This window comes from Pogona vitticeps, chromosome 1, assembly GCF_051106095.1.
Source record: "Pogona vitticeps strain Pit_001003342236 chromosome 1, PviZW2.1, whole genome shotgun sequence".
Taxonomy (NCBI): Eukaryota; Metazoa; Chordata; class Lepidosauria; order Squamata; family Agamidae; genus Pogona; species Pogona vitticeps.
This window is the reverse complement of record NC_135783.1, coordinates 293,061,822-293,116,711: the sequence shown is the minus strand read 5'-3', so window position 1 is coordinate 293,116,711 and position 54,890 is coordinate 293,061,822. Positions and strand designations below refer to the sequence as shown.

General features: G+C 41.3%; 3 protein-coding genes across 4 annotated transcripts in view; 2 read left to right on the top strand and 1 right to left on the bottom strand.

Annotated features, from left to right (window-relative positions):
* The first annotated feature begins 11,520 nt into the window (after positions 1-11,520).
* Positions 11,521-32,479, top strand: RAPSN (receptor associated protein of the synapse). Of its 2 annotated transcripts, XM_020799646.3 has the most exons (8): positions 11,521-12,096; positions 16,938-17,276; positions 19,593-19,751; positions 20,458-20,556; positions 20,645-20,767; positions 22,962-23,015; positions 25,069-25,268; positions 30,953-32,479. In XM_020799646.3, the coding sequence occupies exons 1-8, from the start codon at positions 11,881-11,883 to the stop codon at positions 31,023-31,025; spliced, it is 1,263 nt and encodes a 420-aa protein (XP_020655305.3). In that variant the 5' UTR covers positions 11,521-11,880; the 3' UTR covers positions 31,026-32,479. The 2 variants fall into 2 exon arrangements, with proteins under 2 accessions (XP_020655305.3, XP_078246216.1); XM_078390090.1 differs by lacking the exons at positions 25,069-25,268; positions 30,953-32,479 and adding an exon at positions 23,805-23,946 and having other exon boundaries at positions 11,542-12,096.
* A 1,651-nt stretch (positions 32,480-34,130) lies between these two features.
* Positions 34,131-43,533, top strand: PSMC3 (proteasome 26S subunit, ATPase 3). The gene is made up of 12 exons (XM_020799527.3): positions 34,131-34,517; positions 34,710-34,790; positions 35,802-35,927; positions 37,292-37,396; positions 37,995-38,057; positions 38,906-39,043; positions 39,251-39,394; positions 39,671-39,819; positions 41,721-41,817; positions 41,982-42,127; positions 43,062-43,143; positions 43,330-43,533. Exons 1-12 carry the CDS (start codon positions 34,395-34,397, stop codon positions 43,438-43,440), a joined length of 1,365 nt encoding a protein of 454 aa, XP_020655186.3. The 5' UTR covers positions 34,131-34,394; the 3' UTR covers positions 43,441-43,533.
* Positions 43,534-45,658: 2,125 nt separating this feature from the next.
* LOC110082466 (transmembrane protein 178B) overlaps positions 45,659-54,890 on the bottom strand; it is a 17,291-nt gene continuing 8,059 nt past the window's right edge. Inside the window, exons 2-4 of the mRNA XM_072986077.2 lie at positions 52,564-52,677; positions 49,774-49,911; positions 45,659-47,253 (exon numbers count right to left, since the gene is read on the bottom strand). Coding sequence (XP_072842178.1) covers positions 47,009-47,253; positions 49,774-49,911; positions 52,564-52,677 — 497 coding nt within the window. The 3' untranslated portion in view covers positions 45,659-47,008. The remainder of the gene's footprint in view (positions 47,254-49,773; positions 49,912-52,563; positions 52,678-54,890) is intronic.

Here is a 54,890-nt window from a genome sequence, read left to right as displayed (position 1 = left end):
ACTGCAGAGCTAGAAGGGACTTTATGGATTTTGAATCCAGCCTCTTTCAAGGAGCCTCAGCGGGAAATTGAACTCCCAACCAGATGCCTGAGCTATCCAGCAGTTCATAGAAGGGGCCTAACCAGCCTTAGAGAAAAGAAATAAACAAGCATCCCCTTGATTTCATTTTAATGACATCTTAGACTTTTACATGAGGCTGAAGCCAATTTTTTATTGAACAATAAATGGACTCTGTATAGTTTTGGAAAAGGGATCCTAGCTGTATGTGGAGTTGCTTAAGGGTTGGACTCTTACAATCTTTTGTGTGCAAATTTATTTTTAGCTGCTAATCAACAGCCATTCCTAATGGTAAAGATGTGCATGTGAGCAGTAACATTGCATTGCATCAAGAGATACTGTATTTTTCTGTGTATAAGCCCCCCCGTGTTTAAGACACACACCCCACTTTTCTAACCCAAAATTAAGAAATCTTAGCAAGTGTAGGGGGGAAGGGATCAAAACACTGCAGGATCGCTTTGATCCCTGCTTTCTCCCTTTATGCTAAGCCCCATGGGGCTTAGCAGAAGGAGGGGGAAAGTGATCAAAGCAATCCTGCCACTGCATGATTGTTTTGATCCCTTTTCCCTTTATACAGCCACGGGATTGCATAGATCCTTTCCCCCCTCCTTTTGGTAAGCCCCATGGGACTTAGTAACCAGCGGGGAAAGCAAAGATCAAAGCCATCCTGCAGCGTTTTGATCCCTGCTTTCCTTTTGCTAAGGATTAGCAAGTGGAGAGAAAAGCAGGTACAAAGCCCTGCAGGATCACTTTGATCCCTGCTTTCCACTTGAGTTTGTTTTCTCCTCAGCTTACTTCCGTGTATAAGACAACCCACAATTTTTAGTCTAAAGAGTTTAGATAAAAGTATAGTCTTATACACGGAAAAATACATTAATTGTCATTGTGCCCATGTAACAAAGATGGCACAGTAATACTATACCGCTTAAATCTAAATACGACGTGGTGTTTGTTTTGTTTTGTTTTGAGTCCTGCTTTACATGAAAAACATTCCAGAAATAGAAACTAATCTAAAGCAGGTGACTCCCCCCGATGAGCAACTTTTATTGGCGATAAGATGTTTATTTTACATTGAAGAGTATTTAAAACAAGTGCCCCTACCTGTATGTCTACTTCTAAGTCTCATCTCATTCCACAGGTTTAGAGCAGGATCCCTATCTAAAGATACAGATGGAAACAGAAAGTAGCAATAGCTACCCTGTTTCCCTGAAAATAAGACCTAATCTGAAAATAAGCCCTAGTACTGTATGATTTTTCAAGATGCTTGTGATATAAGCTCTACTCCAAAAATAAGCCCCAGTTAAATGAAACCCCACCCTCCACCATTGTGCACAGGATGCTTGTGATATAAGCCCTACTTCAAAAATAAGCCCCAGTTAAGTAAAACCCCACCCTCCACCATTGTGCAGCAACCAGAAGAAGATGACATGACTGTAAAATAAAACATCCCCTGAAAAATAAGCCCTAGTGTGTTTTTAGAGCAAAAATTAATATAAGACCCTGTCTTATTTTTGGGGAAACACGGTAAAAACATTGGTCCACATACTTGTCGTCTCAAAAATTGACTAACGGAAGCTTCAAGAGATCCAAAACTCAGCAGCTAGTTGATTGCTCGAGTGAAGAAATACAATCAGATTAGCCTGATAGGCCTGCATTGGTTACTGCTTCCATGACAGGTTTAAGGTGTTGGTTCTAATGTACAAAGCCCTGAATGATTTGGAACCTCTCTACCTGTCTGAACATAGTCTGCAAAGTTCAATTTTCCATCTGACCAGGTCTTCACAGATCATGGACCTATGAATATTAACACCTCAAAAGTCCTGGACAACAAGGAGTTGGGCCTTCTCTGCTGTGGCACCTTCCGTGTAGAATGCACTGCCACAGCAGTTACACCAGGTGCCCTCCCTCCATGCATTTAAAATACAACAAAAAACAGCTTTTAAATGAAACACTTGGAGAGGTTCTCCTCAATTGATTTGAATGTGTGGAGGAGGAGGATGGATTTTTGTTTGTTGTTTTAAGTATCCTGCGTTCCTTTCTTTTTAAAATGTTTTTTGTGTTTTAGAATATGTTTTTATAATTTTTGTTTAATATTTTTTGTTTTGGTTACACCACCCAGAGTAGCAATTTGCTAGATGGCCGATATAAAAATTGAATAAATAAATAAATAAAAGACTGATTGATTGATTGATTGATTGATTGATTGATTGATTGATTGATTGATTGTTGGGGATGGTGATGAGGCTCTTATTGAAAAGGCAGTAATCTTACCACCCACCACCCAGTTACAATACAAGCAAACACTTTTCCCTCCTCATGCCTGAAAGCACTAAAACACATTGGAGTCCTGACTTCTGTTTTGATGTGCAATCATTTGATGTCTCTTCCCCTGTTTTACAAATACTCCATTTATACAGTGGTGCCTCGACTTACAAACTCAATCTGCATTGGAATGGTGTTCATAAGTCAAAACACCATTTCCCATAGGAATGCATGGGAACACAATTAATCCATTCCAGCATTTCAAAAAAATACCAAAAATAAAAATAAACAGAGCAAATCCCATGCTGGGACTGCACAAAAAATATCAAAAAACAAAACAACACAGCACAGAAACATAACCCCCCAGTCCAAACCCCCCTTCCAAAACCCACCCAGAACAGTTTTTTAAAAAGGAAAAAGCAGCACCTTACCAGTCTGAAGCCTTGTCAGCCTCCTGGGCTTCCACTGCTGCTGTGATCGCCGCCACTGGGAGGCTTGAGCCTGGCAGGGGTGCTTTGGCCGCTCGCCTCCCGGCTAGCCTCCTGCTTGCTTTGTATCACCCTCCATGGGCCGATGGCGGGAAATTCAAATGGCGGAGGGCAGCGAGGAGCAAGTGGGAGGCAAGCCGGGAGGTGAGTGCCAAAGAAACCCAGCCAGCTCAAGCCTCCCAGTGCTGGGCGACCACTGCCTCCACCACAGCCGGGGGCAAGCAGCCAAAGAAACCTGGCCAGCTCAAGCCTCCCGGCGCTGGGTCACTCCTGCTGCCACCGCCACCACTGCCACCAGAGCACCTGGGAGGCTCAAGCCTCCCAGCTCTGAGCCACCCCCACCGCATCCAATTCCCTAACCATTGGGGTGAAAGAGCTACAAAGAAGCAGCCTCTTTGCCACCAGCAGTTAGTAAATTTAAATTTCCCGCCCTTTCCCCCTGACTTTTTGTGTTCGTAAGTGGAAGCTCCGTTCGCAAGTCAATGCAAAATTTTGCGAACTGAGCTATTCGTAAGTCGAAATATTCATAGGTAGGGGCATTCATAAGTTGAGGCACCATTATAGTTAAAATGTTTAGGAGAAACTATTGCTGCTTCTTCATGGTCTCTGTGAATGCACACTAATGGGTTTAATCTGTGCCTGCGCAGAGGTCTCCGGAATATTCTAGAGCTGAAACAAGTGTTTGCTAGGACCACTGCCCCAATACACATGATCCGCCCATCCTAGCGATTGCCTCAGTTCCTTTTTGCTGCCGTGCATCGACTAAACGCTTGATTGAAACTTCAGTGCGACAGTAACACCAAGTGGAATTATATATATTACAGAGCCCCAAACATGTCTTTTTCAAAGCCTGCATTGAAGAGAAAGGTTGGTGATGAGCACAGACAATTTCAAGAAAAGTGGGAAATGCAATATTTCTTTTTTGAGCACAGGGGCATCCCGATGTTTCTTATTTGCACAGAGAAAGTTGCGGTGCACAAGGAATACAATTTCAAACATCATTACACAACTAGACACGCTGAGGAGTATGCAAAATACCAGGGAGATGAGAGAGCCAACCGGGTTGCCAATCTTAAAACATGTCTACTGAGGCAACAAGATTTCTTCAAGAAAGCAACCAAAGAGAATAATGCAGCAGTCGAAGCTAGCTACGTGGTTAGTGAAATGATTGCTAAAGCAGGAAAGCCATTCACAGAAGGTGAATTTGTCAAAAAGTGCATATTATAGGCTGCAAGTATACTCTGTCTGGAAAAAAAAAGGTCGGTTTAGCAACACCAGCCTTTCTGCCAACACTGGCAGAGTGCATTTCTGACCTGTCAAGTGACATTTAGGACCAACTGTGTGAGAAAGCCAAATGTTTCGGTATATACTCCGTCTCTCTTGATGAGACGACAGACATCACTGACACTGCCAAGCTTACAATGTATGTCCATGGTGTTGATGACAATTTTGAAGTGATGGAGGAGTTGCTCACAGTAATTCCAATGCACGGCCAGACCACCGCTCAGGAGATATTTCACCAGCTGTGTTATGCCATTGAGAACGCCGGTTTGCCATGGAAGAGGTTTGCTGGAATAACAACCGATGGAGCGACATCAGTGACAGGGAGGAAAAATGGACTGGTAGCACTTGTTCCCCCCCCAAAAAAAAAATGGAATAGGAGGGTGTGGAGGAAACCATTGCTCTGCATTGCATTATCCAGCAATAGGCCCTTTGCAGCAAATGCCTGAAGTTTAACAATGTAATGTCTGTTGTGAAATGCATCAACCAAATCAGATCCAAGGACTTAAAGCACTGAAGGTTCTGTGCTTTTTTAGAGGAAATGGAGTCAGAATATGGGAATGTGCTCTACTTCACTGAGGTTTGTTGTCTCAGCAGGGGAAACGTATTGAAAAGATTTTTTGAGTTGAGAGCAGAAATGAAAGCCTTCATGGAGAAGGATGGAGTGGCTGTTCCTGTGCTAAGTGATCCCAAATGGCTCATGGACTTGGCTTTTCTTGTTGATATCACACATGAGCTTAATGTACCGAACAAGAAGTTACAAGACTGGGGCAACTTGTCAGTGCTGCCTATGACAATGTGAGAGCATTCTCCACAAAACTTGTGTTATGGAAAGCCCAGCTCTCTCAGACAAACCTTTGCCATTTCCCAGCATGCAAGGCGCTCGTGGATGCAGGCACACCATTCAGTGGTGAGAAATATGTTGATGCCATTTTGAAGCTACAGGAGGAATTTGATCACAGATTTGCATACTTCAAGACGCACAGAGCAACATTGCAAATTTTTGCAGACCCCTTCTCCTTTGATGTGCAAGATGCCCCTCCTGTGCTTCAAATGGAGCTCATTGACCTGCAGTGCAACTCAGAACTCAAAGTGAAGTTCAGGGAGGTGAGTGGAAAAGTAGACAAGCTTGGGCAATTTTTGAGAGAATTGGCCCCCAGCTTCCCTGAGCTTTCCCAAATGTTCAAGTGGACTTGGGAGCACATACTTGTGCAAAAAGCTCTTCTCCACCTTGAACTTCAATAAGTCCAAGTACAGGTCCAGACTGACTGATGATCATCTTCAGGCCATACTGAGGGTCTCAAATGCTTCCTCCCTCAAGCCGAATGTGGCTCGGCTATGCAAGAGGAAGCACTGCCAGGTCTCTAGCAGCAAGGAGTAGGCAAGAGATGCCATGTTCAGAAAAACAGTTCATGTTCTTCAATGTTCCATTCATGTTCAGGACAATTCATGTTTAGAAGAAGATTAAAGGTTAAAGAACTGTTAATACAGACATTTGAATCTGAAGCAGATATAGAAGACTGAAGAAACCACATATAGTAGCTCACTAGAGAATTATTATTATTATTATTATTATTATTATTATTATTATTATTATTATTATTATTATTATTATTATTATTATTATTATTATTATATTTATATTTATATTTATATTTATATTTATATTTATATTTATATTTATTACTGATTGATTTATTTTCTTATTCTTAATTTGTTTATTTTTTCATCTTATGTGTTAAAAAATAAAAATAAAGATATTTGAGAAGATTGGGATTTTTTTAACAAAGCTTTTCTTGTGGAAAACCTGATGTGGCCCAGCCTCACCCAGACTCTGCCTCCAGTGGCCCCCAGGTAAATTGAGTTTGAGATCCCTGCCACAAACCATATCACGATGGATTGTGCAGAACATACGTCTGACTTATCAGCTTCCCCAGAAGCCTCTCCCTACTAATGTCAAGGCTCACTCCACCAGGGCACTGGCCACCTCCACAGCTTTTCTTTGAGGCATCCTGGTTCCATATATTTGCAGGGCTGCTATGTGGTCAGCCCCATCGACCTTCACATCCCACTATCAATTGGACGTATGTGCCAAGGCAGATGCGGTCTTCAGATGTGCAGTATTGTCTCCAGTTTTGCCATGACGTCCCTGCACTTATAAGGTAAGCTTGTTAATTACCCATTAGTGTGCATTCACAGAGACCACGAAGAAGAAAGAGAGGTTACTTACCTATACAGTAACTCTGGTTCTTTGAGTGGTCATATGTGAATTCACACTTCCCGCCCGTCATCCCCTCACTCTTTGACCAGCGGTGGCTTTGGGGAACTGAGGTAATTGACAGGACAAGTGGACCACGTGTGTGGAGGGGGCGGTCCTAGCGAATGCATGTTTTAGCTCTAGAATATTCCGGAGACCTCCACGCAAGCGCAGCTTAAACCCATTAGTGTGAATTCACAGATGACCACTCAAAGAACCGGAGTTACAGGTAAGTAACCTCTCTTTTTTCTGCTCACATGTTTAAATTTCACAACCCAGATGTAGGTTTGAGGTTAAGCTGAAGATTAATAACAGCATAATTACAGAAGAACACTTGTGCTGCCTTCTGACATGGCTGAAATCCTATTGCTTAGTGTAAGAGGTTGTAACTCGAGTTAGTGCACTGAAATCAACTTACGGAGGAGATGATTCACCAAATCCCTGCTGATTCAATGGGTATACTGTAATTGTGACTTACTACATCAAACAACATAATTTCAGTCAAAGAAATGTAGTAATGCTGCAATGTCTTAAGCTATACGGTTTATACAGCATATGCTCTGAAAGCAACAGCATGTGGATCACATTTAGAAATGAAGTATGCATGTTTCTGTGTTGCCAAGCAATACAAACCGGCTCAGACAGCTTAACTCAGAAATCGGCAAGAAAAGTTTCCTTACCAATAGCGTACAAATAATTTCATATAGGCTTCTGTTTAAAGCAGGTGCAAACAAGTTCCAGAGGCCATTTGAACCCACTCCCCCACTCTGATGTGTTTTTACATAAATGGTTGTTTTTAAATTGAAAAAAAAACCACCCTTGCACTCTTCGGAGGCCAATTAGACTTTTTGAATTAAATTTAAATTTTGAATGTTTTCAATAAAAATATATTATTTAAAAATGGGGATATAGAAGTGCTGTTATGTCCCAGGGTTCCTGGAGGCTGCATGTGGGCCACATATTGCCCATCCTTATTTAAAGGTACAGAGCAAAGACTGAGGAAAACGTTCCAATCTTCACAAGGAGATAGATTTTAATACCAGCAATACATGACCTTAAACTTGGGCCTCTGTCATGAGGTAACTGCCATCAAACAAATCTCCCTTTCCCAACCATAGTTCCACATATAAAACAGAATAATAATGCTTTCCCTCCATTTTCTACAAGATCACAATAGCTCCCTCCTTTACACAGCCTCCTTCACTTTTCTGTGAGTTCTTCCCGCCCCCCACATTCAGTTCTTTTTCTTCATGTCTTCACTAACTTTCTATGTCACTTCCTCCAGTGTTCATGCTCTTTCACATTAATAATAAATAATAATTACTTGCTGTCATGTTGATTCCAACTTTATGGCAGCCTTTTCCAGGGCTTTCTATAGAATACTCAGAAATATTTTATAATTTCCTTCATCTGGGGTTACTCTGATTTGCCCAAAGCTTCACAGGCTGGCTGGTATAGGATGTACGGTGGTTAATCAAACTCCCAATCTCTGACTCCACAGCCAGGTACCGGCGTGTGTATGTGTGGAATCATAATTCCCAGCCACCCAAATTCAATTTGTTGTGGTTATGTGATGCTAAGTTGGAACTGATTTACAGTGTCTCTAATAGGACCTTCAAGGTAAGTGCAGTATGTAAAGAATGGTTTTACCAGTTCCATTGCCACAGTGAGCTTGCATAGCAGAGCGAAGATTCAAACCTGGGTCTCCTGAGTCCATCACTCTTTCCGTGACACCACACCGGGATAGTACAACTACTCCAGACACGAGGATGTGTCTGATAAAGAAGAGATATCTAGTTCTGTACTCCAAACATGTTTGAAAACAAAACCAGGAGCTAAGCACTCAAAGTCCTTTGGATGACTGAATCTGCCAATTTTTGCCTTCTCTCATATTCCATGTATTTTTATACAGCTCCAGCTGTGCCCATTACTAGAGATGTCGGATCTGGCTACAGTGACATGTGCCTTAGTTACATCCCGTTTGGATTACTGTAACATGCTCTATGTGGGGCTGCCTTTGAAGATGGTTCAGAAACCAGCTGGTGCAAAATTCTGCAGCCATACTACTGACTGTGGCCAACTACAGGGAGTATATAAAGCACCCGTTACAAGAACTGCATTGGCTACCAGTCCGTTTCCAAGCCCAATTCAAAGTGCTGGTCATTACCTATAAAGCCCTATACAACTTGGGTCCAGGCTACCTAAAGGACCGTATCTCCCTATATGTGCCTTCTCGGTGATTAAGATCAGCAGAGGAGGCCCTCCTCTCAGTCCCACTGCCAACACAAGCACAGCTGGTGGGGACACGGGAGAGGGCCTTCTCAGTGGCAGCTCCCAGGCTATGAAACGCTCTCCCTCGGGAGATCAGGATGGCCCCTTCCCTTTTATGCTCCCAAAAAAAACCTAAACACCCATCTCTTCAGGAAGGCTTTTAACAATTACAACTGAATCCCTGAACCCCATTTCAGCAAATAATTTTAATCTTTTCCATATTTTCATGTTTTAATCATTTAATTTAATTTTTAAATCATATATTGTTTAATTTGTTTTTTAATGCTTACTGTGTTTTTAAATTGTGTGAATTTTAATGTTGTGAGCCGCTTTGGATCCCTTGTTGGGAGGAACGCATCATCATCATCATCATCATCATCATCATTATTATTATTATTATTATTATTATTATTATTATTATTATTACTACTACTACTACTACTACTACTACTACTACTACTACTACTACTACTACTACAGTGGGGTCTTGACTTAAGAACAGCTCGAGTTAAGAACATTTTGACTTAAGAACCGCTCTCATAGGAAAATATTGACTTAAGTACTTAGATTTGAGTTACAAACTGAAAAAAATCCACATGGGAGGCAGGGAAAGTGCAAAATGTGAACTTTCAGTTAACTGTTGGCCAGTGAAAAGGGTGCCTGTCTGCTTCCTCACTCCTCCCAGCGTTTAGAGAGTGGATTGGGAGACAGTCTTCGGACTGCCTGGTACTGTACTGCCTGGACTGTATTTTCCCTGCCTTCCCTGAACCTTTCTTGACCTAAGAAAAAAAGAAACAAAATATCCCCCTCTGCGGAATAGCAACTTCCCATTAGTTTCTATGGACGGAAAAGAGCAGATATGGATCAAATGGTTTTCAATGCATTCCTATGGGAAATGCCGATTTGACCTGAGAACTTTTTGACTTGAGAACCGCCTTCCAATACGGATTAAGTTCTCAAGTCAAGACCCCACTGTATTATTGACAAGAAGAACCTGAAAGCAAAAGGGCTTCTTTCATGTTTCTTTCCATTTTTTAAAAGTCCCATCCCAAATTCTTACCCCCCCAAAAAAGAAAAAGAACTCTTACTTGTCTCTGTGACACATTGAAATGATGTGCTCTGTATGTGCGTAGGGCCATCTCGCTACACAGTCTGCCATTAAAACAAAAGAATTTGTGAGGGTAGGTATGGCAAATGCAGTCTTATACCATTTCTTCCAGACTCTTACATGAGGACCCTGCAGATGATGTTCCATTTCTGTCGGCCCTAGTTAATGGCGAGAGATGACAGGAGCCCTAGATCATCAGCATCTGATGGGACACACGTTTTCTTTCCTTGTTCTACATTTAATAATGTGGTGGCCCTTTGAAACACTCAAGTAAAATTTTACTCTCTCATGCATATAACATGGCATTCATTCTAGCTGATAATTTGCCCCAAACTGAAAAGTACAAGAATAGAATTATTATACTCACAGGAATAGCAATAACCCTGCTTAGGGCGACATGCCTGTTCCTGACAGGTTTCATAGTTCACTGGCCTGTTTCCTTGTTTGTATCTCCAATAGGCTGAATCTTTTCTGTGCGCAAATGAGTTTCTACTTCTCTGCCTTACTTCAGTAAATTTAAAGATGGAAAAGAGAATACGGCCCCCAAATGAACATTGAGCCTCTCAGTGTATCTACACTACACAGTTGTAGCATTCTGATTTCACTTTATCTGCCATGGCTCCATCCTATGGACTGCTGGGCTGTGTAGTTTGTTGAGGGCCTTAGAATTCTTGGTAGATCAGGGGGACCCTTGGCACAGAATTCTGAACAGCTCACCAAATTATGAACCCCAGCAGAGGGAACCATGGCAGTTAAAAGGGAATTAAGGAGTTACTACTGTGTAGCGTGAATACACCTTCTCTCCTTTTCCTCCCCACATACATAGAAGCCGCATTCTTCTAAGAAGCAGCTTAGTAAGTTCCCTTTAAGCTCCTTCCTTCCTATGAGCTTAATAAGATTCATGGTATTAAAATAAGTTGTGTTATCAAATAGCCACTTCAGCGCTCCAGCTGTAGAAGTCACAGATTAATTGCAGCTTGCTCTGATCAGGAAATGGGCCTTCCTAGGGTGGGGCCATGCCAGTTACTGCTGCTGGGAGATGCCTTGAGCTCAGTGTGCTGTAAAATGAGAGGCAGTAGCAATTCACCAGTTGTTCCTCCTGCTCCCAATCCTTTGTTCCAGAGAGACTAGCTCCATTTTTGCCTACACCATTCATAATTTCATCATACTCTATGATGGTTTCCCCTTCGGGCATACCTTCTTCTGTATTAAAAAGCTCTAAATGCTTTTGGTTGTAGGAAAGGGAACTTTCTGTATATTCTTCCAGGTCTGCGATATTGTTCTTGAAATGGGATGACTGAAAAGATGACAGTGGTCCAAATGGATTTGCATCACATTACTATAGTATATTTCTCCCTCCTACTCTTCCCTTGAACCAACTTAGATTTTTTTTGCAGCTAACTTAGACCAAGTTGATGCATTAACTGAGCTATCCACCACAACCTCAAGGCCTTTTTTCCAGGTTGGACACTGTACATTAAAACCCAATCGGTGTGAAAATAGAATTTATTTTTTTGGGGGGGAAACAGTTGACACTAACGAGCATACATTTATTCCACATAGATCCAGGTGCTAGCTCAGAGGAGGCTTGCGGGAGACAGGCCCTTGCTTTGAACTGTGCTGAAAGCAAGAAGCTGTAGCTCCTTCAGTGTATTTATAAAAGTTGCAAGCAGGGAAGGACAAGGCCCAGCTTTGGCTTGCTTTCTGACCTTGGGAGTTAACCAAGACTGACATTCCTGTGAAGTCATGTGGCCAGGATTGGCGGTCACAGCTGTCACCAGGGGAGAGGAGGGGCTGGGCCCAGGAGGGGCCATTCTGATAGAATTTCACTCCAAGCACTTGAGAGGGCTTCTTTCTTTTCTGTGCTTGGTTTTGTCTTCCCCTCCTTTTGTCTTCCATGGATCTTGGCTATAAAAACCTTTCAGAGGACCGCTGCAAACAAGATGCTAGCTTAGACGGTGAGGATGGTTGTCCTAACACCTGGATGCCCCTGCTTGCCATCTCTTATTGACATTCCTGTGTTCCAAATCGTCTGAGACTCCTGGGGCCCGGAAACATCCACATCATGCAATCTACCTGGTTTTAGTACACATTTGTGTGTTGTTGTTGTTTTCCTTTTGACTTCTTACCTGTCTGCTCTCCTGAAAGATTGGTATATGAAGCTTTTGAGCCTAAAGGAGATGGGGCAGGACCAGACAAAGCAGCAGATAGAAAAAGGACTCCAACTTTATCAGTCCAACCAGACAGAAAAGGCTCTTCAGGTCTGGTTGCGAGTTTTGGAAAAGAGCACAGATCCTGCTGGCAGGTTTCGAGTGCTGGGATGTCTCATCACTGCTCACTCAGAGATGGGCAGGTACAAAGATATGCTGAAGGTAAATAGGTCTTGACTGAATGCATGCTCTTTTCGTTCTCTTACATGATGAATATGGGGGTGGAAAAGGGTAAGCTTTGAGGAACATTCTACCTTAAAATACCAGATATAGCGTGAGCTGGGATTTGGCTGAAATGCTCAAGTACAAGTGTTAACCAGTTGCATAGGTTTTTAAATTCCTATTCTTCATTTCCCTTCTAGTCACAAGATGTTCTGCTCATTGATTGTTGGGAGTGCATTGATATTTCCAACTTTGGTAATTGATCAATTTTGCAGTGCAGTGCTTGGATATCAGATTATCTTTGTGTGATTCAGAAGACAATACCTGTGGCTATCCTTGGGTTCAGTCATCAACAAGATAACAATAGTCAGTACTCCTTTGTTTATTACCATTATAATTTAGCAATATGTATACAATATGGTTGCCAAATGATATCATTGGTTTGATACTAGGAGTAGAGCCCCCTATAGCATCTTTCCTAAGCATTTAAAGGACTTAATATATACTAAGTTGGACCCAAAGCTTATTTCCTGTTATGCATTGTTCCAGGGGGTGGGAGCAAGGATGAAGATGAATGTCTTCTGAAAGGCAATTTAGTGGTCCATGGTTAGGGTCAGATTGGAATAGTCTCTTCCTGGCTCTTAATGGCCACTGTCCATTATCTCTTCTGAATGTCATAGTGGGTGTTGTGAAAGTGCTATGCAAACAGGTAGGGGTGCCAGGGTGGATGGGGTACTTGTAAATATGCTTTTGACAAACACCCAGTGTAATCCAGTGGGTCCCTTTGGAAAAACACTAGAGAACCCTCTTTGCAGATGTAACATTGACTGGAAGCCTTCATAGAGGTTTGATCTGAGCATTTATAGAGACTCAAGATGGAGTACCCCAGTACCTAAACTGACATTTGCAAAACAAGACTAGAAAGATAAAACTTTGGTTCAAAGAATGTAAGATTTTTGAACATCTTAAAATTATTAGTGGTAATGGTGATAGTAATAATACAACATTATCAAACTTTTAAACAAATAAATCAACTTATGAATGATCTACAGACAGGTACACAAATTTGCAGATGAAGAAATAACAAGGTATTCAGAGCTGTTCAGGGTTTGACTTGGTGGTCCTTGGCAGGCCTCCTGAGATGGCAACCAGATGCTTGTTGAGTGTGATGCATTGCTTGATAAGGAGGAGGCAGGTTTTCATCCATGCACAGTGGCCCAGAAACATTCTGCTTTGAAAATTAGGAGTGGCACACTGTACCAGTCTCATCGATGCCTCTCCTCCATCCACCAAAAGTCAGAGTTCCAGAGTGGCAAACAGAAGGCGCTGCCTCAATTCATCTTGCCCTCACCATCTAGTAACTTCAGACGATCCCTTGGGCCTGTAGGGAAAGAATGAATAGGCAAGCTATGCAGTGGTAACAAGAATGAAAAGGAAGGGGGTTATTTTCAGAACAGTTTCCTCAAGCTGCCCTCTCTCCCAAGCTCTGCTGCATGCACTTATATGCTGCTTTTCATTTTGATCACAGGCCTTCACAAATGAAGTATTATGCTTAAGACTTTCTTTGGTAGCCTTCCCTAACAGAGTGCTCTTCAGATGTTTTGGAATACAGGTCTATCATATTCAGTTAAGATGGTGACTAGTAACAAATCATTAGAATCCAAAACCAGTCAGGATAGGGTCCCTGGACACCTTGGAAGACTGGTGGTGCTTAATGTCAAAAAAGAGAGCAAGAAAGAATTCTTTACAAAAAAGGAATATTTTTATGAACATCAATAATTGTAGATGCATAAATGTTATTGTAAGGAAAACTGAAGATACGTGAATGATGTACCAAATTATCAAAATATGTATAGCAATTTTTGAAGATAATTGATGAAACTGCTGCTAAAGGTTCAGAGAAATGAACAAGGCATAAATTGTAAAATAGCTTGTAAATATTTTTAAATGAGAAAATAATTTCTTAAAGATTTAAAATTGCTAATATTCAGAGATAACACATACTTCATTAAGAGACTGAAAATGATACAGCTCTTGCCTTGAATACTTCAAAGTCTAAATAAAGAGGCCTGTGCTAAGTTTGGAGAGCCTTAAGGAAATAAACAATTTATAAACAGAAAGTCTCACTAAGTGTTTCTGTATGATAAGGCAAGAGATGTGGATGGTCAGTGGAAGAAAAATCCACCACCCCCAGCCCATCTCCTGTCAAGATAGCAATTAATTATTTGCTTTGAATCAAGTTTAGAAACTGACATTAATTATCTTGAAAAAGATATTGCTCCACCTAAAGGAGAGACCTCAAGCAAAAGATCCACATGATGAGTACGCATTATGAACTGAAGGGAGCTTCTTATAGCCTGGATCCCAGGGACCTTGCTACATATTAATCCCAATCTTAAGGAAGGTGGGTAAAACACCGGCAAACATGGTGATGAAACTTAAGTCCCCAGGAGTGCTACACGCAAAGCACAGTAGACTGTCTGGAAGTAAATAAGCTCACAATTAAGAAGATAAAGCAGAGAAAAGGATATAGCACCAGGACATCTTCAGCTGTTGAATGACAGCCCCCAGAAGCCCCAGTCACAGGATTAATAGGGAGGAATTCTGGGAATTATAGTTCAAAAACATCTGTGGAACCACTCATTTTCCTTAATTACATGGTACCATGGAGGCAAAGTAACTTATTCAAGTTCTGTATTAGTAGCCGTTGCTGTGGGGTGGAACAGTAGTTCCCAACTTCGGATAACCCAGGTGTTCTTGGACTGCACTTCCCAGAAGCCTTCACCACCAGCTGTGCTTACTATGGTTTCTGGGAGTTGCAGTCCAAGAACACCTAGCTTACCCAAGTTTGGGAGTCACTGGGGTAGAAGTGCCAATGCAATCCTGATACTGCTGGGGTTCTTGTTTCTCCAGCAGCCTCCTTTGAAGCACTGGTATGGTTGGAAGGCATTTTAAGATCCACTATAGCAATCAATAGGCAATAAGGGAGATGTAACCCCTGCCCCACCAGATTGCACTGCATAATGGTTCTTGAGGCCTGAAACATTGCCCAGCCCTTTTATAGCAGCAGATTAATCTTTTTGCCTTTACCATGTTTAATTTCTATTCAGATAAAAAGATTAATCCAAACATGCCACCCAAATGACCACCAATATGATTTGAATTAGTTTGGGACACCTACAGGCCCAAAAGCTACAGAGTGGGAGATGATGGAAGGGCCAGGCAAGAAACCTACATTAACCCAACATGTAAGGTATCTAAAGAGTAGTGTAATCATTGCCACAGAGTTTCTATGGCTGAGCATCCAAGTCTCCTGCGTCTTGCTCCAGCAGTCTATCAACTCTACCACACTGCCTCTCCATGGAATAATTAAGTGTATAAAACAGAATGTGTCTAATGACTGGGGATGACTTATGATGTGGACAGAGGTTCCCTGCCTTCTATTTCATTCTGCATCCTTTTTTCAGCTCCAACCAACACATGGGGTAAGAACTCTGTTGAGAAGGTTTTCAGTCTACCTATATCTGCTGAAACCACCACTTCTGGGCTTTATGTACTGGGTCAGCATAATTTGGGGCAGGGTGGTTGTGCAGAAAGTAGATTAGGATCTATATTTCCATCCAGATGTAGATTTATCTCTTAGAGCAGGGGTCTCAAACATGCGGCCCGGGGGCCATTTGCTGCCCACCAGATGATAATTTGTGGCCCCCACCTTGCCTCCCCCCCCCCCCCCGAAGAGCCTCTCTGCTGTCAAGAGTAAAAAAAAGACCTCACCTCTCTCGATGGCTGTCTCCCAAGACAGCACCTCTTGCACCCTCCATCCGCAACTGCCGGTTCGGCCGGCTGGCAGGCTGCAGTTCTGGATGGAGGGTGCAAGAGGTGCTGTCTTGGGGGAGAGCCGGCAAGCGAGATGTGCTACTAGCCCTTTTCCCCAAGCGCCTGAGCCGCTGCCGAGCAATGCTTGAAAGTGGAGCTCACTCCTGGCCCGTCCTCGAAGAGCGCCTCCAGGCCACCAACAGCAGCTGCCACCACCTCTTCAAGAGAAGTGGCTCTCTGGCTCTCTTTCTCTCTCTGCACCCCCAGCACCAGCCTGGCCAGCAGCCACCTCAGCGCCCGGTGGTGCTTCCTCCCCTTCCTCCTCTTCGTTGTGCTTCAGCCGCCTCAGCTCTGGAGGATGCCTGGGCTCGCCTAACAAAGTTTGCTCCTCTGTCATGGTGAGGGTAGCTGCTGCTGCTGAGTGCGCCGTTTTTGAGGGGGGACCTCAGAGGAAGGTTGCCAGACCTGTGTGTGTTTGCGTGTGCGCACACACACACCTGTGGGGGCCCCACCCTGTTCTGTTTAATTTCGTGGGTACCAATGAGGGCTTTTCTCCTTTGGCAAGGCAATTCTGTGAGGGGTTTTTTAAATTTTATGTCGTGCCCTCCTACCCCCCCACAAGGTGGTCACCGGCGCTCCCTCCCTTCTTTGCTTCTTCATCCTGCTGCTGCTGCTGCTGGTGGTGGTAGTGAAGAAGGAGCCGGAGGGAGTTGTGGCTGGTGACGAGGGCTCGCGCACCCCTCCTCCTCCTCCTCGGAACCCCAGCCAGGCTAAGGAAACTCCTGGGTGGCTTCCTCAGGCTCTTTCTCTGCTTGGCGGAAAATGTGATGCGGCCCAGCCTCACCCAGACTCTTGCCTCCAGCGGCCCCCAGGTAAATTGAGTTTGAGACCCCTGTCTTAGAGTGTTCTTAACTCTGTGCTTCATGATGCATCATGTGGATGGTTAGCGCTTCCTGGAATAACTCAGAGTCGATTTCTAGTGCCAGACTTGATGCTTCTTAAATGTTCTGTTCTCTTGCTAAAAGTTTGCAGTTGTGCAGATCGACACTGCCCGGGAGTTGGAGGACCCTGACTACCTAATGGAGAGCTACCTGAATCTGGCGCGGAGCAATGAGAAACTCTGTGAATTCCAAAAGACCATTTCCTATTGTAAGACCTGCCTCAACATGCAAGGCACTACCGTGAGCCTGCAGCTGAATGGGCAGGTCAGCCTTAGCATGGGCAACGCGTACCTTGGCCTCAGTGTCTTCCAGAAGGCCTTGGAATGTTTTGAGAAAGCCCTGCGCTACGCACACAACAATGATGACAAGATGCTCGAGTGCCGTGTCTGTTGCAGCTTAGGGAATTTCTACACACACTTAAAGGTTAGTACACTTCAAATAGAGAATGGAAAAGAAGAAGAAATGGAGCGACTGGGACAAATGTCCAGGGCCTGTATACAGAATGGTTGGGCCACTTAGTGCCTATAGTGAAATGTGGGAGATGTTCCAAGGAAAGGTAGAAGACTTCCCCTAATCCCAGATACATGCTCATCCTGTTGGATGGCAGCTACACAGGACCTTGGCAACAACAGAATCATCAGAAGCTGGCAGGGTTAGGACCACTGAAGCAGCATGCTTGAAGCGAAGGCCTTGAGGCTGCTCCATATACTACTCTTTTCTGTAATATGGCCATTACCTCTATGACAAGTCTTAGGCATATCTTGAGACTTGTATGAATTGTCTGTAGTAAGAACTGAAACTGGGTGTGTAAAGTACTGAAAAGGAAGATTCACTACATCTTGCCTTTGAGTTACCGTCTGTTTACCCTCAGACACTGTGGGCGGGGACAGGGGGAATACAGTTTTCCCACTGAGCAGAGGAATGCTGAGGAACCACCATATATATATCCACTGTATTTGTCGCTCTTCCCCCAACTTAAATGTGGGACGAGAGAAACAACCCCAATATTTCTAAGAATTTATGCATATAACCATTTTTGTGTGTGTTAATACTATGTTATGAGAGCACAGCTTAGTCATGTAGTCTAATTAGCTGTGACCAGTTCTCACACACATTATTCAAATCAGTGGCATGTTATACCTGTCAATAAGGCAAGACTATCAAATAAGTACAGTATATGTCATTATTACCTAAGTAATGTAAATATTCTCTTGCTGTCCTATGCTCAGCTCTTTCTCACGCTTTAAATTCCATAAAAGGAAATGACACTCCTCCCCCAACTCCCAGGAACATCACATATATTCATATCTTGGGTCTTTAGATGAAAATACTGTATAGGGAGGCATTTTAACACACATTTTAAAAGGGAGATTTTGCACAGACAATTTAGGGGGCAATCTAGCATGTCTTTCTCCAGCCTGTTGTCTATTCCAGTTAAAATCCACACTGTTTGAAGTTTGGTGAAGAACAATGATGTGCAATGAAGAGGGGGATGTGAAGATTTCCCCATTTCTATTGGTAAATGAGTCAAAAATCTCTGGTGTTTTATTTTCTAGTTTATGGGCGGGGGGAGAATTGAGAACAGATAAAAGTGTCTTTAGCAGATGTGCATGTTAATTAAAGTGTTTTTGCACCCCTCTCCCACCAAACAACATTGCCCAAGTAGTTGTCAAGATTAATAATGACCATCCCTGGCCATCAAACCAGAGGTAGGTGAATGATTTTGTATGTATTCTCAGTCATATTCTATTTGTCCAATTTTCTCATTAACCATTTTTAAAGTGGACTAAAATGTGCATTGAATTCCATATCAAATTTTCTCTACTACACATATTTCTACATGCAATTTTTGAACCAATACATGCTTCATAGAAGGGAGAGAAGTGCACAATGTGAATGAAAATTGTGCTTCAGACAACATCCAGGAAGTGCAGATCAAATTGATTTGCTTAACTATGTGACTCAACTGTGACTGTCCTCTATGTTTACAATCAAAAAAGCATTACACAATGAAAAAAGAGACTGGTAGAGAGAAGAAGAATGGCAAACAGAGAGTGCTTATTCCAAGGTTGTCATAGACATACTTTCTTGTAAGCAAGGGTAAGGTCTGACAAACATAAATGGCCAATCTGATATCCTCCTTACTTGTGATGTTACAGGGATGCAGCCTGCTATTGTCCATTGGTTCCATGGCTGATGGATGAAGCCAGAGTATGCAGTTTTAGGGCAAATGCCAGCCAGAGCAATGCCCTTTTCTTGCAGAGCAGAGTATAGCAAGCTGCTTGCAGCTGCTGTTGTTGTGGTTGGCTTAAAGGGAGAGATTGATTTCCTCACTGCTGTGATGTTCCCACCATCTTACAACCTAGGATGGTTTAGGAATATGTTTTTTGAAGAGCCCAAGTTATAATTTGGCTGTTTAATAATAATAATAATAATAATAATAATAATAATAATAATAATAATAATAATAATAATAATAATAATAATAATAATAATAATAATAATAATAATAATAATAATAATAATAATAATAATAATAATAATGAAGAAGAAGAAGAAGAAGAAGAAGAAGAAGAACAACAACAACAACAACAACAACAACAACAACAACAACAACAATAATAATAATAATAATAATAATAATAATAAATAATAATAATAATAAATAATAATAATATACCCAACCTAGTCTACTTCACATCACCCTAAATCCCTGCTTTTGTCTCTTGTGTTTTCAAGGATTATGAGAAAGCCTTATTCTTCCCATGCAAGGCAGCTGAGCTTGTGAATGATTACGGAAAGGGCTGGAGCCTGAAGTACCGTGCAATGAGCCAATTCTACATGGCTGTAGCCTATCGGAAACTGGGACGTTTGGCAGATGCTATGGAATGCTGTGAGGTACAGGCTTTGCTTCAGGAAGGTCAGATGACTGCTGTGGCCAGGCACACTTTTTCCCAGCTTCTGCTGGTGCACCAGTTGCACCTCCTTCCAGAGAAGGCAGATCTGGCCACCATAATTCATAATCACCTATGTCAGACTACTGAAATACAGTCTATGTGGGACTGCCCTTGAAGACCTGCAAAATGCAGTGGCCACCTAATTTGGCTAGACTTGTTCGTAATATTGCACCGGTCTTCCATTAATTTGTCTCCAAATTTATGTCATTGTAAAACAACTTGGACCTAGGATAGCTAAAAGATGGCCTCTTCTCGTATGAACCTGCTTGCAGTTTTAAGATCTGTTTTCAGAAGCCCATCTGTATGTCCCACTACGAAGAAAGAGTAGAATTTGGAGAAGATCCTGTTTTAGACTAAAACGTCTAGAATCCCTCATGTGACAAGAATTTCCATCAACCCCAGACAGCATGATCATTGGCCTGGAATCCAGGGGATTATAAATAAGGGGAGCACCAGGTTAGAGCAGGCTGCTATAGTTCATCCTCTCCTGCTGTTGCTTCCTCCTTGCAGATCTGTTGGTGTTGTTTGGAGTGGGGAAGTTCTCCTTACTCCAGGCTTTTGAGCAAATGCATGATGTTCAGAGCAACCAAGATTTAGGGTGTGGTAGAAAAGGTGCAAATTCTGACTCTGCAGGTGTATCTTACTAGGAGTCCATGAAGATTGCCCTTCAGCATGGAGATCGTCCTTTGCAGGCACAATGCCTTATCTGCTTTGCCGATATCCATCGCAACCGTGGAGATGTACAGGTATGTGTTGTAAATCTGTCCTATGAAATGTGATGAAGAGAGAGCTGCAAGGCTTAAGAATCAACTGAGAATCTTTCTTACACCACAGATAGCTTTCCCCCGGTATGATTCCTCAATGAGCATCATGACAGAGATTGGAAACCGTTTGGGACAAATTCAGGTGCTACTGGGTGTGACCAAGTGCTGGATGATTCAGAAGGAACTGGACAAGGTGAGTAGCAGGCTGAACTGAGGAACTGGATGCAGCAATTTGCCACCAATGACGATGTCATCTCCATTGCACACATAGAGCTGCACAACAAGACTTCAGCCACTGGCTGAAAATCCAGTAATATGTTGCTAGAGTAAGGCCTGTTGAATCAAATTATCAATGACTGTACTCACTAGAGACTTACTATTGGATTTCATCCACTGTCTTCTACTAACCCTCAGCATCAGCATAGGCATCCTTCAGTCTCGAGAGACTATGGTAACATGCTCTGAATCGAGGAGTGTCCTCTCCAGAGCATGAAGCCCGGGTAAGGTAATATGGAGGATAGGCTGTTACCCAAGCAGCAGATCCCCCCTCTCCACATTGCTGAAATGGTCCAATGGAAAGGCAAGAGCCAATACAACTGGTTCCAGCAATGTCGCCGCCGCCACCATCACTATCACAACCCACATTCCAGTTTATGTATTTTTTGCATGACATAATGCCCTGAAGGCCGGGTAGGTGGGGCTCGTCAGCCATGGAAGGCAGCCCATCTAGGAGAAGGAAAACTTCGATTTCAAACCTCCACTGCCTTGTGGCTACTAACCCTGCCTGCCACATATTATCTACCCTTCCTTTTACTGTTTATTTATTTAGAATATTTTATCACACCTTTTTCCCTGAAAAGGACCCAAGGCTGCTTCCGACACTGAAATACAGTATTTAAAGTTTAGAACAATGAGTATACACCAGTGGTTAACATCATTAAAAGAAAATATTTAAAGCTAAGAACAATTAGTAAGAAGAGGCATCTTGCATCATTAAAAGGCAATATTAAAGCTAGGAACAATACTTATACAAATATTTAAAAAGAGAAAAAATGCCACACTGAGAAATGGAAAACTGAAAAAAGGGGGAAAAAAACAATAATAATTCATCTAAAAATCACACACAGGTGGCTATATTACTGAGGGAAAGCCTTGCCTGAAGAGAAAGGTCTTTGCCTGCTTGCAGAAGGACAGCAAAGATGGGGCCAGCCTGGGAGCAGCAACACAGAAGCCTCTCTCCTGTATCCCAGTCAGTATGCTGGTAGTAACTTTATAGCTCAGCTTTTGTCCTTTTCCTTCTGCCCATCAGTTCAGCATTAATACAATGCTGGTAAACGCATACATTTTCTTCTTGGGAAAAGTGGCCTTTTTGTTTTTATCATGGCAGGACTTGGACTCTTTGGCCCATCAGTTAATAGGATATATGATACAAAAAGTTGAGAAACTCTTGTACTGAGAAAGACAAAACAATAAGCAAATTAGAAAACATTCCAAACAATAGATGTGCACCCTAAAGGCTTCCTTAGTTTTTATTTCTGTAATAGAACTGATAAGGAAGGTCCTGGCTCTGCCTCCTCACACTATGCAAGTAAACTAAACCTAAACTAAAAGCCAGCCTATTATCCATTTTGTTGGAACAGGTCATCTTTACTTCTTATTGCTATATCCTGAATAGCCCTGTTATCTTCCTGTTCCTTTCCTAACAATACTACTGTGGAATCAGCCTTTTTTGCTGCTGACACACAACATTAACATTGTCATTGAATACACTATGGCTGTACACTTGCTTCTGACAAAACACACTTTTGAAGCAAAGCAATTGACTTCAGAGCTATTCTGATTGTTGTGGACCTGAGGCAAACTGGGTTGGCCCTCAGGCTTCTTAACAAATTCAGAGTTGGAAGATGTGTGTATGTCTTCCATGCTCAGCATGACAAGTTTTTGCATTTCCTCAGGTTTTTCATGAATAAAAATATCAGGCAAATGGAGAGATGTTGGTCTGTGTTTTGAGTGTTCTAGCTTTCAATTCTGAGGTAACTTTTTCACACAACTTGCCTTAAATTCCTAATGGAAGGGATGCAGAATGACTATGACCTCAATGTCAATTTAGCAAAAGATTAAATTATTTTCTGAAAGGTTAAGGCATTGTGTTTTCTTCACAACTCCGTAACCCTTCCCCTCCCCTTCTTAAACTTTTCCGTGGAGAAATCCAGGGTGTGTGTGTGTGAGATTTTCACTGTCATTTTCATGCAAACCATAACCTTTACATATGATGGATCTCTTGACTTACAAGATGAATGCACAGAAGCTATATAGCTCTGTTGCTAGTGGAAATAACTTCTGTTTTCCTTGTTGTGGTGATATGCAATTTGTTTCATTTTTCATAGGCATTAGAAAGCTTGGAGAAGGCTCATGAGCTGGCAGAGGGATTAGGAAACAAGGTAAGCCTTCCATATTCTTGCTATATAGATCAGAGTCTATCATTTATTGAAAATGCATATACACTTATTGTCTGTTTGCCTGGCAGCCAGCCTCCAAAGCAGCTGACCAAGAGAAAATACATATATGAGAACATGTCAGGTTCTTTTTAAGAGGCAGTGAGACTTTTGAAGGCTATGGAGAGATAGTGAGATAACATGTCCACCATCCAGGAAGACCATAGAAATTGCTGGCTGCTATGGCTTTTCCAACTGCTGCTTCTATATGGAGACTGGAAGGGAGAATACTAGCTTACCAGACAAGTGCTACCTAGCAGCTAGGACTAAGTAGGATCAAATATTTTCATTCCTTGAGGGTAGGTATCTCTTTACTTAGCCACTCTGTAGGGCAGAGGTTGATGAATGTTCTGGAGAGGACAACAGGCCTGGCCTAAGACATTTAGCCGCCTGAGGCAGAACAGCTAATAGCACCACTCCACCTATATTCCCCCCCCCACACACACACATATCAAGGGAAATAGTACTCAAGCCCAAATTATTTTGGCACTTAAGGCAAAAAACTACAGAAAGGTTTTTTTTTTTTTTTGTTGGCATTCCTGCCAGTTTAAAAAGGAAAAAAAATTCACAGGACCATTTGCTTTTTTCTTCTGTTGTTTATGGCAAACAGTAATTGTGAATAATGAATATGGAAAAAGAGATGCTTCTACCAGGCTTAAGTAATCAGTATGCAGCTGACACCCAAATCTATCTCTCCTTGCTGTCTAAAATCTGAGGAAGCTGTTTCTTCTCTAGGTCAGAGTCTGAGGTCGGTAATGAGGGTGAATAAACTGAAACGTACTCCAAACAAGATAGAGGTGCTCCTGGTCAGTTGAAAGGCAGATCAAGGAACAGGGATCCAGCCTGTGCTGGATAGGATGACACTCCCTCTTAAAAAACACAGGTACACAGCTTGGGGGTGCTCCTGGATTCGTCTCTGGAGCTCAGGTTTCAGTAGTGGCCAGGAATGATTTTGCACAATTAAAGATAGTGTACCACCTGTGCCTGTTCTTGGAAGGTTTGATTTGTCCATGGTGACTCGTGCCTTCATCACATCACAGCTGGATTAATGTAACATGCTGTATGTAGGGCTGCCTCTGGAATATGCTTGGAAATGTCATCAGATCCAAAATGTGGCAACCAGATTGCTAAATGGGGCTGGTCACAGGGATTACATAATCCCCTCCACCTTATCTCACCCCTGTTATGGCAGCTCCAGTGGCTGCTAATCTGTTTCTGGGCACAATTCAGAATACTGGTCCTAACTTATAAAGCCCTAAATGGCTTGAGTCCAAGTTATCTCAAGGACTACGTCTCCCATTATGAATCTGCCCAGGTGTTAAGGTCATCAAGAGAGGCCTTCTTTTCAGTCTCACCACCTTCACAGGTATGCTTGGTGGGGACCCAGGAGAGGGCCTTCTCTGTTGCTGCTCACAGACTCTGGAACTCCCTCCCACAGGAGGTCAGGCTGGCCCCATCTTTGTTGTCCTCCTATAAGCAGGCGAAGACCTTTCTCTTCAAGCAAGATTTCCTGTACTTACTGGCTACCTAAATGGGGGTCTCAAATAGATTCTAGTGCCTTATTGCATTGAATGTGTTTTGATCTTGCTTCTGTCTACCATCTTTTACTGTGGTATTTGTTTGATCCTTTTTAGTATTTGTACATTTGTTTTCAGCTTTAAATATAGTCAGGGTAGAAATGTTTTAAATAATTTTTTTAAATTGTATTTTGTGAGACCACTCATCAAGATAGATTATCAGTGTCTAGTCACAAGAGGTATATACTTCTAACTGCGCCAGGGCTTTAAGCGAAAAAAGCTAACAAAGATCCAGCAAAGGTTTGTGACAGGAGACTAACGTGGCTTTTGCTAAATTGAGGGAGCGAAGGGCACGAAAGAAGAAATAAAGTTATTAACAATCAGAAATTAAAATGCTTCAGTCCAAGTGCAGTTTCTCGGTCCTCTGTAAATCTTTTGCTCAGAGTTCCCCCACCCCACCCCCATCTTCCTTTTCTGTTCAGCTTGGCCTGCTGAAGATTCACTGCTTGTGTGAAGGAATCTATCGCACCAAAGGGCAGCAGCGGGAGCTTCGCCACCATGTGGTGAAGTTTCATGAATATGTTGAAGAAATGGAACTTTACTGCGGCATGTGTGGGGAATCCATTGGAGACAAGAACCACCAGCTCCAGGCATTGCCCTGTTCCCATGTCTTCCACCTCAAGTAAGCAGGAAAAAAATTGGATTGGGGGGAAATAGGAGAAGGCACAGATCTGGAAGGAAAGAGGAATTAAAAATTCTCAAATGGAAATACAGTATTAATCAAGAACAGGCTTAAACTATATTGCCATGAAAAATTGCATCATACGCACAATGCAAGCCAGGCAGTTGGACCTACACATCTTACTGTACTTTAATGCAAGGAATTGCATTAAAACAAGATGTGTGTTGCAAATGGATTCATTCCTACTTACAGATAACCCAACCCTCCAAAAAAAAGCTTTGTTGTGAGTTACCATCATGGAAGAAACAAAGAGGATTTCTGTAGGGACGTTCATGATTTTTTATTTTAAAACTCTTTATTTTTATTATGTTGATTAATTGACCATTCTGTGCAAATAGCTTGAATTGATTGCAGAAATTATGAAAATTGCAGTTTCACATCCTTGGGGACAGCACGCTGGAGAAGACTTCATTAGTGGACTGGACAGTAGGGCCTTTCCCCTTTTTTACTACATTAATTCCTTGCCCAACTATGTGTTTTTAAAAAACCCTAGAATTTTGTGTGGAATCAAGTGAACTTAATACCTTTCTCTAAGGAACATCTAAGCAATGAATATTAATAACAAATCAACTAATACCCAGTTTCTTCAACACAACCAGAAAGAAGCTGGTCCTGTAAAAGCTACTATCTTACATCTATTTCCTTCCTCTGATCAAACCAAATAGCAGCAGCAACCATCCTGTTTTTTGCATTTTGGTAATTAACCAACATTCATTTATGGACTGTTGAATATCTCTAGAGTTTCCAAAATGTATTCCATAAGAGAATATGAATTGAGGTGGGGTGAGGGGAGTCAGAGAGATGTACCAATGTAGTAGTGCCATGGAAAATCAGGAATCCCCACATGTTTTCTTGCTACAGTGAGGTTTAGAACCATAGGTTTTGATTAAAACTTGGAACTTTTCAAGATGGTGTGTTGGAAATCCAGAGTCTGCAAGCCTAACATGTGGCTAAGAGTAATCCGCTTGGCACACATGTTCTTATTTGCTCTCTGTGTAAATAAAGAAGGGTGCATTTAAAAAAGGAAACTAATGGAGAAATTTAAAACCAGGCTCAAAAAGTATATTGGCAAGCACAACTTAGAAAAAGTATGCTGTCTTATGGAGTGGTGCCTCATAACCAGAGACAGTAAGGTTATCAAACACATGAGCTTTCTTTTCAGAAATGTTATTTCTAGCAAGCATCCAGGTGAAAAATTAACCCTCAATAGAATACAGTGTACACAATACTCTTGTGTAGATGCTGTGCTGACGTATTTTCCAGCTGATGACATTTCTTACATTGTCTGAAAGCTCAGTATATGTACATTAGCAGGAACGTTTGTTGTTGTTGTTTAGTCATTTAGTCATGTCCAACTCTTCGTGACCCCATGGACCAGAGCACGCCAGGCCCTCCTGTCTTCCACTGCCTCCCGGAGTTTGGTAAAATCCATGTTGGTAGCTTTGATGACACTGTCCAACCATCTCATCCTCTGTCCTCCCTTCTCCTCTTGCCCTCACACTTTCCTAACATCAGCGTCTTTTCCAGGAAGTCTTCTCTTCTCATGAGATGGCCAAAGTATTGGAGCCTCAGCTTCAGGATCTGTCCTTCCAGTGAGCACTCGGGGTTGATTTCCTTTAGAATGGATAGGTTTGTTCTCCTTGCAGTCCAGGGGACTCTCAAGAGTCTCCTCCAGCACCACAATTCAAAAGCATCAAATCTTCGGTGGTCAGCTTTCTTTATGGTCCAGCTCTCACTTCTGTACATCGCTACAGGAAAAACCATAGCTTTGACTATGCTGACTTTTGTTGGCAAGATGATGTCTCTGCTTTTTAAGCTGTCGAGGTTTGTCATCACTTTCCTCCCAAGAAGCAGGCGTCTTTTCATTTCATGGCTGCCGTCACCATCTGCAGTGATCATGGAGGTAAAATCTAATACTGCCTCCATATCTTCACCTTCTATTTGCCAAGAGGTGATGGGACCAGTGGCCATGATCTTAGGTTTTTTTATATTGAACTTCAGACCGTTTTTTGCACTCTCCTCTTTCACCCTCATGAAGAGGTTCTTTAATTCCTCCTTACTTTCTGCCATCAGACTGGTATCATCTGCATATCAGAGGTTGTTGATATTTCTTCCGGCAATCTTAATTCCAGTTTGGGATTTCTCCAGTCCGGCCTTTTGCATGATGTATTCTGCATATAAGTTAAATTAAGCCAGGAGACAATATCCAGCCTCGTGGTACCCCTTTCCCAATTTTGAACCAATCAGTTGTTCCATACCCAGTTCTAACTGTTGCTTCCTGTCCCACATATAGATTTCTCAGGAGATAGATAAGGTGGTCAGGCACTCCCATTTTTAAGGACTTGCCATAGTTTGCTGTGATCCACACAGTCAAAGGCCTTTGCATAGTCAACGTTGTTACCCCAGGGCAAAATTAGGACAAGAGATCAGACTCTGGAGTGCAAATTCCCAAGGATGGAATCTCTCTTCCCAGCCTGATGTATAGAATCATAACCCCAAAGATTGTGGTATCTGATCAGCCAGTCCAAAAGGCTGAATCCTGAGTTTTAAAAAATGTAATTTAGAAAATTAATCTTTTCACTAATAAATGGATAATGTGGTTTGAGAGGAAGAAAAATAAGCATTCTTACTATGGCTATTAATGGAATTACTACAACTTTGTAGTGAGGCAGAGAGTAAGATATACTGAATTTTATTGTATAGCAGGAGCTGGACTATGTTACACGGCATAACCATAGTGAAATTGGGTTAGAGGAAGAACAGACAGACTGTGTTTAGTATCTGCCAAATGAAAATAAATACATAGAAGCATAAAGTCATATGTTATTTGAAGATCTTCTATTCCAAAGTCATAACTAAATTTAGGTTTAGAATGCTCTACATGCACGCAGTGACACACACCCTGAGACATTGATGTTAGATAGTAATGTGTTGTCTACTGCATGGGAGAGTGATGGAAAATGCAACAGGGAACAGGTCAGAAAAGAAACATCAAGCATCACCCTGTTTTGTGGCAACTTTGGGTGCTTCTTTGTAAGGTGGACTCTTAACAATACAAATGAAAAGGCATCACACAACTATTCCTTCTTTTCTTCCTTGAATGATGTGCTTTGCAAGAAAAAAAATAGAGCACATAGAAAGACCACAAATACAATATGCCATTGTCTGTACCTCTTGCAAAATTCCATGCATGAGCCACATGGATTACACAATGAAAGCCTTGTCTGAAAACGTCCGTAGCATGAATAGGGAAGTTGAGGGAGCAGCTTGGAAGTCTGAATGTAAACAAAGAGAGCTTCATTGCCAGCATGAAAAGAAAAATAGCAAATGAACTCATGGCTGAATGATCTTGGCAATCACTATCAGACATAGCTAACTTTAGCACATAGTAAATAGGAGGGCAAAGCATCTGTGAACAGGTTGGTAACTCCACCAGTGCTAGCACCTTATGTGGGCTCATGAACCACAAATTGCAGTAAAGTTGCTCAGCTTTCTTTACTGAAAAAGAAAGCATCCTATGTACCAGATATTGAAATAGAAACAACAAAACATAACAGAGATGGGACTAATTTTTAATTTGATATGTGACATTAAAATATGTATTAGGACAAAATAATCCATGAAGGATTCCCGTCCCCCCTCCCTCCCAGTATTTACTATAAGCCACTGCATTACTGAAGGGGACATGGTGGCGCTGCGGGTTAAACTTCAGAAGCCTCTGTGCTGCAAGGTCAAAAGACCAGCAGTCTTAAGATCGAATCCACATGACGGAGCTCCCATCGCTTGTCCCAGCTCCTGCCAACCTAGCTGTTTGAAAGCACATAAATGCGAGTAGATAAATAGGTACCACCACAGTAGGAAGGTAACGCCATTCCGTGTCTAAGTCGCACTGGCCACGGAAACAGTCTACGGGCAAACGCTGGTACTGCGGCTTGGAGACGGGGATGAGCATTGCGCCCTAGAGTCAGACATGACTGGACTAAATGTCAAGGGGAACCTTTACCTTACTGCATTACTGAGAAAGGAACAGAGATTAATCAATCCTCTTTTAAAACAGCCTCCTGATACTTAGCACTTCCATTACTCTACTAATTTCTCAGTGTGGTCAGGGAACAAAAAAATAAACTGAATCCAGACACAGTTAGTTCAATTTACATTTTAGTTGAAATCAGTGGGACAAGTTGTTGATGACACAAGTCCCACTGAAATTGACTGGAATTAAGTTCAACTTCGGGAGCAATCAGACAAGGATTTGACTGCCGTTTGTTCTTCTCTGGGGATGGACTGGTTTGTTCCTTTTCCCGCTGACTCCATGATTTACAAGCTATTGCAAGCCAGCCCATCCCTGATATTTTCATACCCACACCTTTTCAGCTCAGGGGCTGAATTAACATTTTTTAAATGTTAAGTGGAGCCATATTTATTTTTTACCAATTGGACCACTTTTTCACTGAGCTTACAAAGCACTACTCAATTCTATGTAGTATGTCAGAAGACGCCCCAGGCAAACAAGTTTACTGCCTGAAAAACTACAGCCCAATTCTACACAAAAACGTTCCTATCCTGTTCTATGCAAGTTTCCGTGCCTGCCAATCAGTGCTCTGTTAAATACATTTGTTGTTGTTAATGTGCTGCCAAGTCATTTCCGACTTATGTCAACCCTAACAGGGTTTTGAATGTATGTGAGGTGTGGAAGGTGTAGTACACCACTGTCATCCCTCAGTGAGTTTCCTTGGCCGAGCAGAGATTTGAACCCACATCTCTTTAGTCCTACTCTGACACTCTATAGCCACTATACTACACTGGTTTTCTCAGTTGTAAATATATGAAGTGTTTAAGTAGCTCCAATCTCTGGTTACAGATAACAAAGGAAGAAAATGCTAGGGAACCACCTTGCTTGATGAGGGATTAACATCACACCTTTCCCACAGGTTTAGGGTTGTATCAGGGTTGTGTCTTCTGTTAGCAGAGGAGGCAGCACCAGAGGAACAGATTTCTCCCCCTCCCCTGCAGTTGTTATTTGTCTCTAAACCTCTTTTTGGGACTCGTTGCACCCATGGAGCACATTTGGCAGGAAAAAGAAGAATTCTGCAGTGTGAGCAGAAATCCACTCACTTGGCCATCCATTCATGTGGTATCCTTTCACCCTTCCTGATCACTTCTAAACATTCTCTAGATAGCGTAGCAAAACTTAAGAGGTCAAAATATTAATAGCAATACTTGGAGATCATTGTAAGACACCTTCCATACCAAAGACACACACAGCTGTTAAAATAACTTCCATATCTGCTAGAGGTTCACTTCATGAAGATATCAGATAGTTTCATGTACAGAGCTATAGTTAGTGTGAGGGTGCTTTTAAAACAAATCTAAAGTGGGAAGGCTCAATGAACATTTTAAAGTGTTTGTAATTATGCTTTGTTGATTTAACTGTTTTTAATGGACTGGCATCAATATTACGGTATATTTTGTTACAAACAAAAAGGCAGGAAATGGTTCTTCTTTTAATAATAATTATTCGCAAACCTGTGAATGGAAGCAGCCACAGCAAAAGAAGGCTTTAACTTTTTTCCTGCTTTCTTCAGAAGTATCGATTGAACTGTGTGCTGTTGTTTCCACTGCAGGTGCCTCCAGACCAACGGGACACGTGGTTGCCCCAATTGCCAGCGTGCATCAGTGAAACCAGGATTTGTGTGATCTCCTGAATCCATGATATGGGCTCATTTGAAAGGTGCGGAGAAAGCAGAGCACCAGAGCATTTTTGGCACACAACGTGGAGAAGGCAAATCCATACATAGTACAGGCAGAAGTTCTTCTGTAGAATGCATGCAACAGATGTGTGCCGCAGAAATTTGAGGGCATCTTCTTCACACAGCCAATGGTCACAAATAGTATTTCACTTCTGTTTCTTCAAGGGAGCTGATTAGTTTGCTCTCCTACAATTTCCATTCTGTCATTCTCATGTTCTGCTGCATCTGGTAGTGCCTAGGAGGGTCAATCCTTTGCTTTTATTCATTCCTCATTCAAAACTAAATGATCATGACAACATATTGTGGAACTCTTTTTGGTAGTTATACAGATGCAGCAATTGTTTTCCTGGTATTGCTGGAGGCTTCTTTCTCATTTTGTGATTCAGCCCCTACCTCATGTTGTCTAGTCAAGAGCACACCAGTTGCCTGCCTGTGCTTTGGAAAATCAACATATCAACAGTATAAAATAGGGTTCTTTTTAGCACCCTTTGCATAACAAACTCAAGCTGAAAACACTGAGTTTTGTCATGTCTCCTTGTCCTTTAGCAGCATGCTTTTCTGTTGTGTGTCAATTTTTTATGTACAGGTGTACACCTCAAATTATTTCCAGAGCAGCAGATCCTCTTTGTCTGAAATCAACTCCATTTACAGTGGTGCCCTGCTTCACGTTTACCCCGGTAGACAATGAAATCGCTTAACAATGAGGTTTTTGTGATCGCTATTGCGATCGCAAAATGATGTTTCAACGGGGAAAATCTGCTTCACGACAATCGGTTCCCTGCTTCAGGAACCAATTTTCACTTCCCAACAATCAAAAAGAGCTGATTGTTGCATTTTCAAAATGGCCGCCCGCTGTTTTCCGGACCTACTTCTGGAAGACAGCAATCAAAAATGGCTTCCCCTATGGAGGATCTTCGCTGGACGATGAGGTATTTCACCCATTGGAACGCATTGAACCGGTTTTCAATGCATTTCAATGGGTTTTTTCTTTCCCTTGACGACGATATTGCTTAACAGCGATTTTAACGGAACGGATTAACGTCGTCAAGCGGGGCACCACTTACGGTACCCACAGGACTTTGTTTCTTTGTGGGAAAGTCTGTTGAGATGGTATAAAGTCAGATGGTGACAGAACTTGGGGAAGTTATTTTTGGATTATGTTCCCCAAAACTTCCTGCCACAGATGATTCTGGAAGTTATAATTTTAAAAGTAAATTTTCCAACCCCTGGGCAGTCCTAGGAAAAGTGTTCTTGTTTTGTCTTGTATTCCTTTGCCATAGTATTGTGATGCTACATAGGCAAAAGCAGTTAAATTGTCTGTGATTGTGGTGTTGTCAGCAATATATTTATACTTTCTGTAAACTATTTATATTGGAATCAATAAAGCTACATCAGCATTTACCTCAGTGCTTCAGGTTGATTTCACAAGGTTGAATCCCCCCGCCCATAACCTGACTAAGACAATATAGGACAGAAAATTGCTAACCCAGGATTATATGCTGTGGTTAACAGAAGTTACAGTGAACAGGGAAGACTGCACGAGCTATTTGTGAATAAAGGCCTTTGAGGAACCTGAAACATTAGGAGGAGATATGTCCGAGTACAAAGGCATAATCATAAAGACTTTGCCACCATCTTCTTTTTTCTGACATCCAAGATTAGGCAGAGACAAGAGAAGAGGAAAAAGGCTCTTGTTTCTACATGTAACTGACATCTTTGGGAGTACCTTTCATAACTTCCTTACAGGTAATCATAAATGGACAAAATACTGCTAAAAAGTATTTTAAAGACTAAGGCCTCTTCTAAGGAATTTTAGGTCAAGCCAGGCTCAGATAGGTCTTTCAGACAGTGTGAACCCAAGCCCTAAAAAACTTAGTCTTGGACTGGTAGCAGCTGATGCCTTTGTTGCAAAAAGATTCAATTCTTGCTGTAACTGGTTCCAGACAATAGCCAGGCTGCAGGACTTTGGACCCGCTTTACAGTCTGAACATTTTCCAAGGGCAGCTCCACACAGCACACTTTTAAACCAAATGGAATGTAAATAAGGTGGGTATCACTCTAGTTGTTTGGCCTTTCCTTGCGAAATACTTCTATGGATTCTCTGAACTCCACTGCTTTAAAACTAATAAACATATTTTGTCAAGATACAAGAAATTATGCAGAAGTTTAGTTCAAGCATAAAGGTTGATCTTACATTTACATTGCCTGGAATAGTCTGTCATGTTACATTCTCCCTGTAACTACCTTCAGACTCCAAACTCCCAGCTGCAGACCTGCTTAAGAGGACTGGTAGTAAGCTACATATCAATCTTTTTAATGATATTCAATGACAGTCCAAAAGCAATGATTTAGAGCAGCTTCTTTTAAGAAAAATTTAAATAAGAAAAATTAAAACTGGTGCTCACGAATATGCATTGTCCTGATTCTATCCTACAGCATGGAATTGTGGACTTTAGGAGCAGTTAGTATTTTATAAAACAGATTAGAAGTGTTTGAAATGTGGATTTATTGCACAACGTCAGGAATTTCTTCCATTGAAAAGGTGACCACAATGTAATACCAAAACAAATGAATAAATGTTGAGAAATCGAAAAAGTAAGGAAATCTAGTCATATAACGAGATGATTTTTACAGCTGACCAATCAAGGTAAAGAAAGTGGGAAAACAAGCGCAGGAAAAACTTGACTGAAGAATCTTAAAAATCTGGTTTGGATGCAACATAAAGTAATTATTCAAAACTGCCACATCCAAAATCAAAATTGCTACAATGAGCTCCAAGCTTTGGGTGAAAGCTTAAAAAAAAAAACTCATGTCACCAAGATCTTTGTGGAAATAAGATTACAACTTTCAAATTTCAAAACAAAACCCATCTTCGGTTAGATGAAAAAATGAATTATCACCACCCTGACGGAACGCCCGTCCTATTTCTCCACCCCCCCCCATTTAATTTAACCGTACCGGATACCGACAGATGACGTAGTCATTTGGCTCCCCCCACAGAGAGGCGATCCCTAATGAAACCACGTGAAGGGGTTCGTATGTCCTTCTAGCCAGTTATCTCTATGGTTCTAAGCGGTCCTAACCATTTCCTGTGCCCAAAACAAAAATGGCGGAACAATTATTTCCCTCCCCCTGTAAAGCTCGAACCATCACTCAGCGAATTTGAGAATCATCACGTGATGCGCAAAAAACCACCTCTTGTTTGAGTGCAGAAGAATCCGCAGATTCGACAATCGCATACGTCTCTCTGGATTAAGGAGAAGGGCCGCGAAATGAAATTTAGGAATTGAAGCCGACGTGAAAGAAAAAGCCGTGAATGCGTGACGTTAAAAATCGCTTCCGGCGCTCTATCCGCGCAGCACCGGAATTCGCCGTTTCGAACACGAAGTGTAACTATTCTGTTGAGGAAAAGATGGCGTCGGTCTGGGATGAAGCGGAGGTGAGAAATTGGGATGAGTCGGGTGCTTGTGAAGTGGCCGGGAGGAAGGGAGTAGTCTGTGGATTCGTTGCCGGTATGGGCAGAAAATTGCCCTCCCCGGTCTGGCCTGCTAAAAAGCGTCCTTAAAGAGTACGGGCCGCGACCGGACAAATGGAGGACCTTTGTTTGCCATGACGGTGTGTTTTTCCATAGGATGGCATTGGTGAAGAGGTGCTGAAGATGTCCACGGAGGAGATCGTGCAGCGAACCCGCCTGCTGGACAGTGAGATCAAGGTGAGATCGGATGGGGCCGGCAGTAACCAGCTCCATCGCCTCCTTTCTCTTCTTCAGGGCTTTCTAATTCTTCTCTTTACCAGCATATGCCGAGATTATCTACCCCGCTTCTCTGGGCAAGAGGATAGCAAAGGAAAGGCAACTAAAATACCATTTCCAGGGACTTTTGAAAAATAAATAACAAGAAGGTCAATATTGGCCTCTTGCTGCCTGGAGAATATTCCATCATTTCGGTGCCAGCTTTGAAGAAGCAAGATCCTAAGGAAGGAGGGGATTCATATGCTGCTCTGGTGCTACACAGTTTAGAGTCTTAGAAGCTAATATAGTATTACAGAACTTGAATCTGAAGACTCAGCGGTCTCCAGAAAGGGGGTCAATTGGTAAATTCAGTGTAGTTGAGTAAAAAGAACTCCTGGCCATTATTGTCCTCTCTGCACCTGAAAGCAGTAACAGCCAGAAGTCTCCCTAAAACTGCAAGCCAGTTGCTTTAGAGGGAGTGCAACCTTATCCAAAACAAGCTAGTCACTTTCTCTGAGCTTACTGAAATTAATATCTGACTACTTCTGTCTTACATGTGTTGCTTTTGTTTGCTTTACTCTTATACTCTCCCAGAAGTCCACAAAACATCATTTCAGGGCTTCCAGTGCCTCTTGTCAATTTTTCAGTGGAAATGAGAGGAATCTGGACACCATCTGTTTGCTGCTAATAATTCAATTCAAACCTCTAAATTGCTGAACCCAGTAGTTTCTGCAGGTGTTATACAGAATAGGTACAGCTTTGTGCTTCTGCATGTTGAAGGCCACAGGGTACAACAGCGGTTCTTGAGTAGTAAGTGTCTTGCTTGTAGGCTGGGACTTGGCTGAGATGGAGTACACAGCAGTGGTTTCTTCCTATTTGATTGACTTGTTTTTGTATTTTTGCTTAATTGCAACTTTTTCCATATTCATGTGAGTACAAGTATATTGTTAATTTTTAAATTCCTTGCTTTGATTTATATTATGGGCTTTATAGATAATGAAGAGTGAAGTGTTGAGGGTAACCCATGAGCTACAGGCCATGAAAGATAAGATCAAAGAGAACAGTGAGAAGATCAAAGTGAACAAAACCCTGCCTTACCTTGTTTCCAATGTCATAGAGGTGAGTTTCTTGAATTGAAGATAAAATTAACACTGTTAGAAAATTATTCATGCATGTGAGAAGATTCTTTGCTGTTTTGTGTGAGTTAATGTAATGTGGTGGTGCTGAACTGCCCTTGAAAAAAAGGGCAGATATGGGGTAGAAAAAAGTGGAACAATTAATGAGCTGATTCCATTAAAGAGAGTGCCGCCTTTGTTTTGTTTTCTCTTTTGTTGTGTTTTGAAGACTCGTTAACAATCTAGTCTTGATGGCAAAATCTCTTTCTTTCTTTCTTTCTTTTATTTGATTTGTTTATTTGATTCATACCCCACCCATCTGGCCTATAAGGCCACTTGGCAGCTTGTTAATGAGCAGATACAATTTCCTAGTATGGTCTTTTGACTAGAATTCTAAATAACATAATAGGCAAAATCCTGTTCATTTAAATTTATGCAAGCATAACCCAGATTGGGCACTGGAAATATTTAAGTTACATTGATGGAAAGCTTCCTATTCCCATCCATCCCTGCCCTTTCAGGTTGTGAGGCTCCCTAGTGTTCCATTTTTACCCCAAGGAAGCCTTTGGGAAACTCAAGATGAGGCAAGGGTAGCTGTTAATAGCAAATAGTTGTTGCCAGATCACCAATTGCAGGACCAGGACTGCCAGCAATGATCTGCTAGTGATTTCTGACTATTAAAGCTTTCCTTCCACCATAACAAGGCTCCCAAAGACTTCCTCAAGCAAAAGGGAGCCCTAGGGAGCCTTGGAACCTTAAAGTGGGGAATATAGAGCTATTCATTAGTTTAAATTAAATAGTCCCAGGACCTGATGCGAGTTTATACCAGTATAATACAAGCAAATTCTGCCCATCAGGGAGTGAACACAGTGGGATTGTGAAATTCTGAAATTACTTAATATGCATTATACTGTGAGACCACCCTGGAAGATGTTGCCTGTTGAGTTATAAAATACACTGCCTGGAAAAAGGTGATATAGGAATGCAGTAAATAAATACGTAAATAAATTGTTTTTATTGGAGCTCAGCTAAGAAATAGAATTATTGCAATCTTTTTATCATAATTTAGTTGCATTCATACACAAATGTACTATAACTTTTCTTGATTGCACTTGTACAGAAGGTATCTTAATCTTTTTGACCCCCTTATCCTGAGAGATTTGTGCAGACTTTGAATGCTTCTTTATGAATAGCAGGCCAAAGATATTTTAGAAATCTTTCAAACAGATCCTGTCACTAATGATAGTTTAATATCTGGAACATTTCTCATTGCAATGCATAAATGTGAGCCAGTCCGTATCATGTGTTACATTCATTATATGCTTGACCAGTGCATCTGCTCTCTTGATAATCTATTTGCACCTTTAGCTGCTAGATGTTGATCCAAATGACCAAGAAGAAGATGGAGCAAATATTGACCTAGATTCACAAAGGAAGGGCAAGTGTGCTGTGATCAAAACCTCCACTCGTCAGGTAAGAGGAATAGAATAAGGAAGTATGTGTATTAACATATGTGAAACTACCTTATATTCAGTAAGATATTTGCTGCTAGATCTTTTTAACTGGTAAGGATTTAATTAACTGCCAAGGATTTACTTGAAGGTCTTGTGTGTGCAAAAACATGTCCATTGAAGTATGTGCCCTTCTGTCTAAATCTGAAAAACGTACCACAGCCTCTGAAGAGAGGTTTGCTATGCCAGATCTTTGCTAACTTTCAAGCGTATGTTAGAAGGTTTTATCTGAGGACACCTTTTTAAGATAGGGCTCATAAAGAGAATGTTGTTTTTGCTTTTGTTGTGGATGTTAAGTTGCGTGTAAACGGTTTTTGTTGTTCCATTTTAAATTTGAGGTATGCTCATCCATGGGCAGGATATACTTTTTGCTATAAATACTAGAGGTGAATTCCTTGGTTCTTGTCAGCAGGCCTTGCCTGAATTTTTGACTCCAAAACATCTTGTATCCAGGGCAAAAAGTATACATCTGGACCTTGTATTTAACCAAGTATTGAGAAGATGTTGAAGGAGATTAGACAGAGTAATGTCAAGAGTACTTCACTGCTTTTTTTCAACAGACTTATTTTCTTCCTGTGATTGGGTTAGTTGATGCTGAAAAACTGAAGCCTGGAGACCTAGTGGTGAGTAGCTCTTGTACTATGCAATTGTCAGTAGCTACAAATACTTATTCAGTTTATTTTTATTTAATCTAAACAGACACTCCTAGAGTTAGAATGAAACCGGTATCCCAGATTACTTCTTCTGCATTCGCATGATACTGTGGTACTCCATTTCACACACCACGTCATCTTAGTGGACAACCACCATTTATACACTTTGCAGTGTGGATGCTCTTCAGTGAAGTATTTCATAAGAACTGTTGCTTTTGGCTGTGGCATATTTAAAAAACCTAGATACACACATATACCCTGGGTTTACTTCGTAAAATAACTACATTATATTGGGTTAAGATGCAACTCATACATGCTTTGCTTATTTCTCTAATACTGAATCTAGGGCTGTTGGATAGCAAAAAATATTTTTCTCTGTTCATATCTTAGCCTAATTGTTCTTGCAACTCAAATAAAGATTCTGTTCTTTTTTCCCCATTTAAAGCTTTTGTTCTCTTTTCAGCGTTTTGTAACTTCTGCTGTAGACTAATAAGAGTGTTATTTCTTTATTCTAACAGCAAAACAGAATCAGGAGAAAAACAGTGCAACAATGATTATCAGGTTTTATAATGCCTTGAAATAGGGCTAAAAAAATGAACTGACTCATTTCCTTGAAGACAATGAAATATTTTGATTCGATTTTCTGATCCCACCACCATCCTTTTCATAATGCTGTCTGATAGGTACCACCTGCTAGGTCATTGATTTGGAATATCAGTAGATGAAGGTGTCCCCTCTTCCCCAGCAAAAAAGTAAAAAATAATAATAAAGTGGGTTTCTGTAGTAGACAAGGCCTGTTGATAGATTTATATTTGCAGGGAGTGAACAAGGATTCTTACCTGATTCTGGAGACCTTGCCCACAGAGTATGACTCACGGGTAAAAGCTATGGAGGTGGATGAGAGACCTACAGAACAGTACAGTGATATTGGAGGACTGGATAAACAGATCCAAGAGGTGAGAGCAAGAAGGTATTTTTTTAAAAAAACTTGCTTTTTAGATTGTTACGACTGTTTATGTTTAACCTGTGTATATGTTTTAAGTGTCATATGTATTGTAATTTGTCCTGGGATGCAAGTTGCTAGGCATCATGTTCTCTCTATTCATTGTGGGGGATTTAATGGTTAAGAGGAGGAGCTTATGTGTGTCTCTGTGTCTTGGCAGCTGGTAGAAGCCATTGTCTTGCCAATGAATCATAAAGAGAAATTTGAAAACCTGGGTATCCAGCCTCCTAAAGGGGTACTCATGTATGGACCCCCAGGAACAGGGAAGACACTGTTAGCCAGAGCATGTGCTGCACAGACAAAGGTAAGACTGGTATCTTTGACATTTATTTCCTAATTTCTAGGAACTGCATAGTCTTTTGGCATAGAGGGAAGGTGGCTGCGTACTTGCTTCACAGTTAAAGTTGCTAAAGTTTTAGTCCATGCCTAAAATCCAGATTCATATTCATAATGGTATTTCACTAACGGTATTTTATCTCCAATGTAGTTTTTTACACTTTTCTTACCTCATAGAAATTGAGACTTTAGAATACGTACTATTTAATTTAAGAACATATTTTATCTCCCAATGGTGCTCTAGGCTACATTCCTGAAGCTGGCTGGTCCACAGCTGGTGCAGATGTTCATTGGAGATGGAGCCAAGTTGGTGCGAGATGCCTTTGCGTTGGCCAAGGAAAAAGCACCTTCAATCATTTTTATTGATGAACTTGATGCCATTGGCACAAAGAGGTGAGATTCTTGGGATTCTCTTTTAGAAGTTCTGAGGTAAAATGCCCAGATCCTTCGCATACACCAAATATTACGGTCTCGTAGATAGGGAGGCTTGTGTGTAAAGATTTACTGTATTCTTCTTGACTCCGGAAGGGCTATAGGCCAGCATCAATATATGTGATGGAATCATTTGTGAAATTCCTGTGAAATTTCAACTTCCTCAGAAGTCCTGCAACAGGTGTGACCGACCTCCAGCAAAACGTTGCACTGTGGAGTGCTCCAGTTTAGAATGCCAGCCTGTTGACTATACCCTGTTCTAGGATGCCTCCCCTCAATAGTCAGCATTCTGTGACCATTGAGTGCACTCAGTATTTCTTGGGCTGATTTTAATGTTTGCTCTTTCTTTATCAAAATACGCAATCATGTATATATTGTAGTTCTGTAGACCTCCAGATTCTCATTAGCCTGCTGGTACTTTCCCCTTGGGGGCAGAGGGTGTCCTTTTGACTACATACAAGATCACACCCGGAGAATGAATTCACAATTGGTGAATAGAAGGTATCATGTCATAGCGAAGTGTATCTATTTTCAGTAGCTGGCACTTATTTTTGAAATCATCTATGTTAGTCCCATATGTGTTTGAGAACAGAATTAAATGGTTTATATAACAAAAGCAAGATCATTCCTGTGAAACAATCTAGATAACAGAGTGTTCTTTGTGATGAAAGTTCCTAATGAGGGGAAATAAACTCTAGAACTTTGTATTCTGATTAGAACAGATGTACAGAACTTAAGAACCACTTTAATATGGAGCCATTGAGGTACTGTTATAAGCTCCTTTTTCCTTTAGTAGATAATGTGATGATATACTAACTTTGACTGGTATTCTTTTCATTTTTACTGCATGCAGAAGAGTCCTTTTGATGATATTCCTTATACATCTTGTTCAAACAGAGCAACCTCAGCTCACAGTATCACAACCCGGGGGTCATGTGGGAACTTCATGGTGGAACATTATCCTCCACCCATTCTGTTTCTGTGTATCTGCTAATGAATGTCTACATTTCACACTTATCAAATTTTTAACATAGTTGAAATTAGGTGTTTGAAGCTCAAATCCTGCCTCTTCAATGGAGTCACTGCAGTTGGTTGAGCAGCCTCAGACAGTTCTCCATTTATTTATTTTTTTAAAGAGAAGCAGTACTGCTTTCTTCTTGGCAATACACTGAAAGACAAATTAAAGAAGACGGAAATGCACCTTGAAAATGAGAAGTATTGTGCTAGTGTAATTTTGTTTATAGTGCATTTTAGCATCTTCTACCTCCCTTGATTTTCAGAAAGGCCCATAAATCAGAGCAGTTGCCCAAGTAGAGTGTACATTCTTTTACATTGGAGGATTAGTGTTATCATTTAGATGTCTGGATTCTTGCATTCTCTCCCTCTGCTGTTTAAGAAGACAAACATTATTTCCATCTTTCTTCCTCTCTCCTGTGTCTCCCAATTGCATAATGTTAAGAGTGTCCTAGGAACCAGGTGACTTAATTTTGTAGCCCAATGAGGCCCATTGTATGGTACCTATTTTAAAAAATTGTCCTATAAGCTACCTCTCTAGCTATAGCAATGTGCAGAAGGCTGGGTAATAGTGTTTCCCCTAAATGGAGCCCTTATTTCCGATATATATGACCTAGTCACTTATCTCAGTTGGTCCATTAATGCTGGTGGAGGAATTAATTGTGTGTCAACTCACATCATCCAGACTCTTCCTCATGTTGCTATGGAAATAGGCAACGAGACCATGAGAGAATGATTTCTTTGATAATGCTGTTGTCGTAGTTGCATTTTCAATTAGCCTACAGTAGATGTGTATGTCAAATGATAAAATGACTTTTATACAAGAAATGCACCATGTTTTCTTTCAGGTTTGACAGTGAAAAAGCTGGTGATAGAGAAGTACAAAGGACCATGTTGGAATTGTTGAACCAGCTTGATGGATTCCAGCCTAATACACAAGTAAAGGTAAATATCTCTTGGGGAAGTGTATATCAAGCAGAGCTGCAAACAGGTATTACAGAGCAGCTTTAGCAATCATGGTAATGAGGGAAAACCTCAACAGAGACAGTCGCATTTCAAAGTGTAGTATTTGATGCTGGCACAGCTCAAAAGTGATTTCCTTTATCCAGGTGATTGCTGCAACCAACCGTGTGGATATTCTAGACCCAGCCCTACTCCGTTCAGGACGGCTGGACCGCAAAATTGAGTTCCCTATGCCCAATGAGGAAGCCAGAGCCAGGATTATGCAGATCCATTCACGGAAAATGAATGTCAGGTATTGATAATGAAGCTGCCTTTTAATGGAAATGACTATGTGTTGTCCTCTCTTCGCATTGTTCACTTTGTGCTTTACAGAATAGTACATACCATGATCCACAATATGCACAATATGATTTTGCACATAAACTGTTACGACTTAGGCTTTCTTGTTGAAGCCACTTTCTAGTTATTGTGCTTGTGAATACGTGCTTCTGTGAGTGATAACTGTGAAATCACATAGGTGAAAGAGGTTGAGTAAAAATGCCAACATTTGGCAGGGATTTAGTGCTCTCCATTATCTCTGTCATTCTTTGTTACCAACAAGACCAGTATAAATTATGCAGAATTAAATACAGTGGTGCCTCGCTTAACGAGTGCACCGTATAGCGATGTTTCCGTATAGCGATCCCTTTTTCGGGATCGCTATACAGAAACATACCCGATCTTCGCAATGGGGAAAACCCGCATTGCGAAGATCGGGTATTGCGGCGGCCATTTTGGAGCCGCCGAACAGCTGTTTGGCGGCTCCAAAATGGCCGCCGGAAGCCCGGAAATGGCTGCCGGCAGCCGTTTTCATGCCGTGCCCTCGCTTAGCGAGGGCGCGAAAATGGCTGCCGGCAATTGGAATCCTCGCTGAACGGGTAAGTAAGAAAGGTATTGGAACGCATTAAACTAAGTTTAATGCATTTCAATACATTTTCCCTACCCGTTTAGCGACGATTCCGCATAGCGAAGGTTAATCCGGAACGGATTAACCTCGCTATGCAGGGCAGCACTGTAAATCAGATTTGCATAACATATGTAGACTGCAAAATTTGGCTTAAATTCTGGCAAAGATTTAATTAATTGTTTTTATCAGTGAATACATGGCATCTTAGCTTTGGAGTTTTAAATGTTACCATGATATTTCCAGTGAGAATGTTTTTTAAAACTAAAATCTCTTTCTGCAGCCCTGATGTGAACTATGAGGAGCTGGCTCGTTGCACTGATGATTTCAATGGAGCACAATGCAAGGCAGTGTGTGTAGAAGCGGTAAGTTTTACCAGATCGTTTCCTTGATGGGTTTTCATTGAGGAACTAAGGAACTGCCTTCAACAGCTGATGCTGAACCAGAGTGGGGGAGTTAATTTAGCATGAGAGTGGCAATCTGCGGTATTAGGTTGTGGCATCCATTGTTAAGACTTGTTTCTTGAACTGTGCTTTTTCTTGTTGGGTCAGGGAATGATTGCCCTGCGACATGGAGCAACGGAACTCACCCATGAAGATTATATGGAAGGAATCTTGGAGGTACAGGCCAAGAAGAAAGCCAATCTACAATATTATGCCTGATTCTTACACCAAACAGGACCATACCAGTTGAAACTGAACTGTGTTACTTTCTTTTACCTACTGGGGCAAAAATAAAACATTTGCTTTGAGTAAGGCAGCTGTTGTGGTGATACCATTTTAGGAAGAAAAATTAACTTTGTGGGTTCTACACCATATAAGGCGTAACTGTGTTGATTTTTCAGCGACAAAACATCCAGGTTTGCACCAGCAATCCAAACTTTTGATCTGTATTGTTGAATTTTTGGCTCTCTTTTAAAGCTATTGTAGCTGCTTGTGTACACTGGATTTTTGGAAAGCTAATTCTAATAAACTCAGAACAATGATACGTAAGGTCCCACAGCAGGAGCTCCTGACAGGAAAAGTAGTCCAAGAGGGAAGAGATTTTCTTTAAAAGGACCTTCTAAAGGCACAACTACGAACAGGTCCAACAAGGGAAAAAAAGGAGGAAAACAAAGACCAGTATGACTTCACAAAAAGCTTGGAGAGAAAATGGGGGGGGGGAGAGGGCACATATAGGAAGTGGAAGGAAGGCCAAACCACAAAGGAAGAGTACAGAAAGGTAACAAAGAATTGCAGGGATGCCACCAGGAAAGAAAAAGCTGAGCATGAGCTGAAGTTGGGAAGAGATGCTAAAAGCTGGGGCGGGCTAGGAAGAGAAACCATTATTCTGGTACGTCCATAGTAGAAGCGCAAGATGACTGGACAAGGGCTAATGTCCCTAGGAATCTGGGAACTACAAGACTAGTCAGCCTGATGTCAATCCCAGAGAAAATTAGACAAGATTTTAAAGTGACTGCAAGCACTTTGAAAACAGTGTAGTGATAACTTGAAGCCAACATAGATTTGTCAAAAACAAATCCTGCCAGACTAATTTTATCTCATTTTTTTGATTTGGCAACCTCCCTGGTAGGCATGCGATAGATACAATGTAAAACCTTTGAGAAAGTGTCACATGATACTCTGAGCAGCTAGCTACAGTTACAGAATGTACTCTTGAGTGCTGATCAATGGTACCTTCCCAAACTGGGAGGAGGTAACAAGTAGGGTACCACAACACTCGGTCCTGGGCCTGGTGCTCTTTAACATTTTTATTAATGACTTGGGTGAAACAGTGCAGGGAATGCTTAACAAATTTGCAGATGACACAGAAATGGGTGGAACAGTTAATACTCTGAAAGAGAAACAAAATTGAAAATGTTCTCGATAGACTTGAGCACAAGGTTGAAAACAACAGAATGAAATTGAACAAAGATAGTGCAAAGTTCTACACGGGGTGTGGTGGGAACCAAACACACTGTTATAAGATGGAGGACACTTGGCTCAGTAATATTGTGAGTGAGAAAGATTTTGGAATTGTTACAGGTCACAAGCTGAATATGAGCCAGCAGTGCAATATGGCTGTAAAAAACGGCAGATGATGCTTTAGGTTCCATTAACAGAAGTACTGTCTCCAAATCCTGTGAAGCAGTAGTTCCCCTCTATTTGGCTCTAGTTAGGCCTCATCTTGAATACTCTGTCCAGTCCTGGATACGGCACTTTAAGAAGGATGGGTACAAACTGGAACAAGTTCAGAGGAGGATAACAAGGATGATCAGGAGAATGGAAACCAAGCCCTGTGAGGAAAGACTGAAAGAAATGGACATGTTTATCATAGAGAAAAGAAGACTCTGAAAGCACTCTCCAAATATTTGAAAGATAGTTATACAGAGGAGGAGCAGGATCTGTTCCTGATAATCCCAGAGTGCTGGACACATAATAATGAGCTCAGGTTACAGGGAATCCAGATTTTGGTCAGCTGACTGGAAAATTTTCCTGTTAGAGCATTTAAGAGAAAATTAGACATTCGTCTGTCAAATATATTTTGATTGGGATGCCTGTATTGAGCAGGGCGTTGCACCTGATGACCTTACAGCCCCCTCCCAACTCCATTATTCTTTGAGACTAATCTTTTCTTACCCCTTCAATGGCACAATTCCTGTCAATGTATACTTTGTAGTTTCCTATGATCTCTGTGACCAGCATCTCTCTTTGAGGTGAAGCCTGCTCCATAGTCACATTAGGTTTGATCAGCCAGAAGCGTTAAGAGTAAATGACCAAAGCCTGCTTGTAGAAATGATCAACACTTTCTATCTCCCTTTGTATCACGGTTTCTTGGACAGTAACTTTTATGCAGGTAAAGAAGACAAAGGGATAACTCTTCAAAGGCTAAGAATTTCCATTCTGTCACTGTAACCAAGCCTTTTAATTTAATGCTTTTTGAAACGTACAATTTCCATTTAAAAACCACACTTTCCATGAATACATTGACTTCAGCACAGAGTAATTAATTACATGCCACTTAAAAATACAATGTAAACAGCCCTCTAGTGAAAGCTTCTGTGCAGTCTTTTAGGGAGACAGAAAAGGAATACAGCGAGGAAAGACCAGTCCTTCCTCTCAGCACCATAATTGATGTTCCTGAGTTTAGATCCAGCTCTTGTTTATATGCCTAGGGCAAGCCCCTCTTTTAAGAATGCTTCATTTTCTCTTACAAGAGGTTGCTACCAAGGAACTGTTGGGTTTTTCAGTTTGTGTGCTCATCTGCCAAGGTAACATTTCTACAACACTCAGTCTGGAAGGACTTGAAACAGGTAACAAATTTCAATTTGCCTATTACAGTGGTTGCATTGTTTCTGAAATCCCAGCCTCGGGGTCATTTTGGCTTCAGCTTGCAACCTTTGGGATTGTCCCATTAATGAAGATGTGGCTTCAACCTGACATTGAGGAATATCCAAAGCAGTAAGTGATCTGATCAGGTACACACAAACCCATGTCTGCCTGTAAGATTGAATCACTTAAGACAGTGTTGACAAACTTTATTTTGCTGAAGTCTGCCCCCTTGTGGAGGAATTCTCCAAACTTCTGAAGATTAGTGGTATACCCTAGCATCCTACATATTAACCCAAAAACTTCACTGTGAGCTGGTATGCATATTTGGCTTCCAGAACTGACAAAATTCAGATACTGAGTGGTTCAGAGGAAGAACTTTCTATCCTCCCTGTCTGGATGACAATAGCCCCCCCTCAAAGTAAGCTGATAATCACATGTGGCTTCAATGCAGTTGGCTATATTAAACCCAGATAGCATCAGGTCTCTGCTGCAGAGGAAAATCAATACTGAGAGTGAAGAGATTTCCCTTTGGTCATCACCTCCGACTGGTCCTCAAGAGTTCTCGGAAACGGAGTTCCTTTGAAGGCATTGGACACCAAATGGAATTCACAGTGGCTTCTCCTAGCAGAAATCTGATTCCGTTTAAATGGTACATAGATCCTACAGCAACACACCCTATATAACAGAAAACCCTTTGAGGCAAATCAGGAATATGAATGAACCTGATTGGTTTGTTTTTAACAGAGACAGGCAGACTGAAGAATTGGAGGGCGGTGGTCTCCCAAGACTTTGCCAAGGCTATTGAACCCCTTAGTTTGTTCCACGGTGGGGCTCACCCTTGCCTGGTGAATCTCAGATACCCCCACTGCAGTAGCCTAGTTCTGGACTGTGCTTGCTAGAATTAGTTGTGTTCTTCTCATCACACAGCACCGTTTTCCTGTCTGGGTTTCTGTACCACAGTCCGAGGGCTATTGAGAGAAGGAGCCAGTGTGCATAAGAATCCTGCCAGAAGGGTCAGCCCCAGGCCTCCCCAGGCACAGAACATGGACCAGCCATAGCCATGACTGATGTCTTCTGGTAACCCGTAGACATAGCGAGGGTAACGAGATAGCTCAAAGTTTATCCCAGCCACGCAAGTGCAAAGGGAGATGATGCAGCAGGTACCTGAGCAGGAGAGGAAAGAAGAGCGAAACGGAAGACAATAGAAGTTAGTGTTGTTCATTTTCTCAAAAATAGGCAGAATGAAGGCTCTGAAGCGGCCAGATTTTTTTACTTTTGCTAAAAACGGGGAGGGGGGAACCCTACAAAAATGAGGCATGCACTCAGTAGTACGGGGTATGAACTAGAAGCTAAAAATGTTTGTGGGGAGGCTAAAGAGAGGGGTCATCCTGACTGGATGATTCTGGGAATTACATTCAAGTAGCTACCTTCCCAGCTCCAAGTCATACCTACTATATCTGACATTTCCTCACACTTGCGTTTAAAGGGATCCCTCCTCACTATAATCATATATGTTAAAATTAGCAGTTGTAGAAATATTTTTAGAATAGTCAATGTATTTTCTTATACCTTGCAGTATAGCTAAGATAAAGTAGTATGGAGAAAACAGCCATCCTTAAGTTGAAACAAGAACAGCACATACCGGAAAAGGGACTTTTGAATGCTACTTGCCACAGAAGAATATCAAAAGTGTGATCATGTGCTCATCTTTGCCGTGCTTGAGCAGGCCTCTTTTGATCCTGGCAATCTTTTTTTTTTGGGGGGGGGGGTTGTGAACCTAAGTCACTAGCATAGGTACTATTCTGAGTTACCCCCTACCTGTGAATCACTAGTGTCACATCTAGAGGGCTAGGTCCTTTTACTTTTGATCAGTTTAACCCATTCATAGGTGAATGAATTTATCCATCATTAGCCTCCCTGATAGGCATCTTACATACTTTTCTAAGGAGAAAGGCAAAATAAAAATATTTTAAATAAATAAATAAATATGACTTCTATTGATTGTACCTTGTCTATTTTCAATCCAAAAAGGAGAACCACTACATTTAGTACTGTGTTTTGTTGTTTTTATTTTTGTGTAACAGGCCTGAAATGTGCTAGATATATCAATATGTATTAATGCTGATTCAGTGTAGCAAGAACAGCATTTTTAATGTATGCCTTTGGCCCAGGAAGATTTTATTCTAAACTGAAGCATACATGATCAATGAACCCAAATGTACAAAGTCACTGTTTCGGATACAACTTCCACAGTTTTCCAGCCAACATGGCTGGGCACTAGCCATGTCTATACATTTCTCTTTGCATGATTCAGGAGAAGGAACTTACCTGAAAACTAGGCTGGGGCCATCTGATCAAGTTGCATCTCCTCCCCAAGGATAGCCATTTGTTTCACTGGTTGCTACAGCTGTGCCTTTAACAGCTGTTTGATTGCAACAACTAGTAGGCAATGTTATGTTATGTATGACCAGGTCATATCTGACTTAAGGCAATCGTGGTAAGTATTTGAGACATTTAAGGAGTGGCTTTACCAGTGTCAACCTTCCCCCCCCCCAGTGAATTTCCACGGCAGGGAAATTCACTAAGCAGGGATTTGAATCCAGGTCCCCTGAGCCTTAGTCTGTTACTTTATCCATAACACCACACTGGCAGCAAGCAATAGAGGGCTCCTTTTTTCTATAGAGATTCTGAACCAGAAAAGGGGGGGGGGGAACCTCTTAGGGATTGGACAGCAGCAGCTGCATTCCATTTTCAAGGCTCTTTTTATGGTTCTGATTGCTACCTTGCTGTTAAAAAGAAGAGCAGCTAATTCTTGTGTTTTGAGCTGCTTCTTAATGCACAGCTGAAAAGGTGGTGACTCCACTTGGAGTTAAAAGTCTGCAAATTATAGTATAGAACCGTAGAAGTTGGCTAATTCAGCCTCTTGCTAATACAGGCAGCCTGCTGGGACAGCCATGCAGCTTTGCTTAATAACCTCCATTAATAAGGGGGGAAGTATGGGAAAAGATCACCTACAAATTGCTGCAGATCACCAGTAGCTGATAAAAATGTGCAGGGGGGGGAGGGGGGAGGCCTGCATCAAGCAACAGAACCCCTGTGCATGACTCAGTTCGCATCTCTATAAAACAGTCTTCATCTCTGGGAACTGCCAGTAGAGCTGCAGGGACACAGAGAAGAAGAGCTGTCATTGTCTGACACATCCACGTTTGAATCAGTTTCTTGTCATTATTTGAGCATTTCAGAAGCATTAAACTCCAATTCTGAAAGGGGCAAAGGGTGGCCCCTTCAAATGTCAGACTGCAATTGCCATCAGCCTTAGGAAGTGTAGCCAGTGATGAGGAACTCTGGGAGCTGAAGTCTGGCTGAAGCCTAAGAGTATTGATTGATTGATTGATTGATTGATTGATTGATTGATTGATTGATTGATTGATTGATTTGATTTGATTTGATTTGATTTGATTTGATTTGATTTGATTTGATTTGATTTGATTTGTACCCCGCCTATCTGGACCAATGGTATCCCACCTCTGTTACACTTGCCACAAAGAATGGTATTTCCTGCTTAATGGCTGCTGTTTCTCCAGCTCCCCTGCCAAGACTCTGATCCATTGCGCATAATTGCACAGGGCCAAGTACTTTTGCTCAGAAAACAAGCTCTAGACTAAAATGAAAATGAACTCTCACCTCCCATAAGGAAGAGCAGCCCAGCTACATACTGCATGAGCTCATGCTGTTTACAGCAGCCCAACATGCCAATGATCCATCCAAATAGGATGATGGAGACTGCCATACCAATGAAGCCGGCTGTCATTCTCCGCAGATCTGAGAGAGGGGAGGGAAAGGAGGTTGGTTCAGGGAAGAAACAAGATAAAAAGAGGAACACAGAGAGAGAGAAAGTCCATGAGCAGTAATTTGGGATCTGGAGTGGAAAGAAAATCCAGTCTTGAATTTGCACAAATAATTGCCAAACCAAAGTGCACCCAATTTTGCAATTTCTTTTAAACCAGCACCCCATCTGCTGACTTCTGGACTTGCTGGATTACAATTCACACCATTCACATGGGGGGGGGGGATAGTCCAACACATCCAGAGGTGCCAGATTGAGGAAAGCCATGGTAAAGATTTAAGAAAGCAAAAGTTCCAGCACTTGCCAAATAAATAAATAAATAAATAAAGGTTTGCTGCCATGGTTGAATCAAAGTCTACAAAATAATCACTTGCTTACAACAGGACCCAAAATGTTGTACCAAAGTGCTCTGGCTGAATTCCACTTCTTGCTAAGAAATTAACATGTTTGAACAAAATATTCAAAACTACTCTCAGGGGAACTCAAATCAGATTTGCTTTCTCCACTGCAACAGTTAAGCCTTGTAAGTGGAAAACGAATATGTCACGAAAAGGGCTAAACTCCTCTGTGGTATTCTAGAGTTTGTGTGCTTGTTTATGACAGGGAAGAAAATTCAAGTGTGCAATTTCCTTCGCCTCCATCACCGGCCATTTCTCAAGTGTCTGTACATATGATTCTCCAGGATATTTGACCAAGCTTTTGAAAAACTTATTTTATTTAAAGAATCTTAAAAATATCTTAAAATATCTTTTTTTAAAATGTAAATCTATGATTAGAAACAAGAGGTTATTATAGAGGCGCCATGCTGAGTTGTGCACATCATTTCACAATGTGCCATGGCTGTTGAAATGTTATATAATTAATAAAAGGAGACTATGTAGCAAAAAATGTCTCATGACTACTTAAATCCCTCAACATATGTATCTCCCGTGACAGCTTTTCCACTAAGGCCAAATTCTAGAGCAGTGGTTCTTAACCTTTTTGAAAGAAACGCCCCCTTGAGCCATTGAAGAAGTTATTATTGCCCCCCTCCCCACGGTGATGAGATCTTTTATTTATTTATTTATTTATTTATTTATTTATTTATTTATTTATTTATTTATTTATTTATTTATTTATTTATTTATTTATTTATTTATTTATTTATTTATACACTTAAATCCAATGACCCCTGAAAACAAATTCAATTCCAAGAAAATGAAATGCCCCCAAAAAGTAACATTTAATGATTTAGTTGCAAGCGAATTTTAAGACGCAAAAAGAAATATAAAAAACAAACCGCAATGCAGGAACTAAAAATTTCAAGACGAAAACTCTGAAACTAAATTAAGATTGGCGGAAAATATATATTCATGCACATTGTAAAAAGGCTGCATCCATCTTCACAGGTTTGGCTTGCTCCAGTGCCCCCCTACCGCCCCCTTCTGTTCCACCGCCCCCACACCGCCCCTTTTCATTCTACCGCCCCCCTGAAAAATGAAATCGCCCCCTGGGGGGCATTATCGCCCACGTTAAGAACCACTGTTCTAGAGTCTTGCTTTTCAGCTATCCAAAGAGGGGTTTCTGCCCATCTTCCACTGTGATGCTGTCTCTGATCTTGCAGTCCAACATGTAAAGCCAATCAAACCCTTATGCTTAACATTGCAATTCTTATAGGTAAACATAAAGAACATACTTCATTCAAGGGACAAATTATGGACTACTCAGTTACCCATTTCTTTGAATGTACTCACCCAATCAAGCATGTCCACCACACATGGGCATAAGAGCCTAAGCCCACACATCTCTTCCAGCTATTAGTACTAGAACTTTTCTTAAAACAAGTAATTCTTAATGGAGTCAAGTACCAGTGATTTATCACCTTAATAGTGTGTTAACATGTATTTGCAGAGATTGTTTTCATGGGGGCATTCCCCCCCATGAGTCTTCAATACTGCAACTTGGATCTTTTCCCCATGCACTTTTTGCTTCACATAGAGTGCCATTGGAAATGTCTTAACAGCACAGCATGAATTTTTAGGAAAGGCCTCAACTCTCCTCTATGAATTGTAAAATGAGATGGTCAAGCGGTCTGATATTCCAATTAATAGGTTTTTGCCACTTGCCTTGTAGATTAGGTTTAGTTTGCCATAAATGTTTTATATAAATTGTGTTTGGCTTCTGTTGTACACCACCACAAGTAGCAATTTGCTAGGTAGACTGTATAAAAATTAAATGAATGAGTGAATGAATGAATGAATGTGTTTACTAAGGGATGGTAAGTAAAATGTAAGATCTACAGTCATGTTACATCCATCGAACCCAGTTGTTTAAGGATCTGTGCCTCTTGCTTACAGATGTTATACAGATCCCTTAAGCAATAGAGTCCCATAATTTGATGAAATTTATTCTGATCAGAAAATACAGGATGGCTTAGAAAGGAGATGTTCAGTATATTGTGTAAAAATGGATTAATGATATCCCCCAATTTAGAAGGATTTAGAGGCAGAACTGAAACACCTCTTATCTCATCACCACGTTATGCGTTATACGTTATTAATTTCAAGCTTAAACCAGGTGTCTACCTGGGATAGTCAGTTCCGATTATCTGACTACAGGGATGTTCAGCCAGTGCCAAGGATACTTACGAAGGGCATGCCACTCATCCTGGCGGATTGTGTTGGTAATATTCACTGGCAGGTTCCTTGGCAGGGAAGATGAAGTGTAGTGATATTTCACAGCTGTGCAGCGCTGAATGATTCCTGAAAGAGACCAAAATACAGCCCTCAGATGGAGACCCAGCTATCAGAAATGAGGTTCTTTTTCTGTCATTGCCCAGTCAACCACATGATCCCAGTTCTGCAGCTGGTGCAGTGCGATGACTAGGATGCTGAGCTACCAAATGAATCCCACTTCTGCCGCTGCCTCACTACAGAGCCCAGGAGTGGCCCAAGACCTTTACCATCTGAGATGGGGCAACACATGGTAAGTTATTTGAGTCAAGAGGCAGAGTGTCTCTATTTTGGTACACAAGCTAGAAAATCACGTAAGCACACCTCTTCATCCTTGATGGCAAAAATACAGTACAGTAATAGCAAAGTAAGTAACTAGTTAGTATGTACAAAGGTAACTACAAAACTTGTTATCTAAGACAACCACTTCATTCTGTTTTCTGTCCCTAACATACTCTTTTGCAAGCCACATATTCTCAGCCTTAGTGGGGGACAGCCAGCCCAGCATGGTGACAAAGTTAAGGCAATCCAAGTTCAAGCCCCCACTGTACCATGAAGTGCCCTGGGTGAGCTTGGGCCACGCTTTCTCTTTCTCAGTCTGGCCTACCCCACAGGGGTAACCTGAGGATAAAGTATAGACAAAAAGAATCATGGACGCCTCTTTGGACTCTTTAGAGAAAAGATGTGACAGAAGTGTAACTAACTGATCAATAAAGAATACTGATTTATCACATAATATTTCTGTAATGGTTGCACAAAAATTATGTATTTTAAGCACTCAGCAATATTCAGAAATGTTGTATAAAAGTTAAATGATTATTACTCTCCTTAATTATTACCACACAGACTAAGTGTCTTAGGCAAATATTTGCTATGCCAGGCTATGCCCCAAATTCTCCTTTGAGGTTGGAAGGCGGCCTTCCTTCTGTTTCTACACAGGCCTGTCTCACAATATTTAAGTTCTGGCTGCAGTTGAATTTCATTCCTTCTGGTTTGCTTTGTTTAGTTACGCAAGACTCAGCGTAAGAGCAAACAGATGAAAGATATAATGCCCAGGCAATGCCCTTTTGGACCTTTGCCTTAACTCATCTATTGGGCATCAGTTATGGCAAGACAAGAAATTTGCTAAAGCAGCACTTATACAGTACCATGCTGAACATCAAAATAATTTATTTGCCATCAAGAAACCATGCCTGTGTTATGACTGTTTTTTAAAAAGTTGTCTGAATAAAATGGCACAGTGTCTGCAAGTACTAACAGTTCCCAAGTACAGAAAGGTCTTTTCATGCGAATGACTTCAAGTCATGCCTACAGCACTACTTAAGTGTCATTTCAGAAAATTGTATATGACCAGGTGTGGATGTTATTGAAATGCTTGTCTGTGTATTACTCTTTTGTCCTTTTTATAGAAATGTGTGCAAACAGTTAATATGTCCTTTGTTAGGTAATAAGCCAGGCTGATCATCTGATTTTTATTTATCTTGTCTTCATGAAGTTTGAAACAAACAGATAATGGTTTAGTCTGCAAAATTTTTAGCAGCAGCAATTAAAATACATAAGGTTGAATATGATTTTTAAAGTGTTAATTCTATGCAGACTTACCTATTTCATTTTTCTGAGCATGTATAGTTTATGATTATGCATTTATCTTCTCCCTTTCAGTATGTTGGTCTTATCTCACATTAGCATTTTATGTACCATACTACCTGCAAAGGCATATGGCTAGTGCAGACAAAGAATTATTCATTTACTCATGCACATTATATTTAACAGCATCACATAAACAGGAACTGCTGGTGTATGATTTGCTAGACTGATAGTTCTGTTTCCAAGGACACTAGAACAAGGTGATGCAGTGGAGAGAAAGGGCAGAAGCTTAAATTGGATCTGAAGTTTCCAAAGAACTAAGTGAATAAAAGCAAAGAAAATTTTGAGTAAATATCATAATTTCCCCTTTGAGGTTTCTTCAGTTGCAGCTCATAATGGATTATGGACGTGACTTACTAACGGTACAACTCATAAAGTTCTTGAGGTCTGTGCACAGGTGGGCTTTGCAAAGTTATTTTGCTCTAGAGAATCATTGGGGGGGGATTTAAAACCACAGAGTTGGCAGTGCTTGATCACATTACAAATTTCACAGTTAAGTACACAACCTCTCTCCATAGTTTGAGTCATTTTTAATTGACTTTCATGGATCTGAAAAGGAATCTGGAATCCTTCAGTTAGAGCTCTGTATAGAGGTG

Coding starts and splice junctions, on each gene's coding strand:
- RAPSN (XM_020799646.3), top strand. CDS start 11,881: ATGAAGCTTTTGAGCCTAAAGGAGATGGGGCAGGACCAGACAAAGCAG. Junction 19,752..20,457: donor ATGCTATGGAATGCTGTGAG/GTACAGGCTTTG, acceptor GTATCTTACTAG/GAGTCCATGAAGATTGCCCT. Junction 20,768..22,961: donor TTCAGAAGGAACTGGACAAG/GTGAGTAGCAGG, acceptor CATTTTTCATAG/GCATTAGAAAGCTTGGAGAA.
- PSMC3 (XM_020799527.3), top strand. CDS start 34,395: ATGCGTGACGTTAAAAATCGCTTCCGGCGCTCTATCCGCGCAGCACCG. Junction 37,397..37,994: donor TCAAAACCTCCACTCGTCAG/GTAAGAGGAATA, acceptor TTTTTTCAACAG/ACTTATTTTCTTCCTGTGAT. Junction 41,818..41,981: donor AGCCTAATACACAAGTAAAG/GTAAATATCTCT, acceptor TCCTTTATCCAG/GTGATTGCTGCAACCAACCG.